Raw genomic sequence first — 72,089 nt, 5'->3', positions numbered from 1 at the left:
GAAGATAGAGCAGACTCTTTTACTACTCTTATTATTATTATTATTATTATTATTTACATTGTTGTTTAGAACCAATAAATGAACATTTTAGATATTGGGTATATGGATGTACTCTGGAAATCAGTTTTACTTCCCGTCACCACCCCCCACTCCTAATGCAGTTTAAACAATTTAGTTCACAATAATAAAAATAAGAGTATAAACTGAGCAGCAAATTAGAATGATTTCTGAAGGATTATGTGACACTGAAGACTGGAGTAAAGGCACCTGAAAATTCAACTTTGCATTACAAGAATTAATACAATTTGAAAATTTATTAAAATAGAAAGCCATCATATTAATTAGTAATAATATTTCACAATATTATGTCCTTATTGTATTTTTATTGAATAAACAGCCTTGGCGAGCATAAGAGACTTCTTTCAAAAATATAAAAAGTCATAATTATTCAAAACCTTTGACTGGTATAAATTAAATGCTCTTAAATTATTAAGTGACGTGCACCGAAGTGCACACACACAGCAGTGAACACATACACATGCTGACCTGGCTACTGTAGACAGCATGGATGATGTGCACTGAAGAGGGTGAAAAAGGGTTGGTTTAATGGAGAAAACAAAACATCTCAGTATAACTGGGCTTCAGGACAGCCAGATGGGGATGGAGAATGTGTAACTAATTATTCTGGCGTTTGGCACTATGTGTCATGTAACTATCAGCAATAATTTGTGTGCTGACTCACCTGAAGTTTTAAATGTATTATTGTGCAGTTTAAATGAAGAGATGAGTATACATACTTTGTGTCTCTCAATAGAAAGTGATGGATACATAATGGTAACAACTGTTCAAATCTGAAGTGACATTCAGAGATTCTGTCACAGCTGTGTCAAGGAAGGCACACCAAGAATACTTTAATTACATCTAGGTAAGGGAATCCACAGAAAGGTTGACACACACCAATACAACATGTATGAAAACAAATAATGTCAAACCAAGATTTGAACTAAGGAGTGAGCTTAAATAAGGCAGCTAATGACAAACAGGTGACGAGAATTAACTAATGACCACAAATGAATCAATTAACTAAGAGAAAGACTTAACAGACCAGATGACAAAACAGAGTTAAATTACAGTCAGAAGTAAAATTGTAATTTCATACCTAACTTTTGTAAATCTTTATATTTTTACAGAGAGACTTTGAGCTGGTACGGTCACCTCAGAGGGTCATGGACATCTACAAGAGTGACATCGCAACACTCTCTGGTTATTTCAGATGACCCTGCCCCAAAACGGCTAGTAAAACAAAACAAACTTTGGTCTTTGGTCACTTTACATGCTTGTCTCAGTTCTTGCCTACAACAGAATAAGCTGATATGTGGACCAGAACTTTAGCCGTTTAGTCTAAAGAACCCCTCGCCTCTTGCCTATATGTTTAGGATGCTTTCAGCTTTCACACATTAAGACAAGACATATTTATTTCACAGATTCCTTCATAACAGTCTGGAACAGAAAGTAAGCCATTACTAAAACGTGTGACAAAGTGTCTGACCCACCTGAACACACTTCTGTTAACATATAAACTTAAAGAACATTACTTAAAGAGCAATTGCTTTTGTTCAAATGCAGATGTAACAGAATAAAATCATGCTAATTTTGTGACAAGACATTAGTAAATTTTCATATTCAAATAGCTCATTTTCATTTTTGGTCCAATGCCTCACTCCACTGGTCGAAACTGGGAAAAAGCTCATTTTGAAGATTTCTGAAACTGAATTGTAAGTTTGGGAGAAGTCATGTAAAAAAATACTATCGAATACCAAAATATTCTACCACCTTTTAATAGGAAAAATATTCACATTATGATTGCAGGTGAACTTACTATAAATTTGTTATGCCAATGATCCTTTTCCTATTTGGCGCCTAAACTCTGGAATAACCTACCTAACATTGTTCGGGAGGCAGACTCTTGCAGTTTAAATCTAGATTAAAGACCCATCTCTTTAAACTGGCATACACATAACATACTAATATGCTTTTATTATCCAAATCCGTTAAAGGATTTTTAGGCTGCATTAATTAGGTAAACCGGAACCGGAAACACTTCCCATAACACCCTATGTACTTGCTACATCATTAGAAGAATGGCATCTACGCTAATATTTGTCTGTTTCTCTCTTGTTCCGAGGTCACCGTAGCCACCAGATCCAGTCTGTGTCCAGATCAGAGGGTCACTGCAGTCACCCAGATCCAGTACGTATCCAGACCAGATGCTGGATCAGCACCTAGAAAGGACCTCTACATCCCTGAAAGACAGCGGAGACCAGGACAACTAGAGCCCCAGATACAGATCCCCTGTAAAGACCTTGTCTCAGAGGAGCACCAGGACAAGACCACAGGAAACAGATGATTCTTCTGCACAATCTGACTTTGCTGCAGCCTGGAATTGAACTACTGGTTTTGTCTGGTCAGAGGAGAACTGGCCCCCCAACTGAGCCTGGTTTCTCCCAAGGTTTTTTTCTCCATTCTGTCGCCGATGGAGTTTCGGTTCCTTGCCACTGTCGCCTCTGGCTTGCTTAGTTGGGGACACTTCATTTACAGCGATATCGTTGACTTGATTGCAAATAAATGCACAGACACTATTTAACTGAACAGAGATGACATCACTGAATTCAATGATGAACTGCCTTTAACTATCATTTTTGCATTATTGACACTGTTTTCCTAATGAATGTTGTTCAGTTGCTTTGACGCAATGTATTTTGTTTAAAGCGCTATATAAATAAAGGTGACTTTGACTTTGACTTTGATGATATATCATATTACTTATATAAAGTAAAGGCATACTTGTATATCAAATTCCTCTCTGCATATTAAAACCTAAGAAATGTTTATTTTACAAAAAATATTTACTTTGTAAATTTAAACTTGAGTATTAAGTGGTCAATTTAATAAAGAAATGAAAGTAAATAATACAAATTGAAAGAGGAATTATTATATTTGTAGCTAAAGTTAAATCAATTAATGTTGTTCATTATATTATATACTACAAAGTATGTTAAAGATATCTATTACATGTATTATTTAAATTCACCATATTTGTACTGTGCAGTAGCTCTGAATGTCACTCCAGATTTGAAGTTTTTACCATTATGTATCCATCACTTCCAATTGAGAGACGCAAGGAATTCTCAGGAGCCCTCACTGGCCTGGAAGTGGAGACAAGAGCCCTCACCAGAGCAAGTTCTGGGGCTGAAGCTGACTCTGAAGCAGACGGCGGGCTTGTGAGAGCTGGGGCTGGTGGGCTTGACAACAGGATGGTCCTCATAGCGCAGGGAGAACAACGGAGAAACAAAAGTCTACAAGAACACGCGAGAAGGGGCGCCACTTACTGTTTTGGTCCTCTGTTCTTTCACAAACCACACTTGGGGAATGAAGGTGCGAGGAGACAAGGAGTTATGCAAAATCCGGTGTATTTAATAAACACAAAGCTTGGAACACAGAAAACAGAACACAAAATTACATTTAAACTAAACAAGGACAGGAACATGACCAAATAAGGGAACCAAACATGGGCATAATGACACAAGAGGGAAAACTAGGAACACTTAGGAAGGAAAACCACAAAAAGGGAGCACATGTCTGACACGACCAAGAGCATGACATTATTATAATTGTAATTATTATTATCATAACATTATTATTATTTGCATTTTTGTTTAGAGGAGACCAATAAGTGTTGCAACATTGTTTGTTTCAAAAGTCTTTAATATAAAAAGGAAACATGAACATTTTTAATCTTATGTATGAATGTACTCTGGAGATCAAATTTACTTCATTACTACCCCCACTTCTATTTATTTTTAAACATTTGAATTCACAATTGTAAATATTACAGATAATATCTGAGCAGCACAATAGAATGATTTCTAAAAGGTTTATGTAACACTGAAGACTGGAGTAATGACTGCTTAATTTAGCTTTGTGTCGCATAAATTACATAAAAAAAAAAGGTTAACAATTATTTTAAATTTCATTAATATTTCACAGTATTGCTGTTTTTATTGTATTTTGTATTGAATAAATGGAGTCTTGATGAGCATTAGAGTGCAGCTGTGGCCTAATGGTGAGAGAGTTGGACTTGTAACCCGAAGGTCGCAGGTTTGAGTCTCGGTGCTGGCAGGAGTTGTAGGTAGTGAGAGTGAATAAACAGTGCTCTCTTCCACCCTCAATACCCATAGCTGAAGTGCCCTTGAGCAAGGCAGTGAACCCTTAGGTGATGGTTATATAGCTTCCCATTGCTCTGGGGGTATGTCCACTTCTCACTGTTGTGTCTGTGCACTTGGATGGGTTAAATGCAGAGCTCTGAGTATTGGTTACCATACTTGGCAAATGTCTCGACTTTCACTTAGAGACTTATTTAAAAAAACAAACATAAAATCTTAATTATTCCAAACGTTTGAATCTATTAAGACATCATGCGGATTGCTGACATGCTGGCAGATCTGTCATTTAACATCCATTAACATTATTTTGGAGTAAATTACTCTCAGACATAAAACCCTTATTCCTTAACTCAGATTTTTTTCTTTGTAAATCCTTTATATTTTTTTACAGAAAGACTTTCAGCTGCTGCTGTCACCTCAGCAGGGTTATAGACAGCTCCTTTGCAACACTCTCTGGTTATTTCAGGTAACCCTATTTCAGGTATCGTGTTCCTGTGACTGTTTGTGGGTTCTGTTCCCAGGGAACACACGTACTGGTAAAAAATGTTTTTGCCTGATTGCACTGTAAGTAACTTTGGATAAAAGTATCTGCTAAATGTGTAAATGTAAATGTAATCCTAGCTCCAAAATGCCAAGTAAAACTAAACGAATGTATCTTTGGTCACTTTACATGTTCGTCTCAGTTCTTGGCTACAACAGATATTATCTGTAAAAAAATATTCACAGCATGTTTGCAGCTGAATTTCCTAATTTCCTGTTTTGTCATCTGGTCTGTTAAGCCTTTCTCTTAGTTAATGATTCATTTGCGGTCATTAGTTAATTCTCGTCACCTGTTTGTCATCAGCTGCCTTATTTAAGCTCACTCCTTAGTTCAAATCTTCGTTTGACATTATTTGTTTTCATACATGTTGTATTGGTGTGTGTCAACCTTTCTGTAGTGATGGCAAAATCGAGGCCTCGTGAACCAATGAAACAGTTGAACCAAATGTGCCATATTGTTTCGAGGCTTCGAATCAATCCGACACCCGTCTCAACGGTGACACCTAGTGGTCACTTGCAGGTGTTGATCTGAAACAACCTTGACGAGCCATTAAAAAAATGTGTTGTTTTTTTATTATTATAATGTTCTAATATGTGAAGCTTGTAACCTATAGGCTCCTCACTGTGCATAATGTTATTTTGGTCATGAAAAATGAATATTAATAAAAGAAATCAAGCCACAATGTCTCACTTTTTTAGAGATTTTTATTCAAAAATATTAATTTATCTGCTGTGGAAGGACTTAGCCTACTTCTTTTTTTACAGATAATTTCTCCAGCCTTTGAAAAAATCCTCTCACAAGGGACACTTGTTGCTGGCATACAAAGATATTTTTTTGCAAGGACATACAAATGAGGAAAGATTACTGCTCTCTCTTTCCAGTAAGTTAGTGGATCATGAGTTCTGGGCAAATACGCATCGTTGATGTATTTTTTCACTTCCACTGCTGCATCAGCTGTAGCATTGTGTATCATCTTGGTTTGATGGATGCGAGTATCAAAAAGTTCCCATAAACTGTCCTGTGTTTCTACTGGTGTTGATGTTGATGGTGATGGTGATGGTGATGATGATGATGGGTGTGATGTTGACATTTCTGGGTCTGAATAAAAATGAAAACAGCAATTAGTAACAAATCCTAAACTGACGGCATATATGAAGGATATATTATATTACATGATTCAGATTACATAACATAACACAGACTGAAACTGCTCACCAGGATTTGTGTTTGAACGCATCAGTGAAGCACACTCCAGTGTGATATGCTTTTCAGCTTCCTGGGCTTTGGCAGCATTTCCAAATGCCACATTTTTGAACCTTGGGTCCAGCAGTGTAGCCAGTGCCAAGGCTCTAAAACTCTCATAACCTCCACATCTGGAGTGCAGACCTTCTTGCAGATGTGAGCCTATGAGCCAAAAGAGGAGAAACACATATTTATAAAAATGACAATAATATGACAGTTATGGCCAATCACATGGGTAGTATGGTCATTGTGGCCTACCTAATTGAACAGTTGATTCCTGCGTTGCATTTCCTTTTTTCTGTGCAAGCTTGTGCTGCAACATCCTGTACAGTGGTATAAGCTTTGAAGCAGACACTCTCTTTTCCTCTGACATCTCTGTTGTTGCGAGTTTGAATGGTTGCAGTATTGACAATGATTGTTCAATAATGTCATAATCAATACTTGTCAGGGGAGCAGTATCATTGTTTAAGTTGGAAAGTGCAGCAGCCACTGGTTCACGTTGGTTATACAAGCGCTGTAGCATGTCAAATGTGCTGTTCCATCTCGTGTCAACCTCCTGTATCAGTTTCAGAGTTGGTCTTCCCATCAAGCTCTGCATCTCCACAAGTTTGTCCTTTGCTTTGCAGCTGCTTTTTTGCTGCCTTTTGTAGGTCCTCCATTGTCTTCTCCTTGGCTTTGTTGTACTTTTCGCTGACCATTATTTTAAGCACCTTCCGGGATGGGAGGACATAGCTTGGATCAAGCTTGTTCACAAATGCCCTGAATCCCTCATTGTCCACGATGGTGAAGGGCTGCAGATCCTTCACCACCATGTTTATAAGAGCCTCATCCAATTCCCTCTGTCTGACTTTTAAAAGAGAAGACAAAACATACTTTCAGACAAATACATTGGAAAAATACAGCTTCAATTAGTGCACATCTATTAAAAGTATAGCCTACTGGTACATTATTTGGAAACCTTCCAGTGTTTATAATCAGTGCTTTATATAACTTATAAACTTTATAAACAGTGTCCCAAAAGGTTGTAATTATATTTCAATTATAATTATATCCCAAACAATGCATACCTTGCTTAGATGGCCCAGCAGTGTCAGTAGCAGGCCTAGGTACAGGGGGAATGCCATCCTCTGCACCCTGCAAAATGGCAGGATGAGTGCTCCTAAAATGGCGCATCATGGATGATGTATTGTTGCAGTAGGCTAGCTGCCGATCACAATACACACATCTCACTTTATTTGGGGTTTCTAAATGGAAATGCTCCCACACCACAGATGTACGGCATCTGGGGAGCTTCCATTTTATCTATCTATCCAAATCTATCTATCTATATATGAATCGATCTATGTATCTAGATATGTATCTATAATCTATGTATCTATATATGTATCTATAATCTATCTATATATGTATCTATCTATAATATATGTATTTATATATGTATCTGTAATCTATCTATATATGTATCTATCTATTAATCTAGCTGTCTATTTATATTTATATCTATGTATCTATTAATGTGTCACTATATGTATACTCTGTCTGTCTCTAGCCTCTCAGTCAATGTGTTGTGTAAATTTAAATGTAAGTCTAAATTGCCTATAACTAATCAAATCGCACTATGTCACTATATCACCAAAAATCCGCTATCTCAAAGTCAAACTCCTCTCACAAAAACCCACGAGGTCAAAATGCGTTTATTTCACTTTTATACAGATGTGCGATTGTGTGGTCTGTTCCCGACCGTTCCAATCAAACGCTGATTCGGCGGACCACACCTGATGAAACAATTAGTGAGACACTTCGAGGCTTCGTTTGGTCATAGTCACGTGACATGGGTGTTTCGAATCACGCTTCGGATCAGTGTTTCGACACATCTGCGCTTCGGGATCTCGCAAAGCTTCGGAACGACTGTTTCGCTTCAGCCATCCTTCTGTGGATTCCCTTACCTGGATGTTATTAAAGTATTCTTGGTGTGCCTTCCTTGACACAGCTGTGACAGAATCTCTGAATGTCACTTCAGATTTGAACAGTTGTTACCATTATGTATCCATCACTTTCTATTGAGAAACACAAAGTATGTATACTCAGCTCTTCATTTAAACTGCACAATAATACATTTAAAACTTCAGGGAAGTCAGCACACAAAATATGGCTGATAGTTACATGACACATAGTGCCAAACGCCAGAATAATTAGTTACACATTCTCCATCCCCATCTGGCTGTCCTGAAGCCCAGTTATACTGAGATGTTTTGTTTTCTCCATTAGACCAACCCAAGTGTTTCTTTTTCACCCTCTTCAGTGCACATCATCCATGCTGTCTACAGTAGCCAGGTCAGCATGTTTTCATGTGTTCACTGCTGTGTGTGTGCACTTTGGATGGGTTAAATGCAGAGCATGAATTCTGAGTATGGGTCACCATACTTGGCTGTATCTCACGTCACTTTTTCACTTCATGTCAGACAAAGTGAAGTAATAAATAGCAGTGAACATTCCTGGGATTTTAATATAGTGCTCATAGGCTATATGCTCTAACTTGCAGCTCTTAATATATGCAACTTTGATAGCGATGCTTCCTTTTTCATTGAAGGAAATTAAGGTATAGTTAATGTAATTTTGCAAGATTTTCTTATCTATAAAACTTTTGCAGTTAAGTTAATTGAGAAGGGCAACTTTGTCATTTGACAGCAATATCACCCCAACGAATCAACATCTCAATTTCATTGTCTGAAAATTAGCAAAAAACAAATGCATAAATGTTCTATTTTTTATTAAAGAACATTCTCAAAACAACATAAGAGGACAGTTTAAAAGGTTTAAATAACAGTTTTAGGTTTAATAAATAGTTTTTCCAAATGGTACCATAAAATAACCGCAGGATTTTTTAAAATAAAATGTAAGACCTTTTAAGACCTACACTTCACATCTCAGCCTTTAAAACTATTTCTAAGAAAAGGGAAGAGTGAAAAATATCAATTATTATATTAATTTAAACAATTAGGCTATCAAAAATCAAATATTATATTAAATTACATACATTTTTGACAATCCACTGGATCTATACTTTACTTGAGTAATTATTTTTCAGCCGACTTTTTACTTCTACTCCTTACATTTTCACGCAAGTATCTGTACTTTCTACTCCTTACATTTTATAGCTTCATTATGAATAGCTTCATTACTGCTATTTCATTTCGGCTTGTTTTCATTCCGGCTTGTCACCATAAAAAAAAAAAAAAAAAAAAAACCTGTCCAGATAAATCATCCACATCCGGATGGAGTGAATTTGATTGTGGTTGGAAGAGAATTCCGACACCCTATTGGTTTGAACGTGATCCATCGCACATGACACAAATCACATCACACTCCTGCAAGGACATAGCCAGTTTTGGCTTCGTTTATCAAAAAATATATTTCTTAAAAGCAGGGTTGGGTATGGAACTGGTATGCACCGAACCGAATAAGAGGAAGCAGATTTTGGTGCCTTTTAAATGTCTGAGCGATCGATTGAAATGTTTGTCCTGGTTCTCCGAAATGTACACAAGAAGCACGGGCGTCGCTAGGCTTTTTTAGCAGGGCTGTAGCATTTAGCTCCATAAACTGTACACAAATTCTCGATCGCCTGAGAGTCAGTCCCCTTAAATTTCATATGAAACCAGTGTCAGACCGGTCTCCTCCCGTCTTTCAGCACGGTCTTCTATCCGCAGACCGCGAGCGGACTCAAACACAAACAGAGGACACAAGGTATGTGTTTATCGATAGATTGTTAGAATATCCGTATCTGTGCAGTTCTTTGTCATAAATACAGTTTACAAAGGGTCACGAGGGAGCAGTCGGCTTCTCATCTACCTTTAAAGTTTTCGCTTGTCACACCACAACTGTTTCCTCCAGCGAAAATCTAGCCCTTAACACATATGAACGAACACATACTTTAATTACACTTATTTAAATAAACTTAATTTAATCATACGTACTTTATACATACACTAACTACTGTGCAAAAGTCTTAGGCACGTTAGTATTTTCATTTAAAAGAATGGTGTTCGGCCAGTTATATATTTTGCTGTAGTGTGTCAGTATAAAACTGATATTTCCTTCTGACACACTACAGCAAAAGATATAAATAACTGGCTTTTTTGGGGTGAAAATACTAATGTGCCTAAGACTTTTGCACAGTACTGTACTTTACATATGACATTGTTGCTACTTTATAAAGAATGAGCATACAGTCATTCACAGAACTGATTAAAGACAGTGACAGACAGCACTCATCTTAACTAAATATCAGAGTGATTGACAGAGATACAGTAGAAACATTATGTGTGGTTTTGTATTAAATAATTAGCCTTGGATTAAGGGAAGCACAACTTGGGAAATGAGAGCATCCAAGGTGAAAGCTTTTAAATATTTGTAAAGTTCTTTAATATTATCCATAGTTTTTTTTGTGGTTCTTTTTTTTAAAGTATCGGTTCAGGCACCGTTTAGGCGCCGGTACCATTTTAAAAGTATCGAAAAGGCACTGGACCCTACTTAAAAGTTATTATTTCTCACTACTGGCTCATTTACCAAATGGGTGCTTTCTATTCTTCCTCTGAAATTAAGCTACTGTAGGTAGTTCGGTAGCGAGACATTTAAATACATTAGCGTTTGCAATTGACAACGCAATTGACAATGTTGTGATATTTAGGCTATACCAACTTTGTAACTCGTCACACAAGTCTTTTAAAACCCTAGTATCTATACTTCTACTTGAGTAATGAATGTCAATACTTTTGACACCACGCCTGGTTTTATGAGTTGGGTCAGAATTTGGTGTACAGAAAAAGAAAGCTTTGATCCATCCTGTCTTGTCTCAATGGTTCAGGCTGCTGCTGGTGGTGTAATGGTGTGGGTGATATTTTCTTAGCACACTTTGGGCCCTTTAGTACCAATTGAGCATCGTTTAAACGCCACATCCTACCTGAGTATTGTTGCTGACAATGTCCATCCCTTTATGACTACAGTTTATCCATCTTCTGATAGCTACTTTCAGCAGGATAATGCACCGTGTCACAAAGCTCAGTTAATCTCAGATTGGTTTCTTAAACATGACAATGAGTTCACTTTAATCAAATGGCCTCAATAGTCACCAGATCTCAATCCAATAGAACAGAAGTGGTGGGCATAGATTATTTTTTTAAAATCTAGATTAATCTCACTGTGATCTTGAAATTAATCTAGATTAATCTTATTTAATTATTCAGATTAATCTAGATGAATCTAGATTAAAATGGCTCATTCGAATTCTGCCGAAGGCATTCAGAAAATGTGTGTTACCCAAATAAAATTGACTAACAGTAAGTCTTTGAGAAGGGGTTTATCAAGCTAGGTGGTAAATTAGAAAAGGGGCTCATCTCCTGTTTCCAAAATGCATCACAAAGTGCTTGAAAGAGCTGTAAACTTATTCCACATTGCACAAGGTAACAACCTTACGCCTGTTTCACACATACTCCGTCTGCAGTGCGTATGCATTGTATATTTTTTTAAGCACCAATGTTGTAGAGTTGTGGCACTATCACTTTAAATATCAGTGTTCATGTTAACATCACTATGGTGACCCCTGTTGGATGAAGCGGGTAACATAAATAAAGTCAGTCTAGTGTCTACACTCACACGAGTTACATGTGTATTACTTGACACTCTACATGGTGTCAGAAGTGTCTGATAATGGCTCAAGGACTCCGTCGTATCGATCCGCTAGTTTTTGACGACAACATTGCCGACAACTGGCGGAAATTTGAGAAAGAATGGATAATCTACTGCAACGCAGGACTGTCGGATAAATCGAAGAAAGTTCAAGCTTACACGCTACTGAACCTAGCCGGCCCGGAGGCTGTTGAAAAGTTGGAATCCTTTGTGTATGGAGACGGGGAAAGTCACGAAGAACCAGAGACTCTACTGGTAAAGTTTGCTGAATTATGTTTGCCAGCGAAAAACATCATTATGGACAGGCATGTTTTTAACACCACTAGTCAGGGAACCGGTGAGTATATTCAGGCGTATGTCTCCACTCTGAAAATACTGGCGAAGAAATGCGATTTTGGCGCACTCCGTGATGAATTGATCAGGGATCGTATCGTCTGTGGAATACAGAGCGACACCCTCCGCAAACAACTATTACGTGAAAAGAATCTCACCCTTGAACTGGCAGTTAGCATTAGCATGCTCCATGAACAGTCGGAGAAAAGCTCTAAGGAACTTCATAAGGAAGCTGAAGTGTGCTGAATTCAGAAGGCTCGCTGTGGCAATTGTAATGGCCAACACTCACCTGACCGCAGCAAATGCTTTGCTCTCAACAAGACATGCAATAACTGTGGAAAACTTAATCACTTTGCTAGGTGTTGTTGCTCTGCACCAGCGCAGGCCACAGTTCGCCCCAAAGCCCCCACTCCATACAAAATAAGAGAAATGGGTAGAGTAAATGAATTGACCACTGAACCAGACAATCAAATGGTTGATACTTTCTACTGTGACACAATACTCACACCCGCACAGAAGGGGGAAATCTTCGCCACGCTCGCAATGAAGAACGGAAATGGACAACTGAAGGTAAAAGTGGACACTGGTGCCAAATGTAATGTGCTGCCCAGAAAACTGCTGCATGCAGTTGACCACACAGTGCATGTGGATCCAAATGAAAAAGTCAATCTAGTGGCTTATGGAGGTGAGTCAATCAAAACTGATGGCACTGTAACACTGCATTGTACACAGGGACAGTTCAAGTTTCATGTGGTCAATAGGGATGTAAAACCCATACTGGGACTACAAGACAGTATTGCTATTGGTCTCATACATCTCGGACCTGACGTCCACATGCTGCAACAAGAAGCTCCAGAAATACTGGAGTACAAAGACCTTTTTTACACTAATGTCATTTACTAATGTAAATTACCTGTGATATATCATATGAGACTAGATGACACTGTTGCCCCCACAATATGTGCTCCCCGCAGGATCCCCATTGCCATGAAAGATAAGGTCAAGGCGGAGCTGGACCGAATGACTGCCCTTGGTGTAATTATACCAGAAAACGACGCAACAGAATGGGTGTCTGCCATGGTGGCAGCGAAAAAAAAAGATGGAACAGTGCGACTTTGCATCGACCCAGTGCATCTAAACCGGGCCCTCCTCAGGCCCCGTCATCCACTCAAATCAATTGACCAAATCATTGCGGACATGCCCGGTGCAAAAATATTTAGCATCTTAGATGCCAAGTGTGGGTTTTGGCAAATACCCCTTGACTGCGCATCCTCCAAGCTCACAACATTCATGTCACCTCATGGTCGATATAGGTTCCTGAGAATGCCATACGGCATATGCACAGGCAGTGAGGTCTTCCAAAATGTAATGGAACAGTTATTTGCTGGACAACCTTGCGAGATCATGGTCGATGACATCCTCATCTGGGGACGCACATTATTAGAACATGATGAACGCCTAACACAGGTTTTGAACAGGATCCGTGCCATCAACCTAAAGCTCAATCCTGACAAGTGCAGATTCAGAGTCAACTGTGTACACTATGTAGGACACCTGTTAACCGCTGATGGTGTTAAGCCAGATCCGGAAAAGATCAAAGCCGTCTGCGAGATGGAGAAGCCACAGGACAAACAGGCTTTACAGCAGTTTCTGGGCATGACAAACTATCTATCCAAATTCATCTCCCAGTACAGTGACATGACTGGCCCTCTGAGACAGCTGATACACCACGACGTGGAGTGGCACTGGCATGATGCCCATGATGTGGCTTTCAGCAAACTGAAGCAGGCACTGACTAATCCCCCTGTGCTGCATTTTTTTGACACATCAAAGCCAGTGGTTATATCAGCAGACGCCTCCCAACACGGTCTGGGGGTGGTGTGCCTCCAATACGGGAGGCCGGTGGCATTCGCATCACGTGCCCTCACACCAACTGAGTCCAGGTATGCTCAGATTGAAAAAGAAATGTTAGCACTGGTGTTTGCTGCTAAAAAATTTCATGATTTCATCTATGGCCACCCCGTTACTGCTGAAACGGATCATCAGCCCCTTATAACTATCCTGAGGAAACCACTGCACACCGCATCACCACGCCTGCAGGGTATGATGTTAAAATTGCAACGTTACGACTTGGATGTGATGTATAAGCGAGGCAAGGAACTGTTTGTGGCAGACGCGTTGTCGCGTGCACACTAACCTGAGTCTGAGCCCCCACTTACTGATGACTTACTAGAAGTGATGACTGTCCAGGTGCTCTCTTCACGTCACAGTCCTTATTACCCACAATCTAACGGTCTGGCTGAGCGTGCAGTGAGATCCGCTAAGCACCTGCTGGAGAAGTGCCACCGTGATGGCACAGACATCCAAGCAGCCATTCTCCACACTCGCAACATTCCCCGTGATGGGCTCCCTTCCTCTGCTCAGCGACTCATGTCTAGGCAAACCAGGACCTTCCTGCCAGCAACCACAGACATGCTCAGGTCTGCTATCCAAGTCAATGTGGCTGCTGCCATCTCCAAACACAGAATAAGGGGGAAAGTGTATCATGACCGCAGTGCTCACCGCCTCTCTGCACTAAGACCAGGTCAAACAGTCAGAGTGCACAATGAACGTGGCTTTGATCAAGTGGCAAGAGTGGAAGGCCCAGCTCAGCAGCCTAATAGCTATGTAATAGCATCACAAGGAAAGAAATATATCAGGAACAGGCGACATCTCCTCCGGGTTGATGAAAACCCAACGGCAAGCTCTGAGGAGGACGTGCCACTGAGGTCCACCTCACCAGTACCTGATAGAGAGACTGCCCAAAATGCCAACCCGCCACCTACACCTCCTAGTATCACACCAGTGGTCAATACTGCTGACATATCTGAGAGACAGTTGGTGGTGACTCGAGCAGGCAGAGTTAGCCAACCTAATCAGCGTTATCAGGACTATGTCAGTACGTGGCTAAAAAACTAAACTAAAATCAAGATATGGAAATGATAACCAGGTGTCCCTTCGTTAACTGAACTAACGTTGTTTGCCCATGCTTCACCATACTTTTTATGTTCTGTGTCACCTTTTGTTCCGTGGTGGGTGGCCTGATAATAAGATAATTTCATTACGTGTTTTGGTTACAGTTTTGTTGTGTGGGCTGTTAAGTTTATTTTCATCTCATCTGGAAGAAAGGGGATGTAGAGTTGTGGCACTATCACTTTAAATATCAGTGTTCATGTTAACATCACTATGGTGACCCCTGTTGGATGAAGCGGGTAACATAAATAAAGTCAGTCTAGTGTCTACACTCACACGAGTTACATGTGTATTACTTGACACTCTACAAATGTTAACGGATTCCAGTTGTGTTCCAGGAGCGTTGCATCTGCAGCAGTGCAGCGATCGTTTACGTACCGAGTAGCGGACTGCAAATGCGTCCTGTGTGAAAGCACATCGAGTCCGCGCTGCACCACATACGTATCGCGCACGGACTGCATACGCACTGCAGATGGAGTATGTGTGAAACAGGCGTGAGCAGGGCCATAGCTGGTGTCAGCAGGGACCCAGTGAAGGTTGTACCGGTGGGCCCTGTTTGAAATTGTTTAATTTGTATGTTCGTTTATTTTTATTTATTTGTGCTATTTACACCAGTTTTTTTCAAGTTTGTAGGTGTCAAGGTACAGAAACCAAATAATTAAATGTAAAATAGCACTGGATAGTCTTTAATGTAAAAATGAAATATACAATCAAACCTACAATTATTCAGACACCTTCAACATTTCTCACATTATTACAGTTTTGCTATATACATATATATATATCAAAAATTATATCTGGTGTCTGAATAATTTTTGGTTTGACTGTTAAAACTACAAAGTAATTCAGTCAAGAGCAGTGAGTGATTTTCATTTTCATTTTCTTGGATTAACATTACAGCAGCCAGTAGCTAAATTAGGCGCGGTCACTTTAAGAGACGATGAACGCATCCAATATAATACACATCCCATTTTTTTCCTCAACTGTTTACTTTCACTTAAGAAATAACTGACAGTTTTTTCGAGCATAATTTCCAAGGTGGATATTTTGACATATTTTGTATGTATTTGTCGGCACAAGAGTAAAAATAAGCAAATTCGGTGTTCAAGTGTTTTGAGACGCCTTTCTCTGCGTGAGCCCTGAACACCAGAACACCGCGAGTACTGAATTGGGCTCTTTCACATCTTTTTGTTTGTTCAAACTGCGATTTGTATTTGTTCGTTCAGGTGCAGGAGGGACTAATATATATATATATATACAGTACAGACCAAAAGTTTGGACACACCTTTTCATTCAAAGAGTTTTCTTTATTTTCATGACTATGAAAATTGTAGATTCACACTGAAGGCATCAAAACTATGAATTAACACATGTGAAATTATATATGGAATTATATACATAACAAAAAAGTGTGAAATAACTGAAAATATGTCATATTCTAGGTTCTTCAAAGTAGCCACCTTTTGCTTTGATTACTGCTTTGCACACTCTTGGCATTCTCTTGATGAGCTTCAAGAGGTAGTCACGTGAAATGGTCTTCCAACAGTCTTGAAGGAGTTCCCCTGGAGATGCTTAGCACTTGTTGGCCCTTTTGCCTTCTGTCTGCGGTCCAGCTCACCCCTAAACCATCTCGATTGGGTTCAGGTCCGGTGACTGTGGAGGCAAGGTCATCTGGCGCAGCACCCCATCACTCTCCTTCTTGGTCAAATAGCCCTTGATGCCTTCAGTGTGACTCTACAATTTTCATAGTCATGAAAATAATGAAAACTCTTTGAATGAGAAGGTGTGTCCAAACTTTTGGTCTGTACTGTATATAATGTATGTTTATTGACGTGTCATTTTCCAAAATTATACAAATTTGCCTTATTTTACTGTGTATGTTGTGAACATTTTTTTGTGACTTTGAGCTACTCCACCACATCTTCCTTCCTTACAACACTTCCTTTTTTCCACAACTACTAACTGTTGTAAGATCTTGATAAATTGTCAAGCTTGTCTGACAAAATCATTGACTTGTCTTGGTGTTCTTCTCTCTGTTGAGCCTACATATTTACCAGTATGAACATTATGATCAATTTATCCTATATCAATGAAGGTAGCACAACAAATCAATGATGGCTCTACCTTTATGGTTATGAAATAAACTAATAATTTGTATGAAAAAAATATTAGTACATGCAAAAGTAAATGGAAGTAAGTTATTGTATTACATAGTCATTTCAAAAGATGATCACAGTGTTTTTATTTTTATTTTGGGAATAGCATACACAGTATAATTCTAATGAAATGTCCATCAAATTTATTATGAAAAAGAAATCATCATACTTTACATTTCAACTTTACATTTTAATATTTAAGTCTTAAGTGTCAGTTTTCCCAAAATTGAGATTTATACATCATCTGAAAGCTGAATATATAAGCTTTACATAGATGTATGGTTGATGTATGATGTATTTATTAGAATCAGACAATATTTGTTCTAGATACAACTATTTTAAAATCTGGATTCTGAAAAAACTATACAATGTTTTTTTTTGGCTATTGCTAAAAAATATACCTCAGCGACGTAAGACTGGTTTTGCGCTCCAGGGTCACAAATGTAGTTATTGATGAAGAACTTCAAAATAAATTGCAATAAATATATTAAACAATGACCATTTATCATTATTATTTTTTAAACAATGGATACTACGTCTACTAGTACTACTACTACTACTTCCGAGTTCCTCCAAACAATATAGTTAAAGGGGTCATAATGCGATTTCAAGTTTTCCATTTTCTTAGTAGTGTTACAAGCTCTTGGTGCATAAAGAAGATCTGTAAAGTTGCAAAAACTTAAGTCTCAAACCCAAAGAGATATTTTTTTTTATAAAAGTTAAGACTCGTCCACGCCCTCCTAAAATGCCTTGTTAAAACACACCCCCACATGTCTAAGAAGATTTGCGTAATGCCACCCAAATGTTCGCACAAAGAAAGAAGGCATAACCTTTGATTCTCGCTGTTGCCTCTGGCACCATGTTGTGGAGAAGCTGTTTCGTTGTGAAAGCAACAATACATTGTTTGGTCTTCCAAAAGAGGACACAACTAGAAATCAGTGGTTAAGTTGTATTTACAACACTGTCCCAGAACAGTTCAACCCAAATATTCAGATGTGTGCAGCACATTTTATAAAAAAAAAGCATAAACACATTTCATTACACCAAATACACAAAATAGTGTTCTTTTTAGCAACATCATATGACCCCTTTAAGATTTACATAATATTCTTTGAATCTGTTTCAAAATTTAAAATAAGTACATTGATTATTACTGCCTATTACAATGATTATTTTAATAGGCTGTATGTTTGCTCTCCAGATGAAACACCTCTTCATCTTCCCCCTGATTCCAGCTCATTTTGTTACTTTCCAGCCCCATGCTCTTCAACTTGTCACTTATCTGGAAAACCAGCAAGAAAAAATCAAACAAAACTATGTCCTACTTATAGGCTACACACACATATACATATATATGTATACACACATAGATATACATACCACATTTAGAAAGGCAGTTTGTAGTGAAGGATCATTCAATGTGCATTTTCCATTACAGGACAATTTCAACCGTACAACCTGTTTTTTAATTAAATTTTCAGCTAGAGAAATGCAGGGTAAAAGAAAACATAGAAAATACATAAATTAATAAAAACCATATACTGTAATCGCAGTTGTTTTTAATCTCGGTTTAAAAAATGACCAACAAAACTTACCTCCATAGCAGATAAAAGGCTGCCTGAGATCACAGCTGTATTGAGACCATCTCCCAGAATTGGTTCTTGACATGCCAGCACAGTTAGTAGGCACTAAACTCCGTAAAGATTGGTCTGCTGCCCAGTATCTAAAACTGAGTTTCGTTTGATCAGACCACTGCCAAGAGTCCAGAAACAGACCGATCCAGAGTGACGATTCATTACTGAGCAGATTCTGCTGCTCTGGGCTGCTGATACTCGCCAAATCAGTGTGTTGTTGTCTGCAGTAACTCTGAGCATCTCTCCAAGTCATAGCAGTCTTATTAATAATAAAACCAGTGCTGTCTGTTCAGAAACACAAGATAAGGACCAGCCCTCAGTAAAGAATCAGCTAAAGTGGAAAAACAAACTCAAACTAAGAGGACTCACCATTGAAACACACAAATGGGAGAACGGTGCTGCAGCTCTCATCATACCAGCTTCCATTAAAACTCCTCACACACTCCCCATCACCACTCGGTTCTCCTGTATACCACATACTGTACTGGGAGATTGCACCATCTCCCATAGACCAGACCCAGCGATACTCTGTCCCAGCACTGAGACCTATCCATACTGAACCACTGTATCCAGGATCCACTGTCTTTACTAGCCTGTTCACATTATTCATGTTGTCAGCAGTGGCCAGATCATAGAATCTCGCTCTACAGTAACTCTGAGCATCTTGCCAGGTCATAATTTCATTCATATACTGGTATGCGCGGTAAGGAGACTTGGGCCCTATAACAAATTGAATTGACAAACAGGAATGTAAGAATCATAAATACTTTTATGGTGATACAATCATGATTAAATATTTTTGGGCTTTTCAATGAGTGTTTACATTTTAAAGTAGAAAAAACTTGATTGGTATCAGAGTATTATGTGCACATAAACACATTCATAGTTAAATAATGCACAATTGACAGAACATGGAGAAACAACATCTCATTTCTTTTGTTTAAAGAAATCCTCACATCCATGGCAGATAAAAGGACGCTCTAGATCACAGCTTGAACGAATCCATTTCCCAGAATCAGTTGTTGACATGCCAACACAGTCACCAGATCCTGAACTCTGGGATGGTTGACCCTCTGCCCAGTGTCTGAAGAAGTTGCTCCATTTGTCAGACCATTCCCAAGAGTCCCGGAACAGACCAATCCAAACCCATGCTGACGATGAAACAATACTCTTGAGCTGATTCTGTTCCTGAGAGTTGCGGATGGTGGGCAGATCTGTGTAATGCTTTCTGCAGTAGCTCTGAGCTTCCGCCCAGTTCTTCCACATCTCTACCCAGATGTAACTAGTGCCTTTTATCAAAAGAGGCAAAATAAGAATATGCTCACAACTCTTTGTCTCAGCTAAACTGAATATGAGTTACTGAATATAGTAACTTACCACTGTAGCACACAAAGTAATTTGGAAATGAGCACTGATAAGTACGCCAAACTCCATCGGCAAGACAAGCGCATTCGTTTAGATTGTTCGGTTCTCCTGCAGCCCAGGCACTGTACTGTGCAAGTGTTTCTTCTCCCTGAGACCAACCCCAGCGTTTCTGTGTCCCCCTCTTCAGTCCTATCCACACTGATCCACTGTATCCAGCATCCACTATATTTATCAGCTGGCTTGCATCACTCATTCTGTCTATAAAAGCGAGGTCAGTGTGCTTCGCTCTGCAGTAACTCTGAGCCTCTGGCCATGACATTCTGGCATTTATATAGTAGTACTGACGAGAAAGACCAGAAGTAGTCTTCAAGAGACCTGAAAGTATTTATATTGATGTTTGTTTCTATAAAGAATATGCATTCACATGTACATTAAAACCATTACAAATGACCACACCAACCTGACAGCAGAAGAAGCACAAACAGACTCCCGTCCATTATACTGTGGATCCTCTCTGATGTTTTCTAAGAAGAGATAATCAAATATAGATTTTCTATCATAAATAAGATTGAATACACATGGTGCACTCCAAATTTATTGCAACTTCACATATTTTGTCTTTTCATTTTCTTGATATGTTACACTACACTGTGGCTGGATGTTGTTGATATCAAGAACTAAGCTGGACACATTTTCTATAGTCTCGGTCTCAAACAGCACCACGCGCTCACTGTCATATTACAAACAAAACTGCTACTTTCTTAGTCTGGTACGATTTAGAACATAGCTAGATTACAAAGTACAGGTGGGGATAACTATTCCTGTATTTTACATGTACATTTTATTTATTCATTTGCCAGAAAATTTTATCCAAAGCAATTTTTATTGTATTCAAGGTGTAGTTTTGTAAGTGACATGCTGTTTTTGCTTCAGGAACACAAATGTACTTTTACTAACACACACTTGAGTATCAGATATAATGAGTATCAGAATGAGATTAGGAGATTCAGTCTGCACCATATCATAATATATTATCTGAAAGAATGTCTTAAATGTTTAAATTCTTCAAACATAATAAAATCATATGGTTATTTTTGTGATGAGACATTTCACATTCAAATACTGTATCTCATTGTCACTGAAGATGTTTTTCCACTGGTCACAACGTCATGCACCAAAAGGGACAATTACTGAAAAAAACTTTTAGAACATCTAAAACACATTTCCAATAATTTGGATATTGTATAGTGGACATGATATTTTCGTGAACTCTTTTCTGAGACCGGACTCATTTTCAAATTGCTTGTCCTAAATTAACATCTCAGAACAACTTTGGTGGGGTTTGAAAGCAGAATATGATTTTCCGTTGTGAGGCTAGCATCAGTTTCATACATGTCCACTGTTGAGGACACCAGGACATAAGTTCATGCTTATCAGGCATTTCAGTGAGACATAAGTATAGAAAGAGAGAGAGAGAGAGAGAGAGAGAGAGAGAACATGCATTCATATTTCATTTGATTCATATTATAAAATATGAGATTTTATATGAAAATTTAATTATCACTATTATACTTCTTTTTTCATTACATGTTGCCCAAAGAACAATGAGAGACAATAAATAGATATATTCATAATAATAGGAAAAGCCATTTTTGGGTTAAGTAAAACATTATATCAAATTATGTTCTAATTTATTTAATAGTTGAGAATCTTTATACAAATCTTTGTGCAAAAGAGACCTTTGGTTCAAGTGGAAGTTTCCTGCAGATGTCAAAGTCCTGAAAACTCTTATTTTCATTAGACGCCTATTAAATGCAGGTGCTAGTATGCATACAAAATGCAAAATAAAAAAATTCTCTAAATATTTTTTTCGCAACATTATTCTCATATCTGTATTAAATAGAATGAGATAAGGACAAAAACAGAAAGGCAAATTTTTACATTTGCCTGACTGTTTTTTACCTTAGCTTGTTCTATTTATATATTTAAACATTGTTTTGGTATAGAATCTTGTTTTTATTTTCTTATTAACCGAAACCTGGTGTCCTCTACATAGGACATAGACAAAAAAATGAAAATAAAAAATTTGTTTCTAATGCTCTAAACAATGTAATGATGTAAAAAAGACAAAATTTACAAGTCAAATTCATACCAACTACTAACATTAACCAACTACATTGTTGCCAGATGTGTTTATAAATAAATTGGTGATATTCAAATAATTGGTGATAATCAAATTTACACGCTAAAAATTCAAAAATTAGTATCAACTATCATTACATTCTTAACCTTTGGATTCAGAATGAAATAAATGAATCATTTGTATTAAAACAAGTAGGAAACAAATCTAGAAATATGCGAAAGGCTGACAACTCTGTAAATATAACAGATGGTGTTAACGTGGCAAATGTAGTCCTATTCCGTGCAATTTTTATAGGTCCAACAGAAGTTACAAAATATATACTCACACACACACACACACATACACCCACACACACACACATATATATATTTATATTTTGCTTGTTTGGATGTTAAATAAATTATACGTAAGAACCTGCTCTTTCAGATCTGTCATGTTAAATAAGTACATATTAAATAATGGACAGACATAAAAATCCGTACCTTAATTTTTCCTGCAAATCCTCTGTATTTCTTACACAGAAACTTCTACAGTAGCTTATTCATAGTTGGCTAGAATGATAATGTTATAATTCACTCAAGTTGAAACACTATATCCAATTCATTTAAGATAAACCCACCCCTAAACGGCAAGTAAAACCTGGTTGGTCACTACATGCTGATAAATCTAAGTGGGCGGTTCTTGACCAAAACAGAATAAGCTGCAATATATATATATATATATATATATATATATATATTTATATATATATATAGCAGATAATGTTATATATTTAGCAGATAATGTTATATATTTAGCAGATAATGTTAATGCTTCATATTAGCCTGGAACTGAAAATGAACTATTATAAAGACCTCTGAGGTGAATGACATGAGGTCTGACTTAACTGAAAACCCTAATTTTCACTTCTATTAAAAATTTCAATTAAATTATATTCACTTTTATTATGTAGTTCAGAATGAGATGGCGAGCTTCATACTGAATATGTTATATACTCTGAAAACAAATAACTAAAATGTTTACATGTCACCCTAAAGAACACTTACCAATTTTGCATTTGCCCACTGACATGTAAAGCACAACACAAATATATGTAGATTTTTGTGAAGAAAAAACAAGTAATTTTCATATTCAGATAGCCCATTTTCATTGAAGACGCTTTTGGGCATTGTATTTTGCTTGTCTTTAAGATATCTTTACATCAGAATGAATCAAAACAGAAATGGAAAAATGTAAATAAATCTCAAGGTGTGGAGACAATGATAATCAACTTCATGAAGAAGCTTCACCATGTTTTCTCAACAGCACCTTAACCTACACTGTACATCTTTAAAGGGTTTTACTCGTATCCAGGAGTAATTTTTGAGAACTATTTAAGCATACTGCAGCAAATGATTATATCACATTTTAACGTGATGCCAAGCAGTGCATCATTTTCATAATCAAATTGCTCATTTCCACTTAGGATTTTTGCACATTATATCACGTTTCTTCACAGTCACTGGTCACTTGAATAAAAAAAAAAAATAAATAATAAGAAGAAAAAGAAGAATTATAGTGCTACTGTATTATCACATTACATAAACATCTTGCCTTGATAATACACAACATTTATTCACTACAAATTCTACATCACTATTCTGAAATAAGCTCTCTCTCTCTCTCTTTTTACATACAGTATATGTATATATATATTATGCTTTATATTATGCTTGTGAATCCTAAAGTCACTCACCTGTATAATAAGTGACACCTCTTTTAACCTTTTTGAAAAACAAGGTTTAAAAGGTATACTCTACCCCAAAATGAAAATTGTGACATTAAACACATAACACCTTGTTGTTCGAAACCCGTAAAAGCTAGGTTCGTCTTCAGAACACAATTTAAGATATTTTGGATGAAAACCAAGTAGGGATGTCCCGATCAGGTTTTTTTGTCAAAGTCAAAGTCACCTTTATTTATATAGCGCTTTAAACAAAATACATTGCGTCAAAGCAACTGAACAACATTCATTAGGAAAACAGTGTCAATAATGAAAAAATGATAGTTAAAGGCAGTTCATTATTGAATTCAGTTATGTCATCTCTGTTCAATTAAATAGTGTCTGTGCATTTATTTGCAATCAAGTCAACGATATCGCTGTAGATGAAGTGACCCCAACTAAGCAAGCCAGAGGCGACAGCGGCAAGGAACCGACACTCCATCGGTGACAGAATGTCCTCGAGAATGTCCTCGAGTCCGAGTCATTTGATTTTGAGTATCTGCCGATACTGAGTCCCGATCCGATACATCATTAATACATAAAAAAAAGAATAAAGAAGAGCGAAAAAACAGATCCAGGATCTTCAATAAATTACATTTTGAAATATATTCAAATATAAAACAGCTATTTTAAATAGGCTAGTAAAAATATTTCAAAATCTTACTGTTTTGCTGTACTTTGGATCAAATAAATGCAGGCTTGGTGAATAGAAGGGACTTCTTAAAAAAAAAAAAAAACCTTAACAAGCTTACTGTTCAAAAACTTCTGACTGGTAGTATAGGCAACTTTATTTTTTCTCTAATTTCTAGCTTTTAATTGGCTTAGAAATCTATAAATGCTGGACAATAACAAATAATAACGATTTGTTTATATACTACAAACACTGTTCATCACATAATAATGCAGAATAGTTTCTATACTGTAATAAATACTATGTCAATCAGCACTGCATTGTTCATACTTTATTTATCACCTGCTGGAGATGACTTGAAGAACAATTTATTGTCGTGATCGTATATTAACGTCTTCGTGTTTGCATAAGTTTCTGTTTTCCTGTGCGCACCACAGCATAGCTGGACACTTTTATCCATATTAGGAATATCCTGATATCAGCGCGAGAGCGCGCTCCGGCTTCGAGTATGAATGAAACACACACTGCATGAGAGTTTAGCGCTCTGTGATGTTCATCTCGCTGTATCCTGGGTCCGAATGAAATATCAGGTCATGCGCAAACTATCATGTCTCTTTGAGTTTGAAACTATATTTATTCACACCAGCTCTTGAAAACAAAGTGATGTCATGCCGCACGCGTTGCTGTTTCTGTGTGGAGTCAAAAGGGTCTAACTCTGTGCCACCGCATAACAAAAGATGTGTTAAAAATTAATGAGAATATATATATATCCGAGTCCTGATCGGGAGGTAACGTCTGATAACGATAGAGTCTGAAACCACGCGATCGAGCCCGATTTCCGATCACGTGATCGGATCTGGACATCCCTAAAACCAAGGATGGGCTGCAAGGATGCACTGTTTTCTTTCAAATCAATGCTTAAATACGTGTAGAAAATGTATCCTTGTGGCACGGCTGTCACAGAAGAGCGTAAACTGCCTGCGTTCAGCTCATAATCTCCAAAATGGTGCTACAGTGATGTGCAGAGACACAGAGGAGACGAAATGTTGAAAAGGTATTCTCATCGCTTGATAACATTACGGTTGAACCACTTAAAGACTTGCTTTACTTTTAGAACGACAGCCTATCAGAACATGGTTCTGCTGATATAAAGGCTGCAATTATGCTACCTGGGATGCGTCATTTGCTAGCTCTGCCCTTGGTGTGTGTGTGGGTTCTGCTTAAAGGTATGTTGTTAGCCGTTTGGCTAATATTGTAAGAGCTCTGGCATATCAATTAACTAAATTCATTTATTGTAGCTGGAATTTCATCTGCTTTGCGGTGGTGTGTAAAGCTGCCATTATTCCCGGCTGGGTTTGAGTTCATTCATCTTCAAATAAACTGTTGAGAATTGTGCTGTGAGCAACTGTTTAACTTGTGTCTCCTGATGACCAAAATCTGGTATGTATAGTTTCACTCTTTCTTAATGAGTGAATTTGACAAGTTAATGAATCACTGTTTTTAGCAGGACTATCTTTGGGAGCATTCCGTCCTGTTGGGGCAATCACTTCCTTCATAAAACAGGATTACGACGACGTTGCTGTTTTGCTGTGTGTTTGTTTATTTGTCCTTCCCATTCTTGGCTGTAGCTGCTCCAACTAACTCCACATTGTATGTGTTGGGCTGGGTGCTTCGGCCTGCCCTCCCATCCTAGAATTACCAGCTTTGTATAAGCATGTTGTATGGTTTCTTTGGTTTTGGAGTTTGTCTGTTCCCTTTATACTGTTTGTTTTGTATTGGTTTCTTTATTGATTTGTTTCCTGCTTCATTTGATTTGGCTTATTTTGTAATTTACTTTTATAAACCCTCTGTTTGTGTATCTTTTTATTAAGTGAGAATTGATTTTCAGCTGATTCTTGTTCATTTGTAATTTAAGAATGCCATATGTCTCCAATCAGGCTCTGGTATAACTTTGTTTGCATTTTGATTAATTGTTTTCTCTTGTGTTTTAGGCTTCTGAGCAGGGAGGCTAGTTCTAGTACCCTGGTGGTGGCGTTTGGAGCACAAAGTGTGGATTGCTGTGTGTGTGATCACTTATCTCACTGTGTGTGTGCGTGGGTCAAGAATAATCACTCTACGGCTGGCCTACCCTGCTACAGTTAAGCCGTAGTCATTTTAGTTATGTATGTGGTGTACTGAGTTGTAGTTGTTTAACCCATAGAGTTATATCTTAGTCTGGTCGTTTTAAAGTGTCTTATCTGATTATTGTGAACTTAATAAACATTTTGTATTATGATGCCCATGATTATGATGTCTCTGCCCTCCATGGTAACGAACCTGTGTGTCCGTGTTTAGTTCCCCTTACTTGAAAGGGGTGGCGTAGTCAGCATTAAATTAATTCTTGTTTATTATTCATTGTGCCATTTACTCCTCTGTGGCCACGCTACACACTCTAGACCTCAGTGTCCATCTATAGCCCAAAACAGCAGCAGTAATAACAACAATAACAATATTGATGATATGAGTGGTGTTGGATGTGTAAGGGAAACAGGTCAATTTAGCTCAAAAGGGAATCACTTAAGATTTTAAAGACACCCTGAGATTCACTGAACAAGCCGTTTAACATCAAATCTGCGCTGGATATTAATATCCAAAGTATAGTGAAAACACTATCAATTAGCACAGTAACAAGATCGGCAGGTAAAGACATTAACTTGTAAGCACAAAACACAAGATACTTCTCTTTTCAATATGAATAAGGCTTTTTTAGATAAATCTAAGACATATAAACTAATCTAGCACATAAACGCACGCACTCACACATTCACACAAGTTGCAGGAAGATTGAAAGTTAGGGAAAGATGAGTTTAAGAGAAGGGAAATGTGGAATCCCAAGTTTACAGCAATATGTTAAATTGCATAGACATGAACAACCATCAATCATTTAATTTACCCTCACATTGAGTTCCTCAATGTTAAAATTATATTAGATACACCAGTAAAGGTCAGAGTCTGGAGGTAAAGTTACTTGCGTCTCCTGTGTAAAGGGAGTTCCCTTTTGTTGTTGTTGTTTCCCGATGTCGCTGATTGGCTGGAAGTTCAGTAGTCGTTGAAGTGATGTCTTGGGAAACCCGTGGTTGGGGGTTGGCTGAAGACGCGGAGTTATGTGGCTGGTTGAAGTTAAACTATGGGATTTAAATGCCATGATTCAAAACTGAACATACAGTTCTGAAAGATTGAAACGAAGTGTTCGAAAACTCAAAATCTTACAAAAAAAAGTTTTGCAAGATCGAAAAATAAGATTTGCAAGCTTGCAAAATGTAAAAAAATAAAAATAACTCTGCAAACATTATGTTGTTTTTGAGATTTCCTTCTTCAGAACTGCAACATTTCTTTTACGATGTTGCGCAAAGAATTTTTCAGAGTTTCAAATTTGTCAGTGTTCTCCCACTGTATTAGATTGTTTTCCAGGTTTGAAACCTTGTAAATGGTGATCTGAAAACTGGTGTGCGAATGTGTGAATTTTTTTTGAAACTCTGAAAACAGAGCTTTGCAGGCTTGCAAAGTGGTAAAACTTTACATCTCTTCAAACATAATTTTGTTTTTGAGTTTTCCCTCTTCAGAAGTGCAACACTCTTTTTAATGGTGTTGTGCAATCATTTTTTCAGAGTTTCGAATTTGTCACTGTTCTCCCAGTGTATAGTTTGTTTTCAAGATTTGAAACCTTGTAAATAGTGGTCTGAAAAGTGGTGTGCGAATAGGTGAAAAAAAGTTTTGAAACTCTGAAAACTGAGGTTCGAAAGGGCGAAACTTATTACATTACATTACATTTGCACTCCTATTGCAGACTATTTTTTCAGAGCTGAGTTTACAACACCCACTTTGTGGAGATACGCCCACAAAGTTGCGAGCTTGCGACTCACGTGATTTGTGGTAGCGTTGTCACGCAGCTCTGCTCTGAATCTCTGAAACTCAGACTGAGCGAAAATGAAGCTTCACAACCTCGCAACTAAAAAAAAAAAGCCTGGAGGGAGGGCCTTCTGCTCTTGGCCAATGCTTTGCTGTCTGCCGATGTACAGTCCAATTACAAGTCGTATTTACTGGAAAGGTGGGATTGACCGAATGCTCTGCCAATGACAAAACATATGATTTATGATACCCCGAACAAAGACGATATCTGATTGGTCAAGACAACATTTGAGGTGTGGCCAACAGGCCAGTTTAGTCAAATGGAAGGTAGTCAAATGTGTGGGTTACATATAAATGGAGTTAAGCAATGAACTGATATTCATTTATTAGTCATTTTGAGGTCATTTTGTCCATTTATATCTAGAAAAGTTTCTGTGCCATTCTCTGACATAGGGATGTTCTGTTGAGACCAGAGGTTAAAAGGCCCCCCTTAGGAATTTCAGTCTGGTTCTGCTAGGTGGGGGGGGGGGGGGGGTGTTTATTACTCTCATGGGTTTACATGTGATGTCTGGCGTTGCATCTCAATTACTTTTACAATTATGATTTACAACCTGTTGCCTTCCTGAGGAAGTTGGCTCGTTTCAACCACAGTCCTGATCGACTGTTTAATTTGTCTGATTCGGGTCAGATATGCTACAGATGGCTGTAATGTATTTTAAGACATAGTAGAAAACAAAAGATCAAAGACATTACCAAAGAGGAAAAGGTTGGAGGAATGTCACTGGAACAGGAAAATCAGAGAAGAGCTAGAACCCACGATTATGAGGGCTTTCTGCTCGACACGTGTGTAACATTGGTTTTATGTTTCACAGAACAATCTGTTACATGCGTTGCATGGTGTGTTCATGAATTTGTGGGTGGAGCAATAAAGGGAGGGATGTGTTTGTTTGGCTGTCTATTTGGCTGTCCAGTTGTGGGATCTCTCTGGAGGCGACGCTCGATACATCGAAGAGAAGACATGACTGCATTTTGTGAGGCTCGTAACTTTATGGCGGAAGCAGCACGCAATAATGGAGTGGCATACCTTTTTACACCATCCACATCAACTATTTTAGACTTGGAGGCCAACAAGTCCATAGCTCCTTGGTCCTGCTTGGACCTAATAATGACCTTTTCATTCTGGAAAGGAAGGATGTCTACCTTCCATAATTTCTCCACATCGTGGCGAAGTTCTTCTAATGGATTAGCGATGGTAAAAAGACACTGCATCTCATCGGTGTTAGGAATCGGTATTGGGCCTTGAAGTACCCAGCCTAACCTGGTCTGGATTGCTGCTGGAGATTTAGGAGGCCCAAAATACACCTGATCAATTGGGTTTATCAGTTGTGGATAGTCTGCACCGATAAGAATAAGTGGTTGGACATTGGTGAAAGCTGGAAGGGGTAAGTCCCGAAGATGTCTGAAACATCTCTGCAAGATCTCAACAGGATAAGTCTGTTCTGCCAGTCCCAATCTGGCGGCAGAAAAGGCATTGGAAATGGAATACTTCTTCTCTGGATTGACCATGGAGGATATCTCAAAGGTTACAGAAGAGCCTTCAAGTGCGAGAGTGTCTTGACGTACAGTTCTGACAATTAGGGACTCGGTTACACCATTGAGGCCCAAATACTCAGATGCTTGAGGTAGCAACATAGTGCGTTCTGATCCATCATCCAGGATGGCATAGGTTTGCAAGGATCTGCCCTTTGTAATGGAGAAGTACTTCAACAACTTTAAGCAGTACCTTCCCAGAACCTCCAAGGCAACTAAGATAAAATGTACCATTATCCTGGTCGCGACAATTAACTCAATGAAGAATAGCAAGATGTCTGCCTTTGCACTGTGGACAAGGCTTTTTTAAGTCACAGTTGACGGCTAGATGTTTAAGCCCACATCTCCAACATCTTTTGTTCTCTCTAAGCCATGCATCCTTCCTGCTGTCATCTAAGGATTGAAAAAAAGTGCACAGGCCAATGAAATGGTCTCTACTGGAACAATATGCGCATGAATACTTGGAACTCCATTCTCCCTCTCTCATATTCTGGGGTTGCTTAGCTGTGGATCTTGGCTCAACAAAATTACCGTTGACTCCGTACAAGACTGTTCGTGTGTTAACGTAGGTCTTTGGTTGTGGTTTATTAAGGAGTGGTTTTGGAAAGTCACTAACCTGATATGCCATTGCTTGACACTCAGCCTCTTCTTGGAGCTAGGCGGAAAAGGTAATAAGATTGTAGCTTTGACCTTTTAGGATTGTACGAGCATAACGGGCAAAGTTGGTCACATGCTCTGTGGGCAGTTTACCTAGTAGTTGCTGTACATGAGAAGCGCAGGATAATTCGGATTTAACTTGGTCTTGGCCCAAAGATTGGAGCATGTCAACCAAAGCTCGAACCTTCAGTGCGAAACTACTAAATGCTCTGCTGTCACCTGGTCTCACCCTGGGGAGAGCTAGAATGGCTTTGATTTCTCTCAAAGCTAGTTGGTGAGGTTGCCCATATTTCTGCTGTAGTGCAAAAAGAGCCATGCTGTAAGGCCTAGGATCATTAGCATAAGCTAAAGCTAGATCATGAGCTTGCGAAAATTTTAAATGATCCAGCAAAATATGGAATTTGTAATGTTCTGGTTCATGGGATGACAACAAATTTGTCAAGGTTAACTGCAACATTGCAAATTCTTGGGGGTCGTCATTCACTAAGAAAGGAAAGGAAGGTCCCTGAACACGAGAAGAAGGATAGGAAGAAACAGGATATGAAACATATGGCTGAGAATATGGATATGGATGAAAGAATGGAATTGTGTTCATCTGGGTAGTGGGAGCAATTGGTTGAATATAGGAAGCAGGATTGTGTACAACCAAATTGCCTTCCTGACCTACAGACTGTGGTTGAACATGAGGACTTACTTTAGCTGAGGATACAGGAGGAATCGCCAAGCTAGAAGATGGTCCTAACGGCTGTGAATACTGCAAAACAGCATACAATGGCTGAGGAGGTAACTGTGCTGATGTTACTTGTGAGTATAACTGAGTATGAGCCGTCAAAGGGAAAAAGGGACTACATGATATACCTGGCTGTGGTGAACCAATTGGTTGTACCAACACTGGCGATGTTTGCACTTGAAGGGAAGGACAGTTAAGAGGCTCAGGAATCAATGGAACAATAGAAGGTTGTAACATATTACTTGATTGTAATTGTGAAGTTCTATTATCTGTGTGCATATGTTGGGGTGGACTACGTAACAATGAGGAAGGAGGAAGAGGCAGAGAACTAGGCCTACTCAATGGAGGCGGTGAAGGAACAGTTGAGGAATTACATTTCTCACATGTACGTTTCTGTTCAGCATTCTTAATACATGCAGACAATTCCTGAACAATAGATGTAGTAGCAAACGCATTATCATCATCAGAAGCATCATCAAAAGACTCAGAAAATTCAGAACGTTTAGAGGAAACTACTAACTGTGACATTTTAGACATCATCTCACCAAACATACCCTTAAGTTCAAGTATTTCTTGTTTAACATCCATATCGATTAAATCATGTTGAGACAGTTGGTGAGCAGATAAACATGGGCCAGGTCTTGAAGATGGATCACTTACAACTAGTGTTTACAACTAGCACATTCTCTCACCATACAGTCAGCAAAACAGGCAGGAGGTCTTCTCCTTCTTAGGCTGCGCCGGATTGCAGGTCTTGAGTGGTAATCCATTCCACCAAATTTCTACGTTCCGGCTCGAAGGACCATTTGTAGGATATCAGTTTTTTGGTCCTTCGAGCCAGAGCGTAGAAATTTGGAGGAATGGTCTTAACAAGAATAAGTCTTTTACAAGTCAACAAAACCTCCTGCAACTACTGTGGTTCCCTCAACTTACTCTTCCAACCAGACAGTGGTAGTTGCAGGAGGTTTTGTTGACTTGTAAAAGACTTTAATGCTCTTGCACATTTCAGATTTCGTTTTAAGGCCTTAGGTCTCACGTGACAGTCAGTCTCTTTAATGCCCTTGTTTGCCTTCAGTTTCATGGATATTTCAAACAAGTCCAGTTAATACTCTGTACCCAGGCTCCCAGTAAGGGTGTGTGTGAGTGTGCAAGTGTGTTTGCTTTGAAGCATAAATGGAAAAGACGGGGTTTTCTTGAGTTTGAGTAATAACTGGGTCGGGTTTATGATGAAAAGAGAATTTAAATTAAAAGAAATTGCCACTGTATAGACATCAATCTGATACTTCATTCTCTGTATGTTTGTTTTTTGACTTGAAAAATAAAAAGTTTGACAGTTTGTAATGGCTGTTTCATAAGTTTTATTTATTTTAATATTTTTTTTCTGTTAACTGGAGGAAACTCACCTCCATAGCAGATTAAAGGCTGCTGTAGAACACAACGGTATTGAGCCCATTTTCCAGAATCAGTTGTTGACATGCCAACACAGTCACTAGATCCTGATGGTTGACCTGCTGCCCAAAGTCTGAAGAAGAGACTCCATTTGTCAGACCATTCCCAAGAGTCCTGGAACAGACCAATCCAGACCCACGATCCTGATGGAATCACACTTGTTATCAGATTCCTTTCCTTTAGAGAATTATACCAAACTCCAAAGGCAAAATAGCCGCATTCTCCTTCATTGTTTGGATGTCCTGTATTCTATTCACTGTATTGTGCAAGTGCATCATCTCCATTAGACCAACCACAGCTTTTCTGTGACCCCGTCTTCAGTCCAATCCACACTGATCCACTGTATCCAGCATCCACTATATTTACCAGCCTGTTCACATCATTCATGCTGTCTACAGTAGCCAGATCAGTGAATCTCTCTCTGCAGTAACTCTGAGCCTCTGGCCATGACATTCTCACATTTATATAGTGATACTGACGAGAAAGAGCAGAGCTGCTCCAGAAGAGCCATGTTAAAATCAACATGTTAAACCATCTATATGTGAACACATCATCATAAATACAGATTACAAATGACCACACCAACCTGACAGCAGAAGCAGCACAAACAGACTCCCATCCATGATTGCTCACACAGATCCTCTCTGCTGTACAGTACATGTGCTACGGTTGTAAAACTAGGAAAATAAATTAAACTGAAAGAAGATTAAACAAATCACCAATAAGGGGGGTGGTGAATACATACAGAACACTGTACATGATGTTGATTACACATTTTCTTAGTTAAACATCAGACAGAGTCAACTTTTCAAACTTGGAATTTGTAAGGCTGCTGGTTTGTTCTCCATAAGCTGCATGGTTAAAACAAAGTACACTTAGCATACTGTAGCACAAGTAACATGTAAATAAGGTTTAGTATGCCATTTTGACACCACTGTTAATGCACTAGAAAATATATTTAAATTCTATTGTTAGATTTACTGATAGGGATTAGAATCACATGAGCAAAACTTCTAGTTGAGTTTGTGTAAATGTGAAAAAAGAATCATATTTTTCAATTTACATGTTTTATAGAAAAGCTTCTAGTGACAATCACAATCCAAATGTTTAAACCATATGTAAAATGTGTTGAATTTTTTAGAGGAAGCAGGAACGCCCCAGGGTTGTGTGCTTAGTCCAGGGGTCTCCAACGTTACTCCAGGAGAGATGCTGTCCTTCAGATTTCAGCTCCAAACCCAATCAAACACATATGAACCAGCTAATCAAGGTGTTCAGGGCTACTTTATAATTACAGACAGGTGTGTTGAATTAATGTTGAATTACAGTATGCTAAGTGCAAAAAGCTCTAGATACGGTTTACACTTAGTGAAAATAATGATAGTCTATACCATTTAAAAGTAGCAGTTCTTTGCAATAGTCTAAGTGTAAATAATAATTAGATGCTATTTATACTTTATAAAGAGACATAGAAGGCCCATTTGCACCTCAGTACTGTTGTACATTAACAGGATGCAATAACAGATTGTAAATAATTATATTTGTTACAATTATAAAAACGGTTAATATTAAATACTCATAAGGCACTTCCACTTTTTCCACTTCCACATTTATTTCATTTTTTAATTGAAAATCAATTCTTATTTGATTGGAAAAGTTAGAAGAACAGGCTCAGCAAAAGCCACATTCAAACCCGATAAATCACGTTACAAGCTAGTTCTACGTGCCCAACACATTACTGCCATTGTATTTCATTACTAGCCTCGTATTTCACCTTGTGTCACATTGCAGGGTGGAGCTATGGTATATTTGCTCTAAGTAATAGACACTCCGAATAATTTTGTATTCCATTTGCAATATGATTACTATTATTATTATTACACTGGCATATAATTTTAAAGTAAAATGCACTTAATTTAGATCCCCCCAGGAAACAAGGCTAAATACCTTATATAATTTTTTATACAGAAAACCCAGATTTTCCCTCCCTTCAGGGTTAACATACTCAGAGTTTTCACTTAACCTCTTTTCTGAAACCGGCCCCTGGTCTCTTAACACCAGCTGCATATTGAAGAATGCTCAGAAGTGTCTCTACTTTCGCAAAGGCTGAGGAAAGCTCATCTCTCTTTCTCCAGCTTATTTTGCTCTCACTTTCCAGCCCCATGTTCTTCAGGTTTTCACTTATCTGGAAGACCAGCAAGAAAGAATAAAAACAAAAAACATCACATATACAGGCTACAAATCATCTATAGCCCTAAATAACAAGATCAACAGCAACAATATTGATGATATGAGTAGTATTGTCATGTACACTGTCATGAAATGTATTTTAAGACATTGTTTTTTTTTTTAAAACTGCTTCACCCTGCAGTACACACTCTGAAAACTGTTGTGTTGCATCAAAAATTGAAACTGAACACAGTGTTTAAACTATATACACACCTCACTCAGAACGGTTGTCTTTATTCAAGAATCATTCAATGTGCATTTTCCTTTTCATTTCAATTTCAGTCGGACAATCTGTTTTCTAATCAACTTTTCACCTTGTGACAACCGTTGTGTTGTGCGTCATCCCTGAATTGAATTGTGGTTTTGCTCCGCTTTTCAGCTTATTGCGCTCTGATGGGTTCATCGAGGACACATGTTGTTGATTTCCTGTCTTGCCACTCAAAAAACAATATGGGTGCTCGGACTTGGAAACCGATCAAGCTCAGCCATCTTGAAGGACATCTCAATTCTCTAATTTCACCGTGAGGAGGTGAGGATCGAGGAGTGAGGAGGCTTCCTGAGGAGCTATGAGTGAGGATACACAGGTGTATCCTTTGACAAAGTGTTTTTCATTGAAAAACCTGACACACAAATAAATTCTCCTCCCCCTTCACATCTGTTGTAATAATTTTTATTTATATTTTACCTTTTCACTTCAAATAAACCATGCATGTCATATATTTCAAACAGGCCATCTTGCTTTATTAATATTTATTATGAATGTCTTAATTAACAAACTTTAACAACATAAGGGCAGATCCCTTTAATCACAGCTGATGACACTTTGAAGTAACGCTGAAGGGAGCGAGGATAAAACTTTTTACTTGATTCAAGTCCTCCATCCTCACATCTTTTCCTTGCGTCCTTCCCTCGCATCCTGAAGGTGTGGAGCTAAGACATGAGGAAAGGAAGGGAGGAAAGGAAATGAGGATGCAAAAATAAGCATTGAGAAGCACCCTATGACACCTGGCCAGGAGGGAGCTGCATTTTGGACTTGGTTTGATTGGGTTCTTTTTAAACCTATTTGCACTTTCTTGTGTGTCCCCGTTTTTGTTAAGTCTTTGAGTGAAAAAGTGAAAGTGAAAGTGACATTCAGCCAAGTATGGTGACCCATACTCAGAATTCGTGCTCTGCATTTAACCCATCCAAAGTGCACACACACAGAGCAGTGAACACACACACACACTGTGAACACACACCCAGAGCAGTGGGCAGCCATTTATACGAGCCATGGGGCGTAACACACCTAGAGCAGTGGTTCTCATCCTTTTTTCTCCAAGGTCCCCTTCCTCTCCGAATCAATACTGCAAGCCCCCCAACCTTTTCTATTCACATAAACCTTTGAATTCTAGTATTATTACCTTTTTATTCCATTCCATTACTTTTTAATTCTGTCTTGATGTCATCAGAACACTCTATCGTGCCCCCCACTGTAGTCCTTTATTTTGTCTAATAAAAAGGAAGATAATTTGAACTATTTTTTTTTTTATTATTAGCTGTTTTATCATTTTATTTAGTGCATTTTATTTAGGGCTGGGATAAACGATTATTTTTTAAACGATTAATCTAGCGATTATTTTTTCGATGCATCGATTAATCTAACGATTAATTTTTTCAGACCGATTTGATTTCGATTATCTCCCCATTAATTGACTACTAACAATTTATACATGTTGATTTACATATCTGAATGAAAAAAAAACATCAATTCCTTAACATTGCAATATATGTTTATTGCTCTTAAAATTACAAAATAAAAGAATGCATTACTTTGCACTTGTACAGAGATAGCATTCAATAAAACCTTGAAACCTTGAAAACACATAGCTTACTGAAACAAGCTTACTGAACACATAGGGCCTAGCTTACTGAAAAAGAAGTTCTTTCAGATGAAAATAACAACAACTTGATGTCTAGCATTCAATAAAAAAGGCCACCCAAAATACTTGTTTAGAGCAATTGAAAGAATACAGTATGTAAATGTAAACTTGAGGGCTTTAAGTTAATACAGAGAGTGCTTTTCCGAAAAAAAAAAAAAAATAACAGTGGGAGCCAGCAGCCTGTCATGGAGAAAAAAAAAATCTCTGAATGCTCCACGTGAAACTTTGGCGTTCCGCCCTTTTTCTATCGTGTCTAATGATTTTGGTTAATATGCACGAGGGAGGGAGAGCGAGAGAGAGCAAGACAGCGCTCGTGTAGTTTGAAGACTGTGAGTGCACGAGCGCTTGAAACTTTGGTGTTTCGCCCTTTTTCTATCGTGTTTAATGATTTTGATTAAAATGCACAAGGGAGAGAGAGAGCAAGAAGCACTCGTGTTGTTTGAAGACTGTGAGTGCGCACGCAGCGGGGCTCTCTCTCGTACGCGCCCTGTCAGGCACAGCACAGTCATTCTATTCTACATCACTCACCGATCAAATAAGGCTTTGACAGCCGCCATAAAAAAGATCAATGCAGAAAAAACCCTGGATTGGTTATATAACGTTGGACAGAATGTTGATCCGGCCATCGCGTATATTCAGCGCACATAAGGTAAACGTTTTGCAAACGTTTTTTAGAGAAATAAAAACAGGTCGACGAATCGATGCGCATATTTTGCGTCAACGTATTTTTTGCGTCGACGTCATCGATGACCTCGACGCGTTGTCCCCGCCCTAATTTTATTAAATTATTTAAATGTAAATCCACAGTAGTTAAGGCAATCTAACATAAAGTGGGACCCTAAATTTATTTCCTTCCTCACTAAATTACATTCCTTAACTCCTATTATAATTTATTGAGCATATTTACATTAAGACATTTGTTTAACATTAAAAAATTTTATGCATGTTATTTGTGAATTGAACTCATGACCTTGCTGTGGTTAGTGTCATACTAGACTCTACCAAATAATCTTTAAAAACTCTACATCTGCTATTCTGATGCTCTTTTCTACTAGCTGAACTAATAACACTCTGTAGTTCAATGTATCTAAATATGCAATTAAAATCCTAAGAAGTGTATAGGTTTTTTTTAATATATATACACTCTTGAATGTGTTCTCGTATATAGAATAGTGTACTTGTGCATTGTTCTCAGAGTTGTACGGTAGCAAAGGTCCAAAAAGTCATAATTTATAGTATGGCTTTGTCACCGGGTGAAAACCTGGTGAATCTAAAAAGATTCCTCATTTGTTTTAAATCTGGCTCTGTTGAGTGTTGGCCATAACGAGCGCCAGCTGAAGCAAATCAGCTGCGCTTCATTGAAGCACGTGCTCAGGAAGAGGAGCATAAAAAGGGAGTGTTTGAGCAGTGTAAGAGGACGGGAAACAGCGTGGGGAGATTTTTGTTTGATGGATGGCGGCAAACGCAGCGAAATCGATTATGTTAAAATATAAGAAAAATTATAATGGAAATGGACCAGAGACACTAGTTAGTGTTAGTGATGGCAAAATCGAGGCCTCGTGAACCAATGAAACAGTTGAACCAAATGTGCCATATTGTTTCGAGGCTTCGAATCAATCCGACACCCGTCTCAACGGTGACACCTAGTGGTCACTTGCAGGTGTTGATCTGAAACAACCTTGACGAGCCATTAAAAAAAATGTGTTTTTTTTTTTATTATTATAATGTTCTAATATGTGAAGCTTGTAACCTATAGGCTCCTCACTGTGCATAATGTTATTTTGGTCATGAAAAATGAATATTAATAAAAGAAATCAAGCCACAATGTCTCACTTTTTTAGAGATTTTTATTCAAAAATATTAATTTATCTGCTGTGGAAGGACTTAGCCTACTTCTTTTTTTACAGATAATTTCTCCAGCCTTTGAAAAAATCCTCTCACAAGGGACACTTGTTGCTGGCATACAAAGATATTTTTTTGCAAGGACATACAAATGAGGAAAGATTACTGCTCTCTCTTTCCAGTAAGTTAGTGGATCATGAGTTCTGGGCAAATACGAATCGTTGATGTATTTTTTCACTTCCACTGTGGCATCAGCTGTAGCATTGTGTATCATCTTGGTTTGATGGATGCGAGTATCAAAAAGTTCCCATAAACTGTCCTGTGTTTCTACTGGTGTTGATGTTGATGGTGATGGTGATGATGATGATGGGTGTGATGTTGACATTTCTGGGTCTGAATAAAAATGAAAACAGCAATTAGTAACAAATCCTAAACTGACGGCATATATGAAAGATATATTATATTACATGATTCAGATTACATAACATAACACAGACTGAAACTGCTAACCAGGATTTGTGTTTGAACGCATCAGTGAAGCACACTCCAGTGTGATATGCTTTTCAGCTTCCTGGGCTTTGGCAGCATTTCCAAATGCCACATTTTTGAACCTTGGGTCCAGCAGTGTAGCCAGTGCCAAGGCTCTAAAACTCTCATAACCTCCACATCTGGAGTGCAGACCTTCTTGCAGATGTGAGCCTATGAGCCAAAACAGGAGAAACACATATTTATAATAATGACAATAATATGACAGTTATGGCCAATCACATGGGTAGTATGGTCATTGTGGCCTACCTAATTGAACAGTTGATTCCTGCGTTGCATTTCCTTTTTTCTGTGCAAGCTTGTGCTGCAACATCCTGTACAGTGGTATAAGCTTTGAAGCAGACACTCTCTTTTCCTCTGACATCTCTGTTGTTGCGAGTTTGAATGGTTGCAGTATTGACAATGATTGTTCAATAATGTCATAATCAATACTTGTCAGGGGAGCAGTATCATTGTTTAAGTTGGAAAGTGCAGCAGCCACTGGTTCACGTTGGTCATACAAGCGCTGTAGCATGTCAAATGTGCTGTTCCATCTCGTGTCAACCTCCTGTATCAGTTTCAGAGTTGGTCTTCCCATCAAGCTCTGCATCTCCACAAGCTTGTCCTTTGCTTTGCAGCTGGATCTGAACAACCCCACTATCTTTCTGGCCTTCTGGCGTATTTCATTGATGACTGGGGTTTGATCTAGTGCCTTTTTCACAATCAAATTTAAAGTATGAGCAAAACATGGGACATGGCGAAGGTGGAGTAGCTGGGCACTTAGGATCATGTTAGATGCATTGTCAGTCACCATGCACTGAACTTTGGAAGTTATTCCCCACTCAGCCATTAGCAAGGCTTTAGCCTCCATGAGATGCTGGGCTGTGTGGGTTTGGTAAAACCTCCTTACACCCAGTACAACAGTTGCCATTTTTGCCTCTGGTGTTATGTAATGGCAAGTCACACCAAGATATCCATCCATATTAATGGAGGACCACATGTCAGCTGTAAGGCTAACAAATTCGGCCTTTTGTAGGTCCTCCATTGTCTTCTCCTTGGCTTTGTTGTACTTTTCGCTGACCATTATTTTAAGCACCTTCCGGGATGGGAGGACATAGCTTGGATCAAGCTTGTTCACAAATGCCCTGAATCCCTCATCGTCCACGATGGTGAAGGGCTGCAGATCCTTCACCACCATGTTTATAAGAGCCTCATCCAATTCCCTCTGTCTGACTTTTAAAAGAGAAGACAAAACATACTTTCAGACAAATACATTGGAAAAATACAGCTTCAATTAGTGCACATCTATTAAAAGTATAGCCTACTGGTTCATTATTTGGAAACCTTCCAGTGTTTATAATCAGTGCTTTATATAACTTATAAACTTTATAAACAGTGTCCCAAAAGGTTGTAATTATATTTCAATTATAATTATATCCCAAACAATGCATACCTTGCTTAGATGGCCCAGCAGTGTCAGTAGCAGGCCTAGGTACAGGGGGAATGCCATCCTCTGCACCCTGCAAAATGGCAGGATGAGTGCTCCTCAAATGGCGCATCATGGATGATGTATTGTTGCAGTAGGCTAGCTGCCGATCACAATACACACATCTCACTTTATTTGGGGTTTCTAAATGGAAATGCTCCCACACCACAGATGTACGGCATCTCTTCTGGGGAGCTTCCATTTTATCTATCTATTTAAATCTATCTATCTATATATGAATCGATCTATGTATCTAGATATGTATCTATAATCTATGTATCTATATATGTATCTATCTATAATATATGTATTTATATATGTATCTATAATCTATCTATATATGTATCTATCTATAATATATGTATTTATATATGTATCTGTAATCTATCTATGTATCTATTAATGTGTCACTATATGTATACTCTGTCTGTCTCTAGCCTCTCAGTCAATGTGTTGTGTAAATTTAAATGTAAGTCTAAATTGCCTATAACTAATCAAATCGCACTATGTCACTATATCACCAAAAATCCGCTATCTCAAAGTCAAACTCCTCTCACAAAAACCCACGAGGTCAAAATGCGTTTATTTCACTTTTATACAGATGTGCGATTGTGTGGTCTGTTCCCGACCGTTCCAATCAAACGTTGACTCGGCGGACCACACCTGATGAAACAATTAGTGAAACACTTCGAGGCTTCGTTTTGTCATAGTCACGTGACATGGGTGTTTCGAATCACGCTTCGGATCAGTGTTTCGACACATCTGCGCTTCGGGATCTCGCAAAGCTTCGGAACGACTGTTTCGCTTCAGCCATCCTTAAAAAAAGTAAGAAGAAGTGTGAGAGGACGGGCAGGCAGTAGTGTGTGTGCTGACAACGGCGGTGAAGCAAGAAGGCTGAAGGTTCAATGCCAGGGACGGGCAGGCAGTAGTCTGTGTGCTGACAACGGCGGTGAAGCAAGAAGGCTGGAGGTTTAATGCCAGATCAGGAGTTCTACTGTGAGATTTCCTTAGGCATGCTCACTTGGTGAGTTTTCTGAAGAAACCACGAACAGCAACGCAATAAAGTAAGTGAGAGGATTATACAGAAGTGAGAGAGGAAACCACTGCAGGATATTGAGTGACTCACCGAGGAAAAGTTAAGTGCACCCTTCCATTGATTACCTGTTGAGAAAACTACATTTGAAGATTGACCATCACCAGTGTGCAACTAACCTTTGTTTGCGGGCAGTGTGTGTGATCTTGTTGACAGAACGAAGCGTAGTGATTGGAACAGCTGGGAGGATCGCTGATGTGTTCATGCTGATCTTTTGAAACCATTATTCCTCGAGTCATCCACCCTACAGAGAGAAGAGAAACGAGTTGATTAGTCACTGTGGAGATGAAGTGAGTTTGCAGTGTCCGAAAGCGTGAGGTGCACAAGTGTGAAGATTTACAAGAGTGATTTATGCACAAGTGTGGTGAGAATCAAAATGACTTTCTTCTCAAACTTTGATGGATGAATATTGACTAGTGACTGTGAAGATTCCTCCAAATCGATCTGTCTAAGCTGTGTCTAGGTTCCCACTCGAGTGTACGGTGTGGAGGGAAAGAGCTCAACGCACTCCGAGTATCACGCTCCACGAGCACTGTCTCTCACGTCCAAGAAAGTCCAGTCTCACAAACTCCCCAAACGACGCCGCTCTGCTACGCACGGAATGAGAGCAAAGGCGGGTAAATTACCAAAGTCCTGTATCACTTGTTATTGCCTGATCCACCGTTATTGTCTGTCCCTCAGAAGAGGCGAGGAAGCTGCTGTCATTCGATCGGCTGTTCTATGAACACGTCCACAAGCCGAGTCTGAGCCCCGTCACTGTCTGTTCCTCTGAAGAAGTGAGGAAGCTGCTGCACTGTAAAAAAGAAAAAGTTAGTTCAACTCAAATTTTCAAGGCAACCGACTGCACAGAATTTTTGAGTTGAAGATATCAACTTAATTTTTTAAGTTTTGAAGAACTACAATTATTAAGTTGCGTCAGCTAAGTTTTTCAAGTTCTGACAACTAATTTTTTTTAATTCAAGTTACTGGAACTTTCAAGTCTGTAAAAACGTACTATTTTGAGTTCGAATTACCATCCTCTGTAATAACTTACTATTTTGAGTTTAAACTACCCTCCCCCCTCCCCCCCCCTCCCCCATTAAATCATACACTGACAATAAACCAGTTAATTTATGCATGTTTATTTGAACGACTTTGCTTTACAATTCCACAATGTAAACAAGTAATAAAGCAAATACAGGTTTCAGTACCATAATATGGGCAGTTTTTTTTCTTGTTGAGACCTTACAAATAATGCAATATTGCAGAAATGTGTCCCAGCTGAAAAAGCCAAATTATCTGAACTTTCTGAATGATCTGAACTTTGAAATTAGCCAAAAATGCAAACATGCAGGCTATAACAGTAATGGTGAAACACAGCTTGCTTACTGAACAATCAATACCGTAGTCTCTTGACAGTAATATGACAGCTACACAAAATATTTGTTTTTAGTTCAAATAAAGCACTTGTGTCCAGAGAAAATAAGGCACATGTCAATAAGTTGGGGAAATCAAAAGGAACAACATAAAAACTATAAGGTGGTCTATGTGAAGACTTACAAAATATCCAAACATAATAAATGAACAGACATGATAAAAGAAATCTTCCCCATGGATACTTGACACACCAGCAAAGATGCAGACTATAACAGCAATGCTGAAACAAAGCTTGCTTCAACTGAGAAACAATCAATAGTCTCGTGACAGTTATATGACAGCTACAAATAACAGATTTGTTTTTAGTCAAAATAAAGGAACAACATAAAAACTATAAGGTGGTCTATGTGAAGATTTACAAAATATCCAAACATAAATGAACAGACAGGATAAAATAAATCTTCCCCATGGAAAATGAATCACTGGTTTAACAGCTTGGTCTTGAAGCTCCGGACACGCTGTGAGCAATTGGTGGACATTTCCATGAAAATGTGCTGGATAGTTTCAAAGGTATACCTGATGTCTTTTGGGAACTCCATGTTGAGGCTATAAAGCAAGCCAAAAAGATACGCAAGTGCAGTCGGGGTGTCTGGGATGTCTTTCAGGACAATGGTTTCCTCCAACACAAGGGCAATATTAATGACTGCGTCGTCATCATCATCAAACACTGTGAGGACCCCCATCTTGATGCCTTTCACCTGTTTGTCATCTGCATCAGTTGCCTGACAAAACAAAAACACTACTGAAATAATGTCCTGTAATAAAATAGTCAATAAAGAGTGATGTCTATTTGTGTATGGCCTCTTTGCTATACAACACTACTAAAAGCTGAAGGTCTTCCAAGCTGCACTCACCAGGCATCTAGAGAAAAGCTTCTCAGTATTCTCCCGCAGAAATATGGGAAGACCTTCCACAGCTGCCTGTCTGCGATGACTTGTGATGTCAGATGTCTGTTTTGGAAGAATATAAAGACAAACAAATACTTTTGTTTAGCTCTGTGAAATGTACTTGTGCATGTGCACTTGTGCTTGTTCCATTTGTATTCCCATCACTACAATTGTGAATGTAGGCAGATTAAATAATTGCAGGCTCTGTTAGTTTGTTAGTGTTTCTTTTTGTCTTTTAAGGATAAGTTCACTAGTTTAACGAACACTCAACGAACCCCACTAACCAATCAGTTAGGGTTGATTTAAAGACAGGTTTGTGAATGCATGTAGCTAGCCATTCTGAAGCATGGCAGTTCTAAATTCTAAATCAGCTCAAGACTGGACCAATAGTCAAAATTCTGGTGTCAAACACTATTTCATCAACCCAGAGAGGGGCCTCAAAGTGCAAAATCGTGAACGTATCCTTTAAATAAAACTGTATTAAATAGTCAATCAAGATGGAACTCGCTCACCAATGTAGCTGATGCAAAAAAAATAATTAAGGTGTTTTAAAAGTACATACACAGTCACTGTAAACACACGGCCAGTAAGCTCCTCTTCCGTGCCTGAACCGATGGTGCCTAAGCAGACGCTCTTGACTGGCGGTAGCAAAGCTGCAGAAGCGACACTTCATAGAAAACCTAGCACAAAAATAAGAGGAGAAAATTAACACAGTGACATACTTCGCAACCGTTCACATTAATGCTGTTGAGCTTCAGGGTTAAAACACACAAAGGTAGGGCTGGGTATTGTTCAAAATCTTTCGATCCGGTGCCAATTTCGATACCTCAGTTTCGATACCGGTTCCTAACGATACTTTTTTTGATAGCAATTTTATGAAATCCATTTTAACAAGATTACATAACACATTATCTCAGAAAAACTTTGGTTTATTTTTTCAGTTTGACTCATGCTCCTTCGCCAGTGCACAAAGAAACAAAAAAAGCACAAAGGAACAAAAAATGTTTATAAAGAGCTCATGCTCACCAAATACAAACAAAAATAAATAAATACAGTAAAACTTGTAATTTTGTGAAATAGTATTACAATTTAAAATCTTATTTAAATATATTTAAAAATGTAATTTATTCCTGTGATGTCAAAGCTGAATTTTCTAAATCATTACTTCAGTGTCACATGACCCTTCAGAAATATGAAAACAGTTTACTGCGTAATGTTTTGGAAACTATGATAAATTTTTTCATGATTCTTTAATGAATAAAAAAATCCAAAAGAACAGCATTTTTTTAAAAACTTAATATTTTGTAACATTAGACATGTTTTAATGTCACCTTTGATAACTTTAATGCATCCTTACTGAAAAAAATTCTGACTAACCAACACATTTTTGTGTTGTGTACATTTTGTGTTGTGTGCCAGTGTACATTCAGTAGGTTATTATTTATTGCAATATAAACACTGTCAAAGTGATCAACAAGGCATTTCTTCATTTACCAGTCGAAGACGGAGCAACTTTCTGCTCTTATGTTTACTCCGTGCACTGTCAAGGTCTTTATACCCACACTTTTATTCGATCGACTTTTCCACATCTTTAAGGTATATTGTGTGTGTGCTTGCGTCTCATATGAATGTGTGCTTGTGTCTCATATGAATATGTGCGCGGAGAGAGAGAGTGTGTGTGTGTGTGTGTGTGTGCTCGCGTCTCATTGAGTATGTGCGCGAGTTTGTGCTGGCGTCTCATATAACTATGCGCGTGGAGAGTTCGTGCGTGCGCGCGTCTCATAGGCTCAATCCTGTTCCTGTCGATCGACTGTCCTGCACAGTTCATATCCAACCCTAATCAAACACACCTGAAAAAACCAATTAAGGTCTTCAGGATCCCTTGAAAATGAAAGGCAGGTGTGTTTGATTAATGTTAGATGAACTGTGCAGAACAGTCGATCGGCAGGAGCAGGATTGGGCTGCGTGTATGTGCGTGAGCGACATTATGTGTGTCGTTGTGCATTTCATATTTGTTTGAGCATTGACGTTGACGAGTTAACTTCTCGGCACCCAGCCCTACACAAAGGTTGCATGCTAGAAGCTATATCTATCTAGTTAACTACCATATCAAATCGAAGTTTTGCATCACAGTTTTAGCAGCACGTTAGTTCTAACGTTACCTTGGTTGCAGCGCATGGTCACGAGCAGTAATGTGAATAACCGCCGACGGTGCTTCGGTTTGATATGAGCAAAGCAGACGTGTATAAAAAAATGCCATAATGCCATCGAGAATAACAAACATATCTTTCAATTAATATGTGGACAATAATTATATTGAGATTAGCTGTTCAAAATAAGCTATCTTATCTATTAGCTATAGTGGGGGATTTTGTATTGCCATAAACGCCTCGTCTGGTTATGATTTATCGATTTTGTTTCCCACAATGACATGTAATACAAATACCAAATGCATATAACATTACATATTCATATGATTAGCTTACCTGTTAGAAGGGATGTCTCTTTTCAACAAAGACGTCAGGGAAAGTTACCGCTGGCGCTGGCATCGTGACAAAATGGCGGACGCAAAACTTTCAAACTGTCGAAGGGAGCTCCTGGGAAAATCTTTGGAAACCCCGTCGCAGCCGGTTGCCATGACAAATTTCAAATGAGCATGCGCAGATAAGTTGACCTCACTCTAACTGCGTGTCAACTACAACTTCAAAATAAAATCAACTCAATGTATTAAATAAGATGAACTTTTCCTCAGAAACGTCTGAAAGTGAGTTCAAGTGGCTTACAACAGATAGTTCAAGTTCCAACTAGCAACTTTATTGTCAGTGAATGCAAAAATCTGAGTAAGGTGAACAATTTTGAGTTGTCGTTTTTACAGTGTGTCATTCGATCGGCTGTTCTAGGAACACGTACACAAGCCGAGTCTGAGCACCATCACCGTCTGTCCCTCAGAAGAGAGGTGGGGGAAGCTGCTGTTCATTCGATCGGCTGTCCTAAGAACATCTTCACGTGCCGAATACTTACCTGCTCTGTCCATGGGGAAAGCTGAAGGCGAGAAGAAGCCTCTGTCCATCCTACAAGTACTTTCTGACAAGACGAAAAGACGAGAAGAAGCCATTGTCCCACCCACGAGCCAGTAGAGAAGAGAAATATCCCTTGCCCCCCTCAGTTCCTCTTCCCAAACCGGGTTCCAGCCACAAACATTCTCAGCACTGTTTTTGTTTTAAATTAATAAAAGAAACTTACCTTTTAAAGTCATCCTGTTGTCCGCCTCTGGTGTCTGCTCCTCCGGAGTGTGGAAATTGTCCCTCGGCCCTAACATCGGTTACAGCTTGATTGGATTTTAAATGAAACAAGTAATGTATAGTAATGTTTCAGAAATACTTACAGTAAATATTCAAGTTTCAACCAGAAGTACTTAGTTATGGGTACTATTTTTAATGGGTAAATACCTTTTGCTATTATAGTTTTGTGATACACAGACAGAATCATTTCCATGTAATAGTAGTAGTACAGTATGTAATATGTAATAGTTTTGAAAGAACTTTTTTCATTTAGAAATGAAGTCTAAATGTAAGAAGAAAATGGATACTCCCATGCTAATGAACTCATAAAGGGAGGATTTCAGGGTTTTATTTGTACAAATCAAATTGATTTGTCCTCAAATACTTCTGTGCTAAACCTTAATGTTATTATGACAAAATAAATAGACATAAATAATTTAGAAATATATAATAAATTATTTACTTACCTAAAAGAAAATCTGGAATACACAATACAGCTACATTTAGCTAGATTAGTTTTAGTTATTGACAGAACTTAAAAAAATATTTTCACGATTGATTCCATTAAATAAATTATGCAATATCACAATTCATGATCAGCTTCAATGATGGTTATTATTACTACCTCCCGGTTCTTTCAAATAATATTTTAAGCAGTTATATTTGTTTACTTTAGAGAGATTACTGATTATTACATTTGTTATTTGAACTGGCTGTGTGGTTACTCTCCAGATGAAACACCTCTTCACCTTCTCTCTTTCTCCAGCTTATTTTGCTTTCACTTTCCAGCCCCGTGATCTTCAGCTTTTCACTCATCTTGAAAACCAGCAAGAAATGATGAAATTATACGTGAAATATCATCACACTACTACGGTTGGCTACATATTATTTTTAACCCTAACAACAACACTGATGATGATATGAGTGGTGCTGGTTGGTTATAAGCTATAGTTGACGTATGTGCCATACCTGTATGTGTCAACAACACAATCTGACAATGAAACTAAAATGGTTGTTTAAGGCAGATGCAAACCTCATTCAGCATGGCCGTCTGCAGGGACGGATCATTCAATGTGCATTTTCCATAACAGGACAATTTCAGTCTGATGATCTATTTTTTAATTAACTTATCGTCTAGAGAAATACAGAGCTGAGTCATAGATAAATAAATAAATTAAAACATTTTATAGTTGTTTGGAAATATTTATTTCAAATCCTCTTGTTTGAATTATTTGATTCAGTGAACTGGGGAAAATCACCTCCATAGCAGATAAAAGGCTGCTGTAGATCACAGCTGTATTGAGCCCATTTTCCAGAATCAGTTGTTGACATACCAACACAGTCCCCAGATCCTGAACTCTGGGATAGTTGACTTGCTGCTCAGTGTCTGAAGAAGAGAATCCATTTTTTAACGCCATTATCGATAAGTGAAAAGAGAATCTGAAAATAACACAACACTTTTTTGAAAATTTTAAACCAAATGTAAAGGTTAAATTTTTATCTGTTTTGTACTACATTTCCTTTACACACAGTGTCACTTCTATGAAAGATTTTTTTATTTTTGTTCTGTATATATTTTATATTTACTGTATCAGTGTCTCATCTGTGCTGTGTTGTGTAGTAAAAAAAGTCTCATTACACAGAAATCCTTGAAATCACGTTCTCATTTATTGGATTGCTGGGGAATTTTTTTTTTTTGCAAATTAACTCACCAAATTTCACATGGTTGCCAGATAACCACAGAAAATCCAAATATGGTCATGACAAGTTGAATCACAAAATACTTGTCCTAAATGCACATCTGCTGCCCTCTACAGGAACTACTTCTGCTGTCATCTGATCATGGTCAAATACAGGGATTTTAAGTGTTTAAACTGACAGTGTTACATCCATTCTCAGCAGGCCTGGTTCTACAGGGATGCTAGAAGATTTTAATGTAATGGCCAATCAGAAGCATTTAAATTTTACGCTTGCAGATCCTCTCATTAAAACACAAAAAGGGCAGACTCAATGCAAACATGACATTACCAGTAAGTAACTTCATGAGACCACAATCAGTTGAAGAGAGTGACATATTTATGATTATTATAAAGGGAATGCTGTTTTTGTGCTTTCTAGGATATAATCCATTCAGAATTTGAATTTCAGAATTTTTGTTTTTCATGCTGCCAAGAGCCACATACACGCTGCAAAGCTTTGAGAGTGACATCCACATATAAATGCTATATTCACTCTCAAAATTGCAATGACTGACATAATCATAGCACAGGTCAGATATACAAATACCATCTTAATTTAATTTGACCCATAACAAAAGGATTTGCACACTTCTTACACTCCTCTCTGCATAAAAAATGGTGATTTCACACACAAAAATATAATCTGCAAACTAGAGCATTAGTTACATGCTATTGATTATGGTTGCATAAATAATGTGCAGTGATAGGGGCCTTCATGATGCTCTAAAGGATATAGTTCATGATTTTACTTTCATGTTTTGTCCATTTTAAATTATTAATAGTGAAAGGAAGCACCACTTTCCTCTGAACTGCATCTCAAAACGATTTGGCAATGAGAAAATAAAAAATGCAAATGAGAATTAAATGCATAATTAATAATTGCATAATATGTGATCTCAACCACGCCGCAGTCATTTGACTTACTGTATAGGCAAGGTTGATGTTCAGCTTCATATATGAATTACATAATGATGATGATGATAATAATAACGATATTTCTAATGGATGAATATTTATGCATCTACAATTATTTTATTATTGTTTCAGATTACACAGGAAGTGAATCATTTCCATGAAAGAGTAACTTATTTTCAAAGAAACAAGCAAGTTTTGCATAGCTAGTCTAAATGTAAATAGAAAGCTGAGTCTGTAGGTTGACTGAATCATCAACTCTAATCTGTGTTTATTAGCCAGCTCCTTTCAAAACAGTGCAGGGTCTGCAGGCTGCTTTGTGGCCATCTGGTGGTCAAATGATGAATATGTAGCACCTAACAACACATAACAAATATGATCTTTATGAACTCAACTTCAGACCCAGTCCATGCTCCAGAGAAAATAAGCAGTATATAATGTTTTGCTAAATGAAACAAGATAAGCAATGTACATTTGAGGAATACTTAAAGTAAATTTACAATTTAGCACTAAAAGAAATGAATAAATAAATGTTAAATAGGTTATATGAGTTGCTTTGTCTTGCATAAGATATAAACATATGCAATTGTTACCTCATTATCTACTTATCTAATAATTATTCTATTTTCAAAACACACACACAAAGAGAGGGAGAGACAGACATTTTTATTTAAGAATTTAAAGGGTTGCTCCAATTATAATGAATAATTTTTTTTTGATGATCCGAAATTCTGTTTTATAAAGCAACTTTTATTTTTAACCTATGGCATGTTAAAGTTCCCATATTAAAAAAGTCATCCATTTCTAAAGAAAAACACTAAAACTAATAAAAAATGACATCTCTATCACCTGAAAATGCAGTGTAATAATATATTCAGAATGATTTCTGCCAATCAAATGTCAATTAATAATGAGAATGTCATCAACATACTTTAATTTAACATATAGCTCATATATATCTCTTCTTTTCCCATAAAACCTTTTTTAATTATACTTTCAATGATTTCAATTTAAATATTTCCTTTCGAAACTATAGTATTAAATATTTAGAACAGAAAACGTCAAAGAAAAATAATTTGACAATCAATGAAAAAACATATTTTATCACTAATAATGATGTTTAAACAATGGATAATACTACAACTACTTCACAGTTCCTTAAAACAGTCTACTTTTACTATAAATATTTTAAGTTATTTGAACCTATTTGAAAGTTGAAATAGATAAATAGAATATTACTGCTTATTACATTCATTATTTGAACTTGCTCTAGGTTTTCATTCCTGATGAAACACTTCTCCATCTTGCCCCTTTCTCCAGATTAATTTTCTGTCACTTTCCAGCCCCGTGGTCTTCAGCTTTTTGCTTATCTAGACCAGCAAGAGAGAATCAAAACCTAATAACTGCAACAATGTCAAATGAGAAAAAACTCAAACATATAGACCCTTTGCAAACACGTGACTACGACCACGTGATGACGCCATGACGGACGGAAGTACAAGCTAAATAAATAGTAGTGGATGAGCGGGAAGTTTCAATCAGTTTAAAATAAATAACACTAAACTTTATGGTTTATTCTATTGAACAAGCTGTCGTGCCGCTATCGGTCGAGGTAGGGCATCTGGTAGGTGCTCACAAAGAATGGTATTTGGAGAAGTTGGAGATCGCAGGATTGATCCTTACCTTTTTCCTCCGTTTTCACAGACCTCATTATATCGCAGAGTCTACCCGACTTTCCACACGATCTGTACCACTATGTGGTAAACGGGGTATCCCCTACACTGGTGCTGATGTCAAAGCTTTTAAAAGTCTGGATGCTTACCAGTTCTTTGTAGCTGGCTGATGGGTTACAGGTACGCGATGCTACGCTCACGGCACGGGGAGGTACCTCATAACGGCAAAGGTAAGACATCAGTCTAGGGTTTATTTTGTATTAATATCTATTCTTCACTGAAGTAAAGATTTATATAACACATAACCTGTTTTTAGAGGACCTTGGCTACCCACTTAAGTTACCGTTGTTCGCTGGGTGTGCCAATGCAACTTTCTAATGCAGTTAATCCATAACTTTTTATACCAAGTACCACCTCAGAAAATATTTGGCTGTCCAAGTACCACCACAATGACCAATATTAAAATTACAGTAGTGTAGTAGGCCTAACTATTCAGCTAACGTTACTGCTCTGCACAGTTAAAAAACGACGCAGTTTTATTCCTAATAAGAATATTTAATGTTGTCATCCACTTTAACATTGTAAATACACAGTTTGACCATCAACACTGCACTGTGCTTACAAGTAAAAAAACCCCCAAAAAACATTTTATTACACGAACGAACACGAACTCGTTTGGCTTGCCGTCCGTCCTGCTGCATAGCTTTTCTGCCGTCCGTCATGGCGTTCACAATTCGCGCGAGTAGAGGGTGACGTCACGTGCAAAGGGTCTATTGAGTGTTGTGGATGTTTGCCAGTGAACAGTTATTCATTCAGAATTTGACAATGAAACTGAACTCAGTGTTTAAGGGGGATACAAACCTCATTCAGAATGGCCGTCTGTAGCGAAGGATCATTCAGTGTGCATTTTCCATTACAGGACAGTTTCACTCTGACAACCTGTTTTTTAATTAACTTGTCATCTAGAGAAATACAGAGTTAAAATCATCCTCAACACAGAAAAAATGAAAACATATCACAGTTGTTTTAATGTCTGTTTCAAGAGTGACCTACAAATCTCTTGTTTGAATGGAAACTCACCTCCATAGCAGATAAAAGGCTGCTTTAGATTACAACTATATTGAGCCCATTTCCTTTCCATAGTAGCTGACATGCCAGCACAGTTACTAGACACTAAACTCAGTAATGGTTGATCTGCTGCCCAGTATCTAAAGAAGTAGCCCCACTGATTCGACCACAGCCAAGAGTCCAGAAACAGACCGATCCAGAGTGACGATTCATTACTGATCAGATTCTGCTGCTCTGGGCTGCTGCTACTCGCCAAATCAGTGTGTTGTTGTCTGCAGTAACTCTGAGCATCTCTCCATGTCATAGCTGTCTCAATAATTATAAAACCAGTGCTGTCTGTTCAGAAACACAAGATAAGGACCAACCCTCAGTCAAGAATCAGTTAAAGTGGAAAAAACTAATTCAAAATTAAAAGGACTCACCATTGAAACACACAAATGGGAGAACGGTGCTGCAGCTCTCATCATACCAGCTTCCATTAAAACTCCTCACACACTCCCCATCACCACTCGGTTCTCCTGGATACCACATACTGTACTGGGAGATTGCACCATCTCCCATAGACCAGACCCAGCGTCTCACTCCCACAGCATGGAGACCTATCCATACTGAACCACTGTATCCAGGATCCACTGTAGTTACCAGCCTTCTCACGTCATTCATGGTCATAACAGTGGCCAGATCAGTGAATCTCGCTCTGCAGTAACTCAGAGCATCAAGCCATGTCATACTTAGGTTCATAAACTGGTAAATTGGTATTGAAGGCCTGGGCACTTTAGGAAGAAAATGAAAAGATTGTAAAGCTCATAGAAGGCATAAATATCTTAGAGATATAGTCATGATTATAGTCTGATCAAAGTCACTATCAAGCCCATTTACTTTTTTGCATACTAGCAGTGACTTTGTATTCATGCTTTCATTTACAATATTCCTTCATACTTTTCATATTCTGCTGTGTAATAAATTGGTAAGGATTCATACAAAATCACCAACTCAGAAAATAGTTGCTTTTCTCACGAGATCAGATTGTTTAGAAGTAATGATTATAAAGGGAGCGTTCTTTGCTCACTTTCTCCAAGCTAATTTTTTAGTCTTTTCAGTATATTGTTGTGCTGGAAATCACTATCACTGTTATGAATACAGTGATGCAGAAACTAAATGGCAGGACAGAACACTGGAGAAATAATAAGGCATTCTGTCTAATATGATAATTTGTTAGATGCTCACTTCCATGGCAGATAAAAGGACTCTGTAGATCACAGCTGTATTGAGCCCATCTGCCAGAATTGGTTCTTGACATGCCAACACAGTCATCAGATCCTGAACTCATGGATGGTTGACCTCCTGCCCAGTGTCTGAAGAAGAGGATCCATTTATCAGACCATTCCCAAGAGTCCAGGAACAAACCAATCCAGACGTGCCATCCAGAATAAAGCATATTAGATATGTAGTCATTTTCTAAAGAGTTGTGGATGGTGGGAAGGTCTGTGTAATACTGTCTGCAGTAGCTTTGAGCATCAGTCCAGTTTTTGTTAATTTTTATTAGATATGAAGTATTTCCTTTTGAGAAAAAAAATAAACAGTTTGAAGCTCTTTATTTGCAGGTAAACTCCACATTCAGCTTTTTACAAAAACTCACCTGTATAGCATGTAAAATAATATGAATAGCTACAAAGCGTATCATGCCAAGCCCCGCCATAAGTAATGACACAATCTTCATTGACATTTGGCTGTCCTGAAGCCCAGTTATAGTACTGAGAAGTTGTGTTTTCTCCATTAGACCAACCCCAGCGTTTCTGTGTCCCCCTCTTCAGTCCAATCCACACTGATCCACTGTATCCAGCATCCACTATATTTACCAGCCTGTTCACATCATTCATGCTGTCTACAGTAGCCAGATCAGTGTACTTCGATCTGCAGTAACTCTGAGCCTCTGGCCACGACATTTTCACATTTACATAGTAATATGGACGAGAAAGAGCGGAACTGATCCAGAAGATCCCTGTTCAAATCAAAATGTTAAACCATTAATATGTGAACACATCATCATAAATACAGATTATAAATGACCACACCAACCTGACAGCAGAAGCAGCACAAACAGACTCCTGTCCATGACTGCTCTTACAGATCCTCTCTGCTGGATTCTAATAAAAGATGATCAAACATATGTTCTGCAGGAAGTTAATACATATGGTATACTGAAAATGTTTTGTGACTTCACACACCTCATATCATGAAATGCACCCTTAATATGGTAAACTTTAAAAAATTTCATGATTTTATTTATTGTAAATTTTCCATTTTTAATTATTGTTCCAGTTACATTATATTTTCTGAAGGTATTATTTAAAAAATATTCATGGTCTAAAACTGGCCATACAGTCTTTTAAAGATAACAATGAGCGTAATCTACCTAGACCTGCACATAATGTGCTGTTGGAAACTGTGTAACGATGAGTCAGAGATATCGGATCCATATGCAGAACTTTTATTAAGAATGGTCAGACAGGCAATAATCAGTAACGGCATCAGGTATGTCAGGGATAACCAGAATCAATGACAGAAACGAGCAGAATGTCGGTGCAGGCAGCAGAGAATCAGAGTCTGTAAAACAATCCAAAGGTCCGGTACGGAAGGAACAAACACAAGGAAGACCGCTCGGAAATGTCAAACAGGCTAAACAAGACTTCGCAATGTGGCTGTTTGTGAGTGCTGCTTATAAGTGTGTTTAAATGAGGTGCAGGTGTGACAAGGAGATTAGCTGATGAATAAGGTGCAGGTGTGGCAAAGTGATAGTGATGCAGTGACTCATGGGAGATGTAGTTTGGGTGTGGGGCAACAGATGAGAGGTGCTAGTGTCCAAGTGATGATATGGTGACATCTGGTGGTTGATGGGTGGAATGATCCTGAGTGGAGTGCCCTCTACTGAAGTTCATGGGCCCTCCAGCTAATGATCATGACACTCTGAGTCTGACCCACCAGAACACCCAAAATTATACTTTTATTAACATTTAAACTTCAGAATGAGATAAGGTTCAGTTTGCACTACAATTTGGCTTTACGCCAGTGTAACAAACACACACTCACGCTGACTTTTGCAATTAGAAGATATGAATAATAAGATATGAATAATTTTCCTATTTAAATAGCTCATTTTCATGTCTGCATGTCTCATCTCATCAATGGACAAAACATTAAAAAAAGTAAAACATTTAAAAAAATTAAATGTTGTCTTGAAGCTGTCTTGACACTTCGAAGACAAAATACCAACATACAAAATAACAGTTCTAACAATCATTTCATTCTCCATGTCAGTCAATTCCTTGGCACCATTAAGAGCAAGAAATTGTTATCATTATAATTAATACTATTATTACATTATTAATAACTGCATTGTTGTTTAGGGGAGACCAATAAGTGTTGAAATGTGGTTTGTTTTAAGTCTTTAACATAAAGAGGAAACGTGAACATTTTTAATCTTATGTATGAATGTACTCTGGAGATCAAATTTACTTCAACATCCCACCCCACCCTTCTTTTTAAATATTTTAATTCACAATTTTAAACATTACAGCTAATAACTGAGTAGCATATTAAAATGATTTTATGAAGGTTTATGTAACACTGAAGACTGGAGTAATGACTGATTTTAAAATGCATTTAAAAAAGGAAAACAATTATTTTAAATTGCACTAATATTTCACAATAGTACTGTTTTTATTGTATTTTGTATTGAATAAATGCAGTCTTCATAAGCATTAGAGATTTATTTTGAAAAACATAAAATCTTAATTATTCCAAAAACTTGAATCAATTAGAGAAGACATCATGCTGATTCAGATGCTACCAGATCTGTCATTTAATATCCATTCACATTCATTTAGTTTAAATTATGGTCAGACATGAAACTCTAATTCCTTACCTCTGATTTTTTTCTTTGTAAATCCTTTATATTTTTACAGAGAGATTTTCAGCTGCTGCTGTCATCTAGGTTATATACATCTACTTTGCAACTGTCTCTTGTTATTTCAGGTAACCCTGCCCCAAAACGGCAAGTAAAACAAAACAAAATATCATTGGTCACTTTACATGTTCATCTCAGTTCTTGGCTACAACAGAATAAGCTGCAATGTGGACCAGAACTTTAACCGTTTAGTCTAAAGAACCCCTCGCCCCTTGCCTATATGTTTACTAGATGTTTCTAGCTGTCATACATTAAAACAAGACACGTTTATTTTTACAGATTCCTTCATAAAAGTCTGGAACAGAAAGTGAACCATTACAGAAACGTGTGACACAGAATTTGACCCACCTGAACAGACCAACACAATTCTGTTAACAATTAAACTTAAAGAACATGACTGCATTACCTAGAAAGAAAATACTTTTGCTCAAACGTAGATGTAGCAGAATGAGATCATTTGCTTAGATTTTGACACGACATGAGTAATTTTCATATTCAAATAGCTTATTTTCTTTTTTGATGGCACATCACACTGGTCGAAACTGGCATAAAGCTCATTTTGAAACAAACTTTTATTTCTTAACATGGAATCATAAGTTTATGTAAAGTCTTTTTTGTTATTTGTAATTATAAAATAATGGAAAATAATCCATCTGTAATCTGGTTGATCAAAAGCCAACAAATAAGTTGTGAAGCAAGTGGATTATATTGTAAGAAGATTTGAAAAAAAAAAAGTCAAACCTTATTGATTTCGAAGAATAAACAAGGCCAACCGATTTCATTGACTCCTGAGTTGTACTGGAAGTACTTAAGAGGATAAGAAAAAATATATGCAATATAATTGTGCTTCCAATGAAGACACTGTAAAGAAAGAACAAAGTTAGATCGGATTAAAGGTTCAGTTGGTGGAGTTGGGGTTGGAGGAGGGAGTTAAATGCAAGCAGCGATGCGATGGAAGCAAGGGCGTAGATTTGCTTTGAACATTGGGGGGGTTGAACGTTGTATGCTGCCCGTTATTTCTTTTCAAAAAAAATTTTTTTTATGTGTATTCTTATCAGTGTTGTGCCTGAATGCATTCATTGAACGTAACTGTGAACTCGTTCATTCTGGTGTCTGTGAACGGCACGCTCTCTCAGGTTAACTTCGTTCAATAGGGTGCCAGATTTCTATAGAGCCTTCCAGGCGAAAACCCGGCTAAAACACACCGTAAACGGGTCTTAATATGTAGCGGAAAAACACCCAATCTGGCAACACCAGCCACCAGTGTCGCACCGCCGTCCGCCGCATGCGTGACGCGTCATCAAAAAAAAACAGCAAATTTTTACATTTTTTACATTTTTATTCATTTAGCTGACGCTTTTATCCAAAGCGACTTACAATTGCTATATATGTCAGAGGTCGCACGCCTCTGGAGCAACTAGGGGTTAAGTGTCTTGCTCAGGGACACACTGGCGGTTCACAGTGGATTCGAACCCGGGTCTCCCACACCACAGGCATGCGTCTTATCCACTGCGCTAACACCACCCCAAATGACAGCAGCATGTAGCAAGAAGGCGTATGATCATTTAAAAGAATTTTATGATGTTTATGACAAGGTCGGTGAGAATGGGAGACAAAGCATTAAAGCAACAATGGGGAGATGCTGTCCCCTCAATGCTAATGTAAACCCTGGTTGGATAAGGATTCAAAATTGGATATGAAGATGAAATCTGACGCATAGCTTCATTAAAACTGCTAAAATAATTGCTGTCTGTGATTCTATATGGGCTGTGGCAATAATTTTGAAAAATAATAGCTCGCAGCAACGTATGGAAAAAACGAACTATGAACTAGTTCATTTTTGGAACTGTGAACTTTAGTTCAAAATTTTGTAGTTTGAACTATGAACTGAACTAGTTCATTTTAAAATTTGTGAATTGAACTTTGAACTAGTTCATGTAGAAAGTGAACTTTCTATACTGTTTCCTATTTTATATTATTGATTGAATGGCATCTTCTTTACATGATCACCTGCTCCTCCACTCCCTCTGCTGACTTTTCTACCCTGCAGCTATATTTACCTCGAATCTGTTATAAAAAAATGTTAAGAGATTATACACCTCATAACGTTATGAAATTTGTGTATAATCATCATTCATAAAATTCTAACATAGTAGAGATTATCAAAAGAAAGAAATTAAGTATTGAAACCGCCAGTAGGCGGCAGTGTTTCACTGTTTTAATGAGTTAGCCACTTAAATCGTTATTTCATCCAATTCGTTCAAAAGTCAGATTAATTTAGTAAGAAAACAAACACCGATGTGAATACTTTTGTCGTTGATAATTACAGACACTATTGAAAAATATACTAGCAAAACAGACAGCTGCTTTGGTAACTTGTTATACTGATAGTTATAGCTAAATACATTGCAATGGATTAGCTAGCTAAAATATATGAGGTGTGTACTAACTATTACACAATATTCTCATACCTCATTCTCAGTACATGCTTTATTTTTGTATTTTTCTTTGCACCCCTCTCTGACCAGCAGTTAAATATAGTCCGCTGTGCAACGCTTCTCTTCATTTTTGGCGTTAACATTAACCGTGTGCTCTCCCATTCAAACTGTACTCGCTTGTTTTGGTGAAAGTGCAACTCATTGGTTGGGCGTTACCAATCGGTTCAATGGAGGGGGAGTATTTTTTGTCTGATTTATTATGACATACTCATATTTGATTAGGAACAAAAGTATTTTTACAAAATAAATGAATTCTATTTTTTCATATTATATTTTTCATCTGATCTACTGTGATTTTCATGTTGAAATATTGGGGGGGTTGTAACTGATGGATTTGAATATTGGGGGGGTTACCCCCCCCCCCCCCCCATAAACTACGCCCCTGGATGGAAGAGACGCTGAAGAATGGGAATTTAAATAGACCGCATGTGATAGGTGTCAAGACTGGATTGGCACAAGTCAGGAACAGCTGACTGTTGGTTGTGACTAAAGTGGCCTGACTGAACTAATGCAATGCTGAATATCCCTACAGGCAGAGAGCACCGTTGAATCACATTCAAACCGCTGACCTAAAATCACCCGATTTGAAGCAGATCAATCAAACGGGATTAGTTGTTATGTTATGTGTATGTAAATTAATTTTTACTTCAGGTGTTATTTGCATTGTTTACGTTCTTTTGGGGCAGGATAGGCAATATATTTAAACCATCTAGGTGGACGACACAGGTAACGATCCAACACAAAATATAGAGTATTTCTTTATGAACATAATTATTCAGGAATTATTAAACATAAATGTATTAGTATCAGAAATGGATTTAAATATATTACAATGAACAATTCTTGCTCTATAATGAAATGAAAAGCTTTACTTACTATCTTAGAAATAAAGCTTTATGTCTTTAAATCCGTACTGTATATAGTCAGTTATTTCTCTGAATAAATGATGATGTGTTTATTTTTAATTTCCTGATTGAACAATTTCTATTTCAGACTGTCCAAGATCACACAAATATGTTTACTAGCATATCTGGTGATCATTCACTAGCATTTCCAAGTTGTTTACTATATTAATAATTAATTTAACCGTCGTTTAAATCATTACATGCTTCAAAATTCATGATTTTAATGAAATCATTGTTAGCTACTTTACAAATAAAAACACTATAACTAAATTATATAAACAATGAATAACTGTACAAGGCAAATAAAGGTATACAAAGAATAAATCTTTCTGCAGATTTCAGAATGAGCATTTTGTTGTTTGTTATAAAAATGTTGAGGTTGTGTCCGCCTGATGTTTATCATGTTCATGATGTTCTAATGAATGTAGATTTTTAATAAGTAGGGGAAATTCCCAACATTAAAAAATGACTCTTTACATGCCTAGGGTGTTTGCATTGTAATAATCTACAGAGATACTTCAGATTTAAAAACTGTTTTCTCATTAAAATCATACAATTTTCTATTAATTCAATAGAACGTTTTCACACACTAGGGATTACCAATATGGTGGCGCGATGGCTTCACTTTCATGAATTCATGAGCAATCCAGTTCTATATTATATATCAGTGGTTTTTGCTTTGACCCTGACATTGTCTGGGCCAACACTGGAGCAAATTCTGGGGCCTGAGCCAACACTAGAGCGGAAAACCAAAACTCTTTAAACAACGTTACTGTTTCGGTCTGTTGTTCTGTCACATTAGAGGGGGTGAGGAGCAAGGAGAAACTGGAAATTTCTTCAACATTGAATTTTAATTTAAAGACATGGAAAACAAAGAAACTCACAGAAGACACAGGCACTCAAAACTGGAACACTATATATACAGGACATGAAGAGGACGAGGAACATATGGGACTAATGAAACAACATAGGAAACACCTGGGGCAAATTAACACAATGTGGGGGACAGAAGCTGGGTCACAGAAAGAAAAACAAACACAGATCAAAGTCTGACAATATGCATAGAGTACATCTCAAAACCTTCTATGCATGTACTAGAACAGAATTACTGTTAAAAAAATCACAGTGAATTTAAACTACAGTATTAAAAAGAAAATTTAGTCAATGGAATTAAAGGAAAATAATTGAATTAAATTGGTAGAAAAATAGCCTAGCTATAATCTTTTAAGATTGCAAATATTTATATCTAAAGTTACAGATTCATTAATATTGCATTTTATCATTAATATTGTATTGTACTACTAATACTACTATTTTCCAGTTGGTAAAACAACATTCGTTTTTTTTACAACTGTGTTTAAGTTTTAAAAATATGTCACAGATGCCTTTTACATTTATTATCTAAATTCACCATATGGTTATTTTCCTGATAAAACACCTCTCCACCTTCCCCCTTTCTCCAGCTTATTTTGCTCTCACTTTCCAACCTCATGTTCTTCAGCTTTTCACTTATCTGGAAGACCAGCAAGAAAGAATCAAATCAAATCTGACAAATCATGTCACATACTGTACATATCATCTTTAGCTCCAAATAACAACAAAACCAGTAATAATAATGATGACAATGATGAAATGATTGGTGCTTGTTGGGTTTAAGGTAATTTAATACATTCTTCTTCAGCCGTTTCAATGATGTGCATAAACTTGGCAAACTGTGTTGTTGCACCAGAATTTGATACTAAATACTGTTTAAGACAGATACAAACCTCATTCAGAATAGCCGTCTGTAGTGAAGGATCATTCAACATGCATTTTCCATCACAGGTCACTTTCAGTCTCACAATTTGTTTTCTCTTGTCATCTAGAGAAATACATGAAATCATGCTCAAAATGAAGGAAAACATATTTTAAATGTTTGTAATATCTGTGATCTTCAAACCTATTGTTTGAATCATTTAATTCTGTTAACTGGGGGAAAGTCACCTCCATAGCAGACAAAAGGCTGCTGTAGATCACAGCTCTGCTGAAACCATTTCCCAGAATCGGTTGTTGACATGCCAACACAGTTATCAAAACTCATGGATGGCTGGTTTGCTGCCCAGTGTTTGAATCTCAGATCCCACTGATCAGACCATTCCCAAGAGTCCAGGAACAGACCAATCCAGATGTACCATCCAGATAAAATAATCTTATTTATCTGGTTATTTTCCTTAGAGTTGTGGATGGTGGGCAGGTCTGTGTAATGCTGTCTGCAGTAGCTCCGAGCGTCTGTCCAGATTTTAGCATTTGATACCATAAAGTATGAATCGTTTTCTGTTGAGGGACACAAAGAAGGCATCTACTCTCAGCTCTTATTTTTTAGTTAAACGGCACAATTATAAATCTAAAAGAACAGGGAACTCACCATAGCACACAAAATATCGCTTATAGTCACATGACATATCATGCCAAACACCGTTAAATGTAGCTACACAATCTCCATCCCCATTTGGCTGTCCTGAAGCCCAGTTATAGTACTGAGAAATTGTGTTTTCTCCATTAGACCAACCCCAGCGTTTCTGTGTCCCCCTCTTCAGTCCAATCCACACTGATCCACTGTATCCAGCATCCACTATATTTACCAGCCTGTTCACATCATTCATGCTGTCTACAGTAGCTAGATCAGTGAATCTCTCTCTGCAGTAACTCTGAGCCTCTGGCCACGACATTCTCACATTTATATAATGATACTGACGAGAAAGAGCAGAACAGAAGAGCCCTGTTAAAATCAACATGTTAAACCATCTATATGTGAACACATCATCATAAATGCAGATTACAAATGACCACACCAACCTGACAGCAGAAGCAGCACAAACAGACTCCCGTCCATGACTGCTCACACAGATCCTCACTTTTGTATTCTGAGAGATAATCAAACACATTTCCAATGTTCTGTATCACAATTTTTGAGTAGTGTGATGAATGACTTTAAAGCTTACACTGCAAACATGCAATGGCTGCGTGTAGGCAAGTAGCCTTAATTTTAGCCTTTAGTTCCTGTTTAGGCAAACATTTTGAGACATAAACTTGCTATTCTGAGAGCTGGACTTTAAAACTCACAATTGTGAGTTTATATCACACAAGAAAAAATAGAACTGAGTTTTTGTCTCGCAATTCTCACTTTATTTCTAAGAATATTGAAAATTATTTTATTTTTTTATTCATTAGCGGAAACTGGCATAAAATGGTGCTGAACACAGCAGCAGTATAAGAATAATGTAAATGTATTAAAATTATAATTACTGAACATTTTCAGGTTCTCCCTACGGTACATTTTCCGCGTGTTTCTCATTAAGCCGTAAACAGAATTAATTAAAGTAATTTATGTGAATTACATCACTAACGATGTGGAGTAGCAATGTTTAGTAATATCTTCCGAGGATTTTCTCATTTTATGCTTTTCACCCTCTTCACTATAGTGTTGATATGCCAACTAGTAAATGCACTGAGTTTGTGACGCGAGCATGTGTGGAAAAAGGCTATTTAATCATACTACAGCGAGCAGTTTACTTTCTCTATCAAAAACATGTCAAATTCACTGAAAGCAAAAGTCAGATTTTGCAGCATTAAACGCTGCACAGGCTGATTTTGTGTTGATTTACATGAAAGACATGAGTAGCTTTGATATTCAAATAGCTCATTCTTAAGATGCATTTGCATATTGTATCACATCAACACCTGTAACAACAGGCTCATCTCAACGATATTTTGACTCACATTAATAAAACAGACACTACAAAAATGACTTAAAATACTTGATCATCTTAAGTGCAGCTAAATATTTCATGTTCCATGTTGGTCAAAATACTGGGTACAATCAAAAAAACTTTTATATTAATACACTAAAATACTATCAAGTAATGGCTGCAGTTGCTGTGACTCCACTAATAGAAAATATGGAGAAATTTATTGTTCAATATAATTATCATGCCTAACACATATTTAACCCTCACTTTTAATTTAAAATGCTAAACCTAAAAATTACAAACAATATTTTATTCTTAATTAATATGATATAAAATTTGAAATAAATTGAAGATTATTCTAGGTCTGCCACTAACATAAACACAAATCAAATTATGGTAAGATGTGATATTTAAATTTCTTACCTAAAACCAGCTTTTCTCCTGTAAATCCTTTATGTTTTTACTCTGAGACTTTCTGCTTCTACTGACAACAGAGGAGGGGAGTGGAAAGAATAAGAGTGATTTCACGCCTGTTTCACATTTCTTATTGGTTAAAGGTACTGTTCACCTTCAGTAGTTGGTCCCCTGACTTGCATAGGTTTTTTTTTTTCATAACATGGAAGTCAATAGGGCCAGCAACTGTAGGTGAACTATCCCTTTAAGCTGTTGTTGTAACTCACCCCATATTTTAATACTCCTTGGTCTCTCCAATCCATTTCACATTAACAAGCCTCTAAACAGTCTAAGTGGGTGATTCTCGGCTAGAACAGAATAAGCTGCAATGTGGACCAGACCTTTAGCCATTCAGTCTAAAAAATGCCCTGCCCCTAGCGTAATTGTTTATTAGATGTTTTGGCAAATATGTTAAGGCTGCTACCAAGTATTCTGCACCATTTAACATATTTTACTAGATTAAAAGATCATAGATTTCCCCCCACACCAAATTACACTTCTGCTAACATTTACACTTAAGAATTAATTAACATTTTGAGACGAGGTTCAGTCTGCACCAGACATGTTATGTTCTCTCAAAGCAAATGCATTTGTTTAAAACACACACACACACACACACACACACACACACACACACACACACACAAACAGCATATGCTGGTTAGGTTTTGAAGCATGTTTGCTGGTTTGAGCTGGTCGTGTGCTGGTCCTAAGCAACAAGCTCCTGCTCAGGACCAGTTTGGGAGCAGCACATGACCAGTTTAACCTCATCCAGCAGGCATGCTTCAAAACCTAACTAGCATATGCTGTTTTTTTTCCAACTGGGTACACACCACAGCCACTTTATTAGGTACACCTTTTCAATTGCTTGGTAACACAAATTGCTATCAGCCAATCACATAGCAGCAACTCAATGTCTTTAGGCATCCAGATGTGGTGAAGATGACTTTAAGTTCAAACCGAGCATCAGAATGGGCTGCTTTGAGAATATCAAAAACTGCTGATCTACTGGGATTTTCATGCACAACCATCTCAAGGGTTTACACGAGAATGGTCCGAAAAAGAGAAAATATCCAGTGAGTTCTACCTTTATGGTTATGAACTAAACTAATAATTTGTATGAAAAAAATATTAGTACATGCAAAAGTAAATGGAAGTAAGTTATTGTATTACAGTAGTCATTTCAAAAGAAGATCACATGCCGGCGCTAATGATGTTCGACTTCGCCAGTCGGAGATCACTAAAAATAACATTAAAGAGGTGTGTGAACTTGCAAGCACGATGTCAGACACTGTAATATGCTCTGGTCCCCTCCCTGCTTACCGTGGTGATGAGATGCATAGCAGATTGTCATCACTCAATGGCTGGATGTCTAAGTGGTGCCCACAGAATAACATAGGTTTCATAGACAATTGGACGAGCTTTTCGGGCAGACCTGACCTGTTTAAAAGAGATGGTCTTCATCCCTCCTGGGGTGGCACCACTCTTCTCTCTAGAAATATGGCAAATAGTCTTAGTGTTTATACTTGACTAACTGGGGCCCAGGTCAGGAAGCAGACAGACTGGCTAAACCGACCGTCTGCTAGCTGCCTCCCGTCACAGAGGTCAGTTAATTCTCAGCACATAGAGACTTTTTCACCTAGTTATCACACTATAGAGACTGTGTCTGTTCCCCGAACTAGAAAAAACAAAAAACGTCCAAACCAAGTTAAGATTAACAATTTAATTGAGGTTCAACAAATAAAAAACAGAAGCAATATGGATAAACAAATGATAAAGCTTGGCTTATTGAATATCAGATCCCTACGAAAACGAAAACACTTTTTGTAAATAATATGATCACTGATCATAATATAGATGTACTCTGTTTGACAGAAACCTGGCTAAAACCTGATGATTACATTATTTTGAATGAGTCCACCCCCCAAGATTTCTGTTATAAACATGAGCCACGTCTAAAAGGCAAAGGTGGAGGTGTTGCTTCAATTTATAACAACGTTTTCAGGATTTCTCAGAGGGCAGGCTACAAGTATAAATCGTTTGAAGTAATGGTGCTTCATATAACATTATCCAGAGAAACAAATGTTAATGATAAATCCCCTGTTATGTTTGTACTGGCTACTGTATACAGGCCACCAGGGCACCATACAGACTTTATTAAAGAGTTTGGTGATTTTACATCCGAGTTAGTTCTGGCTGCAGATAAAGTTTTTATAGTTGGTGATTTTAATATCCATGTTGATAATGAAAGTTGATAATGACCAGGACAACTAGAGCCCCAGATACAGATCCTCTGTAAAGACCTTGTCTCAGAGGAGCACCAGGACAAGACCACAGGAAACAGATGATTCTTCTGCACAATCTGACTTTGCTGCAGCCTGGAATTGAACTACTGGTTTCGTCTGGTCAGAGGAGAACTGGCCCCCCAACTGAGCCTGGTTTCTCCCAAGGTTTTTTTCTCCATTCTGTTACCGATGGAGTTTCGGTTCCTTGCCGCTGTCGCCTCTGGCTTGCTTAGTTGGGGACACTTCATCTACAGCGATATCGTTGACTTGATTGCAAATAAATGCACAGACACTATTTAACTGAACAGAGATGACATAACTGAATCCAATGATGAACTGCCTTTAACTATCCTTTTTGCATTATTGACACTGTTTTCCTAATGAATGTTGTTCAGTTGCTTTGACGCAATGTATTTTGTTTAAAGCGCTATATAAATAAAGGTGACTTTGACTTTGACTTTTTATTTTTATTTTGGGAATAACATACACAGTATGATTCTAATGAAATGTCCATCAAATTTATTATGAGAAAGAAATCATCATGGTAAATAAAATGTGACCCTGGACCTGGTCTTAAGTGTCAGTTTTCCAAAATTGAGATTTATACATCATCTGAAAGCTGAATATATAAGCTTTACATTGATGTATGATGTATTTATTAGAATCAGACAATATTTGTCCGAGATACAACTATTTGAAAATCTGGATTCTGAGGGGTGCAAAAAATTCCAAATAGAAAATTGCCTTTGAAGTTGTCCAAATAAATTCTTAGCAATGCATATTACCAATAAAAAAAAATAAGTTTTAAAATTTTTACAGTAGGAAATTTACAAAATATCTTCATGGAACATGATCTTTACTAAATGTTCTAATGATTTTTGGCATAAAAGAAAAATTTATAATTTTGAACCATACAATATTTTTTGGCTATTGCTAAAAAATATACCTCAGTGACCAAGACTGGTTTTGAAGGTCCAGGGTCACAAATGTAGTTATTGATGTAGAACTTCAAAATCAATTGTAATAAATATATTAAACAATGACCATTTATCCATTATTATTTTTAAACAATGGATACTACTACTACTACTACTACTACTACTACTTCCAAGTTCCTCCAAACAATATAGTTAAAGGGGTCATGATGCGATTTCAAGTTTTCCACTTCCTTAGTAGTGTTACAAGCACTTGGTGCATAAAGAAGATCTGTAAAATTGCAAAAACTTAAGTCTCAAACCCAAAGAGATATTTTTTATAAAAGTTAAGACTCGTCCACGCCCTCCTAAAATGCCTTGTTAAAACACACCCCCACATGTCTAAGAAGATTTGCGTAATGCCACCCAAATGTTCGCACAAAGAAAGAAGGCATAACCTTTGATTCTCGCTGTTGCCTCTGGCACCATGTTGTGGAGAAGCTGTTTCGTTGTGAAAGCAACAATACATTGTTTGGTCTTCCAAAAGAGGACACAACTAGAAATCAGTGGCTTAAGTTGTATTTACAACACTGTTCCAGAACAGTTCAACCCAAATATTCAGATGTGTGCAGCACATTTTATGGAGGACTGTTTCCTGATCCTGGGAGAGAAGACGAAAATGCTGGGTGTTATGACTCACAGTCTGTAAGTACGTTTACATATGTAAAGGATTTGCCATTGATGATTCACACGTGAGTTCTGAGCAGTGCAGAACAGCGATTCTCAATTTCATATATCAATGAAGGCAGCACAACAAATCAATGATGGTTCTACCTTTATGGCTATGAAATAAACAAATAATTTGTATGAAAAAAAATATTAGTACATGTAAGAGTAAAAGCACACCAGTTTTCTGACCGGTACACGCATCATATTATGGTGAGGGCCGTTAAAGTTCTGTCACACACTTGAGGCTCTCGGCCAATCACAACGCACTAGATAGCTGGCTAATCTGAGCACACCTTGTTTTTTAGAACGATGGACTTTGTAAAAAATGACACTTTTCAATTAGCCAGTGCAATAATATATATTATATTTAATATATATAACAATAATGTATATTATATGGAAATTAATGTGTTTTTTAAACCTTAAACAGCATAAACACATTTCAATAAACCAAATACACACAACACTGTTCTTTTCAGCAACATCATATGACCCCTTTAAGATTTACATAATATTCTTTGAATCTGTTTCAAAAGTTAAAATAAGTACATTGACGATTACTGCCTATTACAATGATTATTTTAATAGGCTGTATGTTTGCTCTCCAGATGAAACACCTCTTCATCTTCCCCCTGATTCCAGCTCATTTTGTTACTTTCCAGCCCCATGCTCTTCAACTTGTCACTTATCTGGAAAACCAGCAAGAAAGAATCAAACAAAACTATGTCCTACTTATAGGCTACACACACACATATACATATATATATGTATACACACATAGATATACATACCACATTTAGAAAGGCAGTTTGTAGTGAAGGATCATTCAATGTGCATTTTCCATTACAGGACAATTTCAACCGTACAACCTGTTTTCTAATTAACTTGTCAGCTAGAGAAATGCAGGGTTAAAGAAAACATAGACAATAAATTAATTAATAAAATCATATAATCACAGTTGTTTTTAATCTCTGTTTAAAAAATGACCAACAAAACTTACCTCCATAGCAGATAAAAGGCTGCCTTAGATCACAGCTGTATTGAGACCATCTCCCAGAATTGGTTCTTGACATGCCAGCACAGTTAGTAGGCACTAAACTCCGTAAAGATTGATCTGCTGCCCAGTATCTAAAACTGAGTTTCGTTTGATCAGACCACTGCCAAGAGTCCAGAAACAGACCGATCCAGAGTGACGATTCATTACTGAGCAGATTCTGCTGCTCTGGGCTGCTGATACTCGCCAAATCAGTGTGTTGTTGTCTGCAGTAACTCTGAGCATCTCTCCATGTCATAGCAGTCTTATTAATAATAAAACCAGTGCTGTCTGTTCAGAAACACAAGATAAGGACCAGCCCTCAGTAAAGAATCAGCTAAAGTGGAAAAACAAACTCAAACTAAGAGGACTCACCATTGAAACACACAAATGGGAGAACGGTGCTGCAGCTCTCATCATACCAGCTTCCATTAAAACTCCTCACACACTCCCCATCACCACTCGGTTCTCCTGTATACCACATACTGTACTGGGAGATTGCACCATCTCCCATAGACCAGACCCAGCGATATTCTGTCCCAGCACTGAGACCTATCCATACTGAACCACTGTATCCAGGATCCACTGTATTTACTAGCCTGTTCACATTATTCATGTTGTCAGAAGTGGCCAGATCATAGAATCTCGCTCTACAGTAACTCTGAGCATCTTGCCAGGTCATAATTTCATTCATATACAGGTATGCGCGGTAAGGAGACTTGGGCCCTATAACAAATTGAGATGACAAACAGGAATGTAAGAATCATAAATACTTTTATGGTGATACAATCATGATTAAATATTTTTGCTTTTTTGCTTTTCAATGAGTGTTTACATTTTACAGTAAAACAAACTTGTTTGGTATCATAGTATAATGTGCACATAAACACATTCATAGTTAAATGCACAAAAGACAGAAAATGGAGAAACAACATCTCATCTCTTTTGTTTAAAGAAGTCCTCACATCCATGGCAGATAAAAGGACGCCCTAGATCACAGCTTGAACAAATCCATTTCCCAGAATCAGTTGTTGACATGCCAACACAGTCACCAGATCCTGAACTCTGGGATGGTTGACCCGCTGCCCAGTGTCTAAAGAAGTTGCTCCATTTGTCAGACCATTCCCAAGAGTCCCGGAACAGACCAATCCAAACCCATGCTGATGATGAAACAATACTCTTGAGCTGATTCTGTTCCTGAGAGTTGTGGATGGTGGGCAGATCTGTGTAATGCTTTCTGCAGTAGCTCTGAGCTTCCGCCCAGTTCTTCCACATCTCTACCCAGATGTAACTAGTGCCTTTTATCAAAAGAGGCAAAATAAGAATATGGTCACAACTCTTTGTCTCAGCTGAACTGAATATGAGTTACTGAATATAGTAACTTACCATTGTAGCACACAAAGTAAATCGGATTTGAGCACTGGTAAGTATGCCAAACTCCATAGGCAAGAAAAGCGCATTCGTTTAGATTGTTCGGTTCTCCTGCAGCCCAGGCACTGTACTGTGCAAGTGTTTCTTCTCCCTGAGACCAACCCCAGCGTTTCTGTGTCCCCCTCTTCAGTCCTATCCACACTGATCCACTGTATCCAGCATCCACTATATTTATCAGCTGGCTTGCATCACTCATTCTGTCTATAAAAGCCAGGTCAGTGTGCTTCGCTCTACAGTAACTCTGAGCCTCTGGCCATGACATTCTGGCATTTATATAGTAGTACTGACGAGAAAGACCAGAAGTAGTCTTCAAGAGACCTGAAAGTATTTATATTGATGTTTGTTTCTATAAAGCATATGCATTCACATGTACATTAAAACCATTACAAATGACCACACCAACCTGACAGCAGAAGAAGCACAAACAGACTCCCGTCCATTATACTGTGGATCCTCTCTGATGTTTTCTAAGAAGAAATAATCAAATATAGATTTTACTCTATATTCTATAATCACATATAGAATACACATGGTGCACTCCAAATTCATTTCATTCATTTTCTTGATATGTTACACTACACTGTGGCTGGATGTTGTTGATATCAAGAACTAAGCTGGACACATTTTCTATAGTCTCGGCCTCAAACAGCACCACGCGCTCACTGTCATATTACAAACAAAACTGCAACTTTCTTAGTCTGGTACGATTTAGAACATAGCTAGATTACAAAGTACATGTGGGGATAACTATTCCTGTATTTTACATGTACATTTTATTTATTCATTTGCCAGATACTTTTATGCAAAGCATTTTTTTATTGTATTCAAGGTATAATATACATGTTATCTTTTCACGCTGTCCCTCAAATCAGTGAAATTCATTTTGTTGTAAGTGACATGCTGTTTTTGCTTCAGGAACACAAATGTACTTTTACTAACACACACTTAAGTATCAGATATAATGAGTATCAGAATGAGATTAGGAGATTCAGTCTGCATCATAACATACTGTAATATATTATCTGAAAGCATGTCTTA

At 37.7% G+C, this 72,089-nt stretch overlaps 3 protein-coding genes and 1 pseudogene across 3 annotated transcripts; all 4 read right to left on the bottom strand.

The window, feature by feature from the left end:
• Positions 1 to 18,356: 18,356 nt before the first annotated feature.
• On the bottom strand, positions 18,357 to 20,688 carry LOC132154540 (macrophage mannose receptor 1-like). Its single transcript, XM_059563134.1, has 7 exons — positions 20,652 to 20,688; positions 20,204 to 20,566; positions 19,783 to 20,115; positions 19,196 to 19,546; positions 18,788 to 19,111; positions 18,573 to 18,673; positions 18,357 to 18,474 (listed from the first exon to the last, which is right to left on the bottom strand). The coding sequence occupies exons 1-7, from the start codon at positions 20,686 to 20,688 to the stop codon at positions 18,367 to 18,369; spliced, it is 1,617 nt and encodes a 538-aa protein (XP_059419117.1). The 3' UTR covers positions 18,357 to 18,366.
• Positions 20,689 to 32,185: 11,497 nt separating this feature from the next.
• On the bottom strand, positions 32,186 to 53,771 carry LOC132155374 (C-type mannose receptor 2-like; annotated as a pseudogene).
• Positions 53,772 to 53,823: 52 nt separating this feature from the next.
• On the bottom strand, positions 53,824 to 63,350 carry LOC132155373 (macrophage mannose receptor 1-like). Its single transcript, XM_059564244.1, has 5 exons — positions 63,314 to 63,350; positions 62,883 to 63,236; positions 62,439 to 62,791; positions 54,864 to 55,069; positions 53,824 to 53,881 (listed from the first exon to the last, which is right to left on the bottom strand). The coding sequence occupies exons 1-5, from the start codon at positions 63,348 to 63,350 to the stop codon at positions 53,824 to 53,826; spliced, it is 1,008 nt and encodes a 335-aa protein (XP_059420227.1).
• Positions 63,351 to 69,085: 5,735 nt separating this feature from the next.
• On the bottom strand, positions 69,086 to 71,491 carry LOC132154539 (macrophage mannose receptor 1-like). The gene is made up of 7 exons (XM_059563133.1): positions 71,455 to 71,491; positions 71,007 to 71,369; positions 70,586 to 70,918; positions 69,996 to 70,346; positions 69,588 to 69,911; positions 69,379 to 69,479; positions 69,086 to 69,276 (listed from the first exon to the last, which is right to left on the bottom strand). Exons 1-7 carry the CDS (start codon positions 71,489 to 71,491, stop codon positions 69,169 to 69,171), a joined length of 1,617 nt encoding a protein of 538 aa, XP_059419116.1. The 3' UTR covers positions 69,086 to 69,168.
• Positions 71,492 to 72,089: the final 598 nt, after the last annotated feature.

The sequence above is a fragment of the Carassius carassius genome, chromosome 12 (genome assembly GCF_963082965.1).
Source record: "Carassius carassius chromosome 12, fCarCar2.1, whole genome shotgun sequence".
Taxonomy (NCBI): Eukaryota; Metazoa; Chordata; class Actinopteri; order Cypriniformes; family Cyprinidae; genus Carassius; species Carassius carassius.
The sequence above is the reverse complement of the archived record's forward strand: the minus strand, read 5'-3'. Positions and strand labels throughout refer to the sequence as shown.

What these genes read in the sequence shown, in the direction of transcription:
- LOC132154540 (XM_059563134.1), bottom strand. Translation starts at nt 20,688, where the DNA reads ATGGACGGGAGTCTGTTTGTGCTTCTTCTGCTGTCAG. An exon ending in TTACTTTGTGTGCTACAGTG is followed by an intron (nt 20,116 to 20,203) that starts GTAAGTTACTAT and finishes TTTTGATAAAAG; the next exon opens with GCACTAGTTACATCTGGGTA. An exon ending in GCCTTTTATCTGCTATGGAG is followed by an intron (nt 18,674 to 18,787) that starts GTAAGTTTTGTT and finishes GCATTTCTCTAG; the next exon opens with CTGAAAATTTAATTAAAAAA.
- LOC132155373 (XM_059564244.1), bottom strand. Translation starts at nt 63,350, where the DNA reads ATGGACGGGAGTCTGTTTGTGCTGCTTCTGCTGTCAG. An exon ending in GCGATATTTTGTGTGCTATG is followed by an intron (nt 62,792 to 62,882) that starts GTGAGTTCCCTG and finishes GTCCCTCAACAG; the next exon opens with AAAACGATTCATACTTTATG. An exon ending in GGAGAAAACACAACTTCTCA is followed by an intron (nt 53,882 to 54,863) that starts GTACTATAACTG and finishes TTCTTCCTAAAG; the next exon opens with TGCCCAGGCCTTCAATACCA.
- LOC132154539 (XM_059563133.1), bottom strand. Translation starts at nt 71,491, where the DNA reads ATGGACGGGAGTCTGTTTGTGCTTCTTCTGCTGTCAG. An exon ending in TGTGCTTCTTCTGCTGTCAG is followed by an intron (nt 71,370 to 71,454) that starts GTTGGTGTGGTC and finishes AAATACTTTCAG; the next exon opens with GTCTCTTGAAGACTACTTCT. An exon ending in GCCTTTTATCTGCTATGGAG is followed by an intron (nt 69,480 to 69,587) that starts GTAAGTTTTGTT and finishes GCATTTCTCTAG; the next exon opens with CTGACAAGTTAATTAGAAAA.